Source organism: Lonchura striata, chromosome 21, assembly GCF_046129695.1.
Source record: "Lonchura striata isolate bLonStr1 chromosome 21, bLonStr1.mat, whole genome shotgun sequence".
Lineage (NCBI taxonomy): Eukaryota > Metazoa > Chordata > Aves > Passeriformes > Estrildidae > Lonchura > Lonchura striata.
The window spans coordinates 10,195,975-10,268,063 of NC_134623.1; positions in this window are offsets into that span (position 1 = coordinate 10,195,975).

Here is a 72,089-nt window from a genome sequence, read left to right on the forward strand (position 1 = left end):
TCCCCCCAGAACTCCAGCCCACACCCGGGCAGCTGGGGGGATCCACCTCCATGGAATGGCACCGTACCTTCCTCAGGACAAATGTGAGCATCCTGCAGGGATGGATGACACAATCCAGGCCTTAGGCAGCTTTTGAGACTGATGAGATGAGGTCTCGGGGGCAGGAACAAGAAGGGTGACAGGAGCAGCAGGAGCAGCGTGCAGCGTGTGCTGAGCCCAGGGCCAACGGCTGTGTTGTGCTGCTTGCTGGCTGCTGGCAGTTCCAGATGGGACATGGATTGTGACATGACCACTGAGCTAGAGAGCCTTTGGTTCCATGCTTAGCAACGTTCCCCCAGACCATGGTGCTCAGAGCCCTGTTCCCAAGGATGGAGCATCCACAGCCTGGGCCAGTGCCTCAGCACCCTCAGTGGAAGAGAGCAGCTTCCTCAGATCCAACTTCAATCAGCCTCCTGCAGCTGAAAGCCGTCCCCCCTTGTCCTGTTGCCACAGGCCCTGTGGAACACCCTGTCCCAATCTTTCTTGTGGCACCCTTGCAGTCCTGCAGAGCTGCAGTGAGGCCTCCCCAGGGTCTCCTCTTTCCAGGCTGAGCATCCCCAGCCCCACGTGGAAAGCAGGCAGTGTGATCTGGGGGAGTCCAGGCTGGAGTCAAATGGCATCAGGAACTGAGAGACGGAAGCTTTAGGCCCAGGTTTGCCTCTCAATGTACAAAATTAATAAGAGTGGAGGGCAACATGGTGGGACACTGCTTCTGCTCTAATTGGTGAATATAGTCTCTGTTTTTTTTCTTTTTTTCTCTCATGCCGTTGCAGTTTTGGCTGTTTGAAAGGAAGCTTGGCACAATATCCATTGTCTTCTCCATTTGTGAATCACCGAGCAGAGTCTGGGCAAGCTGATGTTGCAGAGCAAATCCTGCAAATGTACTGGTCATCCTGAGCCTGGAGAATGCAGTTAAACCCAGCCAAAAGTAATTTCTGGAAAGTCAAGCCTGGTGTATATTCTCTTGACTTTGGCTATGCCAACTTCACCTGAGTCTTATGAAAAAGCAAACAAAAGACTCAAACCAAAACAGACAAAACCTAGAAACAAACAAACCCATGCAAACCAATCAAACAAAGAGACTAAAAAAACCCCAAATAAAACCAAAGGGAATGAAGAGTTAGTATTAGTTTTGAGTTCATCACAGCAGGTAAATAGCTGCTTTCCACAGGATCACCATAAAAAGCCACAGATAACAGCTGCTCCAAAATACACCCAACAGGAGAACCATCAAAGTGATACATAGCAAGTCTGGGGGCAGCTCCCCATTAAGGTGAGGGATGAGCACACAGTGCTACAGCTCCAGCCTTCCCCACCCTGCAGGCTGCTCTTTGCTCCTGATGTAAGAGCCTTGCAGGACTGTGGCCCCTCTCGGTGCACTATAAATCCTTCCCACAGCTCTCACTTGAGCCACTGGCATGTCCAGAGCGAGATGCAGGCACAATCCTACTGCCCACTGAGCCTCTCTGGGAGATCCTGAGCATCTTCCTGCCCAGAGCCACAAAAGAGCTCAGGCTCTGCCTGAACTGGGTTTTCAGGGGAGGTTTCCATATCCCTGCGAGATGTGCTCATCCTTCATCAGGCTGTGCCCAGCCTGGATCAGGGCAGGTTGGATGCCACATGGGATCCATCCTTTGCCCTGCCATGTGATCCTCCATGCAGTGGGGATAAAAAGCCCAGCACTGGGGAACCCCAGGTGCTGCAGCAGTGATAGTTTTGGGAGAAACACGGAGCTGTGCATGGCCAGCTTGAAGTGTGCACTGCTGCGAGCACCAGGCCTGCCATGCTGAGCCCAGGGCCACAACCAGTGCTCACCCGGGCTGGGACATTGAGTCCCAACATGGGATCCCATGGGACAGGGCACGCTGGGATTCGCCCCTGCAGCTCCCCAGTGTGTCCAGAGAGACAGCAAGGAGACAGTGACCTCTGTCAGCGGGACCCTCTGAGTGGGACAACCACCGCTGGGGTGGCTGTGCCAGCTCCCCCATGAACCTCCAGCCCTGGGAACCGGGAGCAAGTGGAAAACACAACTTGGCCAATACTGCCTGTGCCGGAAGCAAATGGAAAGAGAACTGGGGTGTGAAAACCCAAGGTTGTTTATTTACATAAGAACAGCAATGAAAACACAGAACACATTTACTTTTGTAAGAATATTTGTAATAACAACAATTTATAGAATGTATATACCTAAGAACATATCTAACAAAAATATTTGAAATGTATTTACAGAAGACAAAACGAAGCCCTAAAACCTATATGGCAAAAACAAGAACAAACTCTAAAAACTATGTACAAAAGGGTGCCATTTCAGTCCAGGATCTCCATCAGTCCGGAAAGAAAAGCAGGTGCCATGGTCACTCCAGTCAGGCACAGAGAGCTCTTCCGTGTGTCCCCAGGCTGGCACACTGGGACTCTGCTGCCAGAGCTGAGGCTGGCTGGGTCTGGGGGCTGGGCCCCAGGCACTGCCATGGGGCTTGTGTGGCCCAAAGCAAGAACAGGACAGGCTTGGCATGGCCAGCAGAACCCAAGGCACTGGGTACCACGTGCCTGAGCAGGGACCACCCAGCCCAATCCCGCCCCAGCCTGGCTGCAGGGAACCCATTGTGCCTGTGGGGACCACATGCCTGTCGTGCTGCTGGCATTGCTCTTCATCCCAGGACCATGGCCTCCTCTTCATCTTCCTCATCAATGTCCATCTCCTGGGTGTACTCTTCCATTTCCACGTCCATCTCCTCATCCTCATCAACCTCCATCTCTTCCTCTCCAGTCTGTTCTCCATCCACCTCCATCTCCTCCTCCGTATCCATTATGGTGTCCACCTCCATCTCTTCCTCTCCTCTCTTTTCTCCCTCCACTTCCATCTTCTCCTCTCTATCAGTCTGTCTGTCCACCTCCATCTTGTCTTCTCTACCTGCAACAGCCTGCAGAGGTAGCAAAACCTCAGAGTGGGGTCCCTGTCCCACCCCATCCCCCCAGAACTCCAGCCCACACCCGGGCAGCTGGGGGATCCACCTTCATGGAATGGCACCGTACCTTCCTCAGGACAAAGGTGAGCATCCTGCAGGGATGGATGACACAATCCAGGCCTTAGGCAGCTTTTGAGACTGATGAGATGAGGTCTCGGGGACAGGAACAAGAAGGGTGACAGGAGCAGCAGGAGCAGCGTGCAGCGTGTGCTGAGCCCAGGGCCAACGGTCGTGTTGTGCTGCTTGCTGGCTGCTGGCAGTTCCAGATGGGACATGGATTGTGACATGACCACTGAGCTAGAGAGCCTTTGGTTCCATGCTTAGCAACGTTCCCCCAGACCATGGTGCTCAGAGCCCTGTTCCCAAGGATGGAGCATCCACAGCCTGGGCCAGTGCCTCAGCACCCTCAGTGGAAGAGAGCAGCTTCCTCAGATCCAACTTCAATCAGCCTCCTGCAGCTGAAAGCCGTCCCCCCTTTTCCTGTTGCCACAGGCCCTGTGGAACACCCTGTCCCAATCTTTCTTGTGGCACCCTTGCAGTCCTGCAGAGCTGCAGTGAGGCCTCCCCAGGGTCTCCTCTTTCCAGGCTGAGCATCCCCAGCCCCACGTGGAAAGCAGGCAGTGTGATCTGGGGGAGTCCAGGCTGGAGTCAAATGGCATCAGGAACTGAGAGACGGAAGCTTTAGGCCCAGGTTTGCCTCTCAATGTACAAAATTAATAAGAGTGGAGGGCAACATGGTGGGACACTGCTTCTGCTCTAATTGGTGAATATAGTCTCTGTTTTTTTTCTTTTTTTCTCTCATGCCGTTGCAGTTTTGGCTGTTTGAAAGGAAGCTTGGCACAATATCCATTGTCTTCTCCATTTGTGAATCACCGAGCAGAGTCTGGGCAAGCTGATGTTGCAGAGCAAATCCTGCAAATGTACTGGTCATCCTGAGCCTGGAGAATGCAGTTAAACCCAGCCAAAAGTAATTTCTGGAAAGTCAAGCCTGGTGTATATTCTCTTGACTTTGGCTATGCCAACTTCACCTGAGTCTTATGAAAAAGCAAACAAAAGACTCAAACCAAAACAGACAAAACCTAGAAACAAACAAACCCATGCAAACCAATCAAACAAAGAGACTAAAAAAACCCCAAATAAAACCAAAGGGAATGAAGAGTTAGTATTAGTTTTGAGTTCATCACAGCAGGTAAATAGCTGCTTTCCACAGGATCACCATAAAAAGCCACAGATAACAGCTGCTCCAAAATACACCCAACAGGAGAACCATCAAAGTGATACATAGCAACTCTGGGGGCAGCTCCCCATGAAGGTGAGGGATGAGCACACAGTGCTACAGCTCCAGCCTTCCCCAACCTGCAGGCTGCTCTTTGCTCCTGATGTAAGAGCCTTGCAGGACTGTGGCCCCTCTCGGTGCATTATAAATCCTTCCCACAGCTCTCACTTGAGCCACTGGCATGTCCAGAGCGAGATCCAGGCACAATCCTACTGCCCACTGAGCCTCTCTGGGAGATCCTGAGCATCTTCCTGCCCAGAGACACAAAAGAGCTCAGGCTCTGCCTGAACTGGGTTTTCAGGGGAGGTTTCCATATCCCTGCGAGATGTGCTCATCCTTCATCAGGCTGTGCCCAGCCTGGATCAGGGCAGGTTGGATGCCACATGGGATCCATCCTTTGCCCTGCCATGTGATCCTCCATGCAGTGGGGATAAAAAGCCCAGCACTGGGGAACCCCAGGTGCTGCAGCAGTGATAGTTTTGGGAGAAACACGGAGCTGTGCATGGCCAGCTTGAAGTGTGCACTGCTGCGAGCACCAGGCCTGCCATGCTGAGCCCAGGGCCACAACCAGTGCTCACCCGGGCTGGGACATTGAGTCCCAACATGGGATCCCATGGGACAGGGCACGCTGGGATTCGCCCCTGCAGCTCCCCAGTGTGTCCAGAGAGACAGCAAGGAGACAGTGACCTCTGTCAGCGGGACCCTCTGAGTGGGACAACCACCGCTGGGGTGGCTGTGCCAGCTCCCCCATGAACCTCCAGCCCTGGGAACCGGGAGCAAGTGGAAAACACAACTTGGCCAATACTGCCTGTGCCGGAAGCAAATGGAAAGAGAACTGGGGTGTGAAAACCCAAGGTTGTTTATTTACATAAGAACAGCAATGAAAACACAGAACACATTTACTTTTGTAAGAATATTTGTAATAACAACAATTTATAGAATGTATATACCTAAGAACATATCTAACAAAAATATTTGAAATGTATTTACAGAAGACAAAACGAAGCCCTAAAACCTATATGGCAAAAACAAGAACAAACTCTAAAAACTATGTACAAAAGGGTGCCATTTCAGTCCAGGATCTCCATCAGTCCGGGAAGAAAAGCAGGTGCCATGGTCACTCCAGTCAGGCACAGAGAGCTCTTCCGTGTGTCCCCAGGCTGGCACACTGGGACTCTGCTGCCAGAGCTGAGGCTGGCTGGGTCTGGGGGCTGGGCCCCAGGCACTGCCATGGGGCTTGTGTGGCCCAAAGCAAGAACAGGACAGGCTTGGCATGGCCAGCAGAACCCAAGGCACTGGGTACCACGTGCCTGAGCAGGGACCACCCAGCCCAATCCCGCCCCAGCCTGGCTGCAGGGAACGCATTGTGCCTGTGGGGACCACATGCCTGTCGTGCTGCTGGCATTGCTCTTCATCCCAGGACCATGGCCTCCTCTTCATCTTCCTCATCAATGTCCATCTCCTCGGTGTACTCTTCCATTTCCACGTCCATCTCCTCATCCTCATCAACCTCCATCTCTTCCTCTCCAGTCTGTTCTCCATCCACCTCCATCTCCTCCTCCGTATCCATTATTGTGTCCACCTCCATCTCTTCATCTCCTCTCTTTTCTCCCTCCACTTCCATCTTCTCCTCTCTATCAGTCTGTCTGTCCACCTCCATCTTGTCTTCTCTACCTGCAACAGCCTGCAGAGGTAGCAAAACCTCAGAGTGGGGTCCCTGTCCCACCCCATCCCCCCAGAACTCCAGCCCACACCCAGGCAGCTGGGGGGATCCACCTCCATGGAATGGCACCGTACCTTCCTCAGGACAAATGTGAGCATCCTGCAGGGATGGATGACACAATCCAGGCCTTAGGCAGCTTTTGAGACTGATGAGATGAGGTCTCGGGGGCAGGAACAAGAAGGGTGACAGGAGCAGCAGGAGCAGCGTGCAGCATGTGCTGAGCCCAGGGCCAACGGCTGTGTTGTGCTGCTTGCTGGCTGCTGGCAGTTCCAGATGGGACATGGATTGTGACATGACCACTGAGCTAGAGAGCCTTTGGTTCCATGCTTAGCAACGTTCCCCCAGACCATGGTGCTCAGAGCCCTGTTCCCAAGGATGGAGCATCCACAGCCTGGGCCAGTGCCTCAGCACCCTCAGTGGAAGAGAGCAGCTTCCTCAGATCCAACTTCAATCAGCCTCCTGCAGCTGAAAGCCGTCCCCCCTTGTCCTGTTGCCACAGGCCCTGTGGAACACCCTGTCCCAATCTTTCTTGTGGCACCCTTGCAGTCCTGCAGAGCTGCAGTGAGGCCTCCCCAGGGTCTCCTCTTTCCAGGCTGAGCATCCCCAGCCCCACGTGGAAAGCAGGCAGTGTGATCTGGGGGAGTCCAGGCTGGAGTCAAATGGCATCAGGAACTGAGAGACGGAAGCTTTAGGCCCAGGTTTGCCTCTCAATGTACAAAATTAATAAGAGTGGAGGGCAACATGGTGGGACACTGCTTCTGCTCTAATTGGTGAATATAGTCTCTGTTTTTTTTCTTTTTTTCTCTCATGCCGTTGCAGTTTTGGCTGTTTGAAAGGAAGCTTGGCACAATATCCATTGTCTTCTCCATTTGTGAATCACCGAGCAGAGTCTGGGCAAGCTGATGTTGCAGAGCAAATCCTGCAAATGTACTGGTCATCCTGAGCCTGGAGAATGCAGTTAAACCCAGCCAAAAGTAATTTCTGGAAAGTCAAGCCTGGTGTATATTCTCTTGACTTTGGCTATGCCAACTTCACCTGAGTCTTATGAAAAAGCAAACAAAAGACTCAAACCAAAACAGACAAAACCTAGAAACAAACAAACCCATGCAAACCAATCAAACAAAGAGACTAAAAAAACCCCAAATAAAACCAAAGGGAATGAAGAGTTAGTATTAGTTTTGAGTTCATCACAGCAGGTAAATAGCTGCTTTCCACAGGATCACCATAAAAAGCCACAGATAACAGCTGCTCCAAAATACACCCAACAGGAGAACCATCAAAGTGATACATAGCAACTCTGGGGGCAGCTCCCCATTAAGGTGAGGGATGAGCACACAGTGCTACAGCTCCAGCCTTCCCCACCCTGCAGGCTGCTCTTTGCTCCTGATGTAAGAGCCTTGCAGGACTGTGGCCCCTCTCGGTGCACTATAAATCCTTCCCACAGCTCTCACTTGAGCCACTGGCATGTCCAGAGCGAGATGCAGGCACAATCCTACTGCCCACTGAGCCTCTCTGGGAGATCCTGAGCATCTTCCTGCCCAGAGCCACAAAAGAGCTCAGGCTCTGCCTGAACTGGGTTTTCAGGGGAGGTTTCCATATCCCTGCGAGATGTGCTCATCCTTCATCAGGCTGTGCCCAGCCTGGATCAGGGCAGGTTGGATGCCACATGGGATCCATCCTTTGCCCTGCCATGTGATCCTCCATGCAGTGGGGATAAAAAGCCCATCACTGGGGAACCCCAGGTGCTGCAGCAGTGATAGTTTTGGGAGAAACACGGAGCTGTGCATGGCCAGCTTGAAGTGTGCACTGCTGCGAGCACCAGGCCTGCCATGCTGAGCCCAGGGCCACAACCAGTGCTCACCCGGGCTGGGACATTGAGTCCCAACATGGGATCCCATGGGACAGGGCACGCTGGGATTCGCCCCTGCAGCTCCCCAGTGTGTCCAGAGAGACAGCAAGGAGACAGTGACCTCTGTCAGCGGAACCCTCTGAGTGGGACAACCACCGCTGGGGTGGCTGTGCCAGCTCCCCCATGAACCTCCAGCCCTGGGAACCGGGAGCAAGTGGAAAACACAACTTGGCCAATACTGCCTGTGCCGGAAGCAAATGGAAAGAGAACTGGGGTGTGAAAACCCAAGGTTGTTTATTTACATAAGAACAGCAATGAAAACACAGAACACATTTACTTTTGTAAGAATATTTGTAATAACAACAATTTATAGAATGTATATACCTAAGAACATATCTAACAAAAATATTTGAAATGTATTTACAGAAGACAAAACGAAGCCCTAAAACCTATATGGCAAAAACAAGAACAAACTCTAAAAACTATGTACAAAAGGGTGCCATTTCAGTCCAGGATCTCCATCAGTCCGGGAGGAAAAGCAGGTGCCATGGTCACTCCAGTCAGGCACAGAGAGCTCTTCCGTGTGTCCCCAGGCTGGCACACTGGGACTCTGCTGCCAGAGCTGAGGCTGGCTGGGTCTGGGGGCTGGGCCCCAGGCACTGCCATGGGGCTTGTGTGGCCCAAAGCAAGAACAGGACAGGCTTGGCATGGCCAGCAGAACCCAAGGCACTGGGTACCACGTGCCTGAGCAGGGACCACCCAGCCCAATCCCGCCCCAGCCTGGCTGCAGGGAACGCATTGTGCCTGTGGGGACCACATGCCTGTCGTGCTGCTGGCATTGCTCTTCATCCCAGGACCATGGCCTCCTCTTCATCTTCCTCATCAATGTCCATCTCCTCGGTGTACTCTTCCATTTCCACGTCCATCTCCTCATCCTCATCAACCTCCATCTCTTCCTCTCCAGTCTGTTCTCCATCCACCTCCATCTCCTCCTCCGTATCCATTATTGTGTCCACCTCCATCTCTTCATCTCCTCTCTTTTCTCCCTCCACTTCCATCTTCTCCTCTCTATCAGTCTGTCTGTCCACCTCCATCTTGTCTTCTCTACCTGCAACAGCCTGCAGAGGTAGCAAAACCTCAGAGTGGGGTCCCTGTCCCACCCCATCCCCCCAGAACTCCAGCCCACACCCGGGCAGCTGGGGGGATCCACCTCCATGGAATGGCACCGTACCTTCCTCAGGACAAATGTGAGCATCCTGCAGGGATGGATGACACAATCCAGGCCTTAGGCAGCTTTTGAGACTGATGAGATGAGGTCTCGGGGGCAGGAACAAGAAGGGTGACAGGAGCAGCAGGAGCAGCGTGCAGCGTGTGCTGAGCCCAGGGCCAACGGCTGTGTTGTGCTGCTTGCTGGCTGCTGGCAGTTCCAGATGGGACATGGATTGTGACATGACCACTGAGCTAGAGAGCCTTTGGTTCCATGCTTAGCAACGTTCCCCCAGACCATGGTGCTCAGAGCCCTGTTCCCAAGGATGGAGCATCCACAGCCTGGGCCAGTGCCTCAGCACCCTCAGTGGAAGAGAGCAGCTTCCTCAGATCCAACTTCAATCAGCCTCCTGCAGCTGAAAGCCGTCCCCCCTTGTCCTGTTGCCACAGGCCCTGTGGAACACCCTGTCCCAATCTTTCTTGTGGCACCCTTGCAGTCCTGCAGAGCTGCAGTGAGGCCTCCCCAGGGTCTCCTCTTTCCAGGCTGAGCATCCCCAGCCCCACGTGGAAAGCAGGCAGTGTGATCTGGGGGAGTCCAGGCTGGAGTCAAATGGCATCAGGAACTGAGAGACGGAAGCTTTAGGCCCAGGTTTGCCTCTCAATGTACAAAATTAATAAGAGTGGAGGGCAAGATGGTGGGACACTGCTTCTGCTCTAATTGGTGAATATAGTCTCTGTTTTTTTCTTTTTTTCTCTCATGCCGTTGCAGTTTTGGCTGTTTGAAAGGAAGCTTGGCACAATATCCATTGTCTTCTCCATTTGTGAATCACCGAGCAGAGTCTGGGCAAGCTGATGTTGCAGAGCAAATCCTGCAAATGTACTGGTCATCCTGAGCCTGGAGAATGCAGTTAAACCCAGCCAAAAGTAATTTCTGGAAAGTCAAGCCTGGTGTATATTCTCTTGACTTTGGCTATGCCAACTTCACCTGAGTCTTATGAAAAAGCAAACAAAAGACTCAAACCAAAACAGACAAAACCTAGAAACAAACAAACCCATGCAAACCAATCAAACAAAGAGACTAAAAAAACCCCAAATAAAACCAAAGGGAATGAAGAGTTAGTATTAGTTTTGAGTTCATCACAGCAGGTAAATAGCTGCTTTCCACAGGATCACCATAAAAAGCCACAGATAACAGCTGCTCCAAAATACACCCAACAGGAGAACCATCAAAGTGATACATAGCAAGTCTGGGGGCAGCTCCCCATTAAGGTGAGGGATGAGCACACAGTGCTACAGCTCCAGCCTTCCCCACCCTGCAGGCTGCTCTTTGCTCCTGATGTAAGAGCCTTGCAGGACTGTGGCCCCTCTCGGTGCACTATAAATCCTTCCCACAGCTCTCACTTGAGCCACTGGCATGTCCAGAGCGAGATGCAGGCACAATCCTACTGCCCACTGAGCCTCTCTGGGAGATCCTGAGCATCTTCCTGCCCAGAGACACAAAAGAGCTCAGGCTCTGCCTGAACTGGGTTTTCAGGGGAGGTTTCCATATCCCTGCGAGATGTGCTCATCCTTCATCAGGCTGTGCCCAGCCTGGATCAGGGCAGGTTGGATGCCACATGGGATCCATCCTTTGCCCTGCCATGTGATCCTCCATGCAGTGGGGATAAAAAGCCCAGCACTGGGGAACCCCAGGTGCTGCAGCAGTGATAGTTTTGGGAGAAACACGGAGCTGTGCATGGCCAGCTTGAAGTGTGCACTGCTGCGAGCACCAGGCCTGCCATGCTGAGCCCAGGGCCACAAGCAGTGCTCACCCGGGCTGGGACATTGAGTCCCAACATGGGATCCCATGGGACAGGGCACGCTGGGATTCGCCCCTGCAGCTCCCCAGTGTGTCCAGAGAGACAGCAAGGAGACAGTGACCTCTGTCAGCGGGACCCTCTGAGTGGGACAACCACCGCTGGGGTGGCTGTGCCAGCTCCCCCATGAACCTCCAGCCCTGGGAACCGGGAGCAAGTGGAAAACACAACTTGGCCAATACTGCCTGTGCCGGAAGCAAATGGAAAGAGAACTGGGGTGTGAAAACCCAAGGTTGTTTATTTACATAAGAACAGCAATGAAAACACAGAACACATTTACTTTTGTAAGAATATTTGTAATAACAACAATTTATAGAATGTATATACCTAAGAACATATCTAACAAAAATATTTGAAATGTATTTACAGAAGACAAAACGAAGCCCTAAAACCTATATGGCAAAAACAAGAACAAACTCTAAAAACTATGTACAAAAGGGTGCCATTTCAGTCCAGGATCTCCATCAGTCCGGAAAGAAAAGCAGGTGCCATGGTCACTCCAGTCAGGCACAGAGAGCTCTTCCGTGTGTCCCCAGGCTGGCACACTGGGACTCTGCTGCCAGAGCTGAGGCTGGCTGGGTCTGGGGGCTGGGCCCCAGGCACTGCCATGGGGCTTGTGTGGCCCAAAGCAAGAACAGGACAGGCTTGGCATGGCCAGCAGAACCCAAGGCACTGGGTACCACGTGCCTGAGCAGGGACCACCCAGCCCAATCCCGCCCCAGCCTGGCTGCAGGGAACGCATTGTGCCTGTGGGGACCACATGCCTGTCGTGCTGCTGGCATTGCTCTTCATCCCAGGACCATGGCCTCATCTTCATCTTCCTCATCAATGTCCATCTCCTGGGTGTACTCTTCCATTTCCACGTCCATCTCCTCATCCTCATCAACCTCCATCTCTTCCTCTCCAGTCTGTTCTCCATCCACCTCCATCTCCTCCTCCGTATCCATTATGGTGTCCACCTCCATCTCTTCCTCTCCTCTCTTTTCTCCCTCCACTTCCATCTTCTCCTCTCTATCAGTCTGTCTGTCCACCTCCATCTTGTCTTCTCTACCTGCAACAGCCTGCAGAGGTAGCAAAACCTCAGAGTGGGGTCCCTGTCCCACCCCATCCCCCCAGAACTCCAGCCCACACCCGGGCAGCTGGGGGATCCACCTTCATGGAATGGCACCGTACCTTCCTCAGGACAAATGTGAGCATCCTGCAGGGATGGATGACACAATCCAGGCCTTAGGCAGCTTTTGAGACTGATGAGATGAGGTCTCGGGGACAGGAACAAGAAGGGTGACAGGAGCAGCAGGAGCAGCGTGCAGCGTGTGCTGAGCCCAGGGCCAACGGTCGTGTTGTGCTGCTTGCTGGCTGCTGGCAGTTCCAGATGGGACATGGATTGTGACATGACCACTGAGCTAGAGAGCCTTTGGTTCCATGCTTAGCAACGTTCCCCCAGACCATGGTGCTCAGAGCCCTGTTCCCAAGGATGGAGCATCCACAGCCTGGGCCAGTGCCTCAGCACCCTCAGTGGAAGAGAGCAGCTTCCTCAGATCCAACTTCAATCAGCCTCCTGCAGCTGAAAGCCGTCCCCCCTTGTCCTGTTGCCACAGGCCCTGTGGAACACCCTGTCCCAATCTTTCTTGTGGCACCCTTGCAGTCCTGCAGAGCTGCAGTGAGGCCTCCCCAGGGTCTCCTCTTTCCAGGCTGAGCATCCCCAGCCCCACGTGGAAAGCAGGCAGTGTGATCTGGGGGAGTCCAGGCTGGAGTCAAATGGCATCAGGAACTGAGAGACGGAAGCTTTAGGCCCAGGTTTGCCTCTCAATGTACAAAATTAATAAGAGTGGAGGGCAAGATGGTGGGACACTGCTTCTGCTCTAATTGGTGAATATAGTCTCTGTTTTTTTCTTTTTTTCTCTCATGCCGTTGCAGTTTTGGCTGTTTGAAAGGAAGCTTGGCACAATATCCATTGTCTTCTCCATTTGTGAATCACCGAGCAGAGTCTGGGCAAGCTGATGTTGCAGAGCAAATCCTGCAAATGTACTGGTCATCCTGAGCCTGGAGAATGCAGTTAAACCCAGCCAAAAGTAATTTCTGGAAAGTCAAGCCTGGTGTACATTCTCTTGACTTCGGCTATGCCAACTTCACCTGAGTCTTATGAAAAAGCAAACAAAAGACTCAAACCAAAACAGACAAAACCTAGAAACAAACGAACCCATGCAAACCAATCAAACAAAGAGACTAAAAAAACCCCAAATAAAACCAAAGGGAATGAAGAGTTAGTATTAGTTTTGAGTTCATCACAGCAGGTAAATGGCTGCTTTCCACAGGATCACCATAAAAAGCCACAGATAACAGCTGCTCCAAAATACACCCAACAGGAGAACCATCAAAGTGATACATAGCAACTCTGGGGGCAGCTCCCCATTAAGGTGAGGGATGAGCACACAGTGCTACAGCTCCAGCCTTCCCCACCCTGCAGGCTGCTCTTTGCTCCTGATGTAAGAGCCTTGCAGGACTGTGGCCCCTCTCGGTGCATTATAAATCCTTCCCACAGCTCTCACTTGAGCCACTGGCATGTCCAGAGCGAGATCCAGGCACAATCCTACTGCCCACTGAGCCTCTCTGGGAGATCCTGAGCATCTTCCTGCCCAGAGACACAAAAGAGCTCAGGCTCTGCCTGAACTGGGTTTTCAGGGGAGGTTTGCCTATCCCTGCGAGATGTGCTCATCCTTCATCAGGCTGTGCCCAGCCTGGATCAGGGCAGGTTGGATGCCACATGGGATCCATCCTTTGCCCTGCCATGTGATCCTCCATGCAGTGGGGATAAAAAGCCCAGCACTGGGGAACCCCAGGTGTTGCAGCAGTGATAGTTTTGGGAGAAACACGGAGCTGTGCATGGCCAGCTTGAAGTGTGCACTGCTGCGAGCACCAGGCCTGCCATGCTGAGCCCAGGGCCACAAGCAGTGCTCACCCGGGCTGGGACATTGAGTCCCAACATGGGATCCCATGGGACAGGGCACGCTGGGATTCGCCCCTGCAGCTCCCCAGTGTGTCCAGAGAGACAGCAAGGAGACAGTGACCTCTGTCAGCGGGGCCCTCTGAGTGGGACAACCACCGCTGGGGTGGCTGTGCCAGCTCCCCCATGAACCTCCAGCCCTGGGAAGCGGGAGCAAGTGGAAAACACAACTTGGCCAATACTGCCTGTGCCGGAAGCAAATGGAAAGAGAATTGGGGTGTGAAAACCCAAGGTTGTTTATTTACATAAGAACAGCAATGAAAACACAGAACACATTTACTTTTGTAAGAATATTTGTAATAACAACAATTTATAGAATGTATATACCTAAGAACATATCTAACAACAATATTTGAAATGTATTTACAGAAGACAAAACGAAGCCCTAAAACCTATATGGCAAAAACAAGAACAAACTCTAAAAACTATGTACAAAAGGGTGCCATTTCAGTCCAGGATCTCCATCAGTCCGGGAAGAAAAGCAGGTGCCATGGTCACTCCAGTCAGGCACAGAGGGCTCTTCCGTGTGTCCCCAGGCTGGCACACTGGGACTCTGCTGCCAGAGCTGAGGCTGGCTGGGTCTGGGGGCTGTGCCCCAGGCACTGCCATGGGGCTTGTGTGGCCCAAAGCAAGAACAGGACAGGCTGGGCATGGCCAGCAGAACCCAAGGCACTGGGTACCACGTGCCTGAGCAGGGACCAGCCAGCCCAATCCCGCCCCAGCCTGGCTGCAGGGAACCCATTGTGCCTGTGGGGACCACATGCCTGTCGTGCTGCTGGCATTGCTCTTCATCCCAGGACCATGGCCTCCTCTTCATCTTCCTCATCAATGTCCATCTCCTCGGTGTACTCTTCCATTTCCACGTCCATCTCCTCATCCTCATCAACCTCCATCTCTTCCTCTCCAGTCTGTTCTCCATCCACCTCCATCTCCTCCTCCGTATCCATTATTGTGTCCACCTCCATCTCTTCATCTCCTCTCTTTTCTCCCTCCACTTCCATCTTCTCCTCTCTATCAGTCTGTCTGTCCACCTCCATCTTGTCTTCTCTACCTGCAACAGCCTGCAGAGGTAGCAAAACCTCAGAGTGGGGTCCCTGTCCCACCCCATCCCCCCAGAACTCCAGCCCACACCCGGGCAGCTGGGGGATCCACCTTCATGGAATGGCACCGTACCTTCCTCAGGACAAATGTGAGCATCCTGCAGGGATGGATGACACAATCCAGGCCTTAGGCAGCTTTTGAGACTGATGAGATGAGGTCTCGGGGACAGGAACAAGAAGGGTGACAGGAGCAGCAGGAGCAGCGTGCAGCGTGTGCTGAGCCCAGGGCCAACGGTCGTGTTGTGCTGCTTGCTGGCTGCTGGCAGTTCCAGATGGGACATGGATTGTGACATGACCACTGAGCTAGAGAGCCTTTGGTTCCATGCTTAGCAATGTTCCCCCAGACCATGGTGCTCAGAGCCCTGTTCCCAAGGATGGAGCATCCACAGCCTGGGCCAGTGCCTCAGCACCCTCAGTGGAAGAGAGCAGCTTCCTCAGATCCAACTTCAATCAGCCTCCTGCAGCTGAAAGCCGTCCCCCCTTTTCCTGTTGCCACAGGCCCTGTGGAACACCCTGTCCCAATCTTTCTTGTGGCACCCTTGCAGTCCTGCAGAGCTGCAGTGAGGCCTCCCCAGGGTCTCCTCTTTCCAGGCTGAGCATCCCCAGCCCCACGTGGAAAGCAGGCAGTGTGATCAGGGGGAGTCCAGGCTGGAGTCAAATGGCATCAGGAACTGAGAGACGGAAGCTTTAGGCCCAGGTTTGCCTCTCAATGTACAAAATTAATAAGACTGGAGGGCAAGATTTTGGGACACTGCTTCTGCTCTAATTGGTGAATATAGTCTCTGTTTTTTTTCTTTTTTTCTCTCATGCCGTTGCAGTTTTGGCTGTTTGAAAGGAAGCTTGGCACAATATCCATTGTCTTCTCCATTTGTGAATCACCGAGCAGAGTCTGGGCAAGCTGATGTTGCAGAGCAAATCCTGCAAATGTACTGGTCATCCTGAGCCTGGAGAATGCAGTTAAACCCAGCCAAAAGTAATTTCTGGAAAGTCAAGCCTGGTGTACATTCTCTTGACTTTGGCTATGCCAACTTCACCTGAGTCTTATGAAAAAGCAAACAAAAGACTCAAACCAAAACAGACAAAACCTAGAAACAAACAAACCCATGCAAACCAATCAAACAAAGAGACTAAAAAAACCCCAAATAAAACCAAAGGGAATGAAGAGTTAGTATTAGTTTTGAGTTCATCACAGCAGGTAAATGGCTGCTTTCCACAGGATCACCATAAAAAGCCACAGATAACAGCTGCTCCAAAATACACCCAACAGGAGAACCATCAAAGTGATACATAGCAACTCTGGGGGCAGCTCCCCATGAAGGTGAGGGATGAGCACACAGTGCTACAGCTCCAGCCTTCCCCACCCTGCAGGCTGCTCTTTGCTCCTGATGTAAGAGCCTTGCAGGACTGTGGCCCCTCTCGGTGCATTATAAATCATTCCCACAGCTCTCACTTGAGCCACTGGCATGTCCAGAGCGAGATCCAGGCACAATCCTACTGCCCACTGAGCCTCTCTGGGAGATCCTGAGCATCTTCCTGCCCAGAGCCACAAAAGAGCTCAGGCTCTGCCTGAACTGTGTTTTCAGGGGAGGTTTGCCTATCCCTGCGAGATGTGCTCATCCTTCATCAGGCTGTGCCCAGCCTGGATCAGGGCAGGTTGGATGCCACATGGGATCCATCCTTTGCCCTGCCATGTGATCCTCCATGCAGTGGGGATAAAAAGCCCAGCACTGGGGAACCCCAGGTGCTGCAGCAGTGATAGTTTTGGGAGAAACACGGAGCTGTGCATGGCCAGCTTGAAGTGTGCACTGCTGCGAGCACCAGGCCTGCCATGCTGAGCCCAGGGCCACAACCAGTGCTCACCCGGGCTGGGACATTGAGTCCCAACATGGGATCCCATGGGACAGGGCACGCTGGGATTCGCCCCTGCAGCTCCCCAGTGTGTCCAGAGAGACAGCAAGGAGACAGTGACCTCTGTCAGCGGGACCCTCTGAGTGGGACAACCACCGCTGGGGTGGCTGTGCCAGCTCCCCCATGAACCTCCAGCCCTGGGAACCGGGAGCAAGTGGAAAACACAACTTGGCCAATACTGCCTGTGCCGGAAGCAAATGGAAAGAGAACTGGGGTGTGAAAACCCAAGGTTGTTTATTTACATAAGAACAGCAATGAAAACACAGAACACATTTACTTTTGTAAGAATATTTGTAATAACAACAATTTATAGAATGTATATACCTAAGAACATATCTAACAACAATATTTGAAATGTATTTACAGAAGACAAAACGAAGCCCTAAAACCTATATGGCAAAAACAAGAACAAACTCTAAAAACTATGTACAAAAGGGTGCCATTTCAGTCCAGGATCTCCATCAGTCCGGAAAGAAAAGCAGGTGCCATGGTCACTCCAGTCAGGCACAGAGAGCTCTTCCGTGTGTCCCCAGGCTGGCACACTGGGACTCTGCTGCCAGAGCTGAGGCTGGCTGGGTCTGGGGGCTGGGCCCCAGGCACTGCCATGGGGCTTGTGTGGCCCAAAGCAAGAACAGGACAGGCTTGGCATGGCCAGCAGAACCCAAGGCACTGGGTACCACGTGCCTGAGCAGGGACCACCCAGCCCAATCCCGCCCCAGCCTGGCTGCAGGGAACCCATTGTGCCTGTGGGGACCACATGCCTGTCGTGCTGCTGGCATTGCTCTTCATCCCAGGACCATGGCCTCCTCTTCATCTTCCTCATCAATGTCCATCTCCTGGGTGTACTCTTCCATTTCCACGTCCATCTCCTCATGTTCATCAACCTCCATCTCTTCCTCTCCAGTCTGTTCTCCATCCACCTCCATCTCCTCCTCCGTATCCATTATGGTGTCCACCTCCATCTCTTCCTCTCCTCTCTTTTCTCCCTCCACTTCCATCTTCTCCTCTCTATCAGTCTGTCTGTCCACCTCCATCTTGTCTTCTCTACCTGCAACAGCCTGCAGAGGTAGCAAAACCTCAGAGTGGGGTCCCTGTCCCACCCCATCCCCCCAGAACTCCAGCCCACACCCGGGCAGCTGGGGGATCCACCTTCATGGAATGGCACCGTACCTTCCTCAGGACAAAGGTGAGCATCCTGCAGGGATGGATGACACAATCCAGGCCTTAGGCAGCTTTTGAGACTGATGAGATGAGGTCTCGGGGACAGGAACAAGAAGGGTGACAGGAGCAGCAGGAGCAGCGTGCAGCGTGTGCTGAGCCCAGGGCCAACGGCCGTGTTGTGCTGCTTGCTGGCTGCTGGCAGTTCCAGATGGGACATGGATTGTGACATGACCACTGAGCTAGAGAGCCTTTGGTTCCATGCTTAGCAACGTTCCCCCAGACCATGGTGCTCAGAGCCCTGTTCCCAAGGATGGAGCATCCACAGCCTGGGCCAGTGCCTCAGCACCCTCAGTGGAAGAGAGCAGCTTCCTCAGATCCAACTTCAATCAGCCTCCTGCAGCTGAAAGCCGTCCCCCCTTTTCCTGTTGCCACAGGCCCTGTGGAACACCCTGTCCCAATCTTTCTTGTGGCACCCTTGCAGTCCTGCAGAGCTGCAGTGAGGCCTCCCCAGGGTCTCCTCTTTCCAGGCTGAGCATCCCCAGCCCCACGTGGAAAGCAGGCAGTGTGATCTGGGGGAGTCCAGGCTGGAGTCAAATGGCATCAGGAACTGAGAGACGGAAGCTTTAGGCCCAGGTTTGCCTCTCAATGTACAAAATTAATAAGAGTGGAGGGCAACATGGTGGGACACTGCTTCTGCTCTAATTGGTGAATATAGTCTCTGTTTTTTTTCTTTTTTTCTCTCATGCCGTTGCAGTTTTGGCTGTTTGAAAGGAAGCTTGGCACAATATCCATTGTCTTCTCCATTTGTGAATCACCGAGCAGAGTCTGGGCAAGCTGATGTTGCAGAGCAAATCCTGCAAATGTACTGGTCATCCTGAGCCTGGAGAATGCAGTTAAACCCAGCCAAAAGTAATTTCTGGAAAGTCAAGCCTGGTGTATATTCTCTTGACTTTGGCTATGCCAACTTCACCTGAGTCTTATGAAAAAGCAAACAAAAGACTCATACCAAAACAGACAAAACCTAGAAACAAACAAACCCATGCAAACCAATCAAACAAAGAGACTAAAAAAACCCCAAATAAAACCAAAGGGAATGAAGAGTTAGTATTAGTTTTGAGTTCATCACAGCAGGTAAATAGCTGCTTTCCACAGGATCACCATAAAAAGCCACAGATAACAGCTGCTCCAAAATACACCCAACAGGAGAACCATCAAAGTGATACATAGCAACTCTGGGGGCAGCTCCCCATGAAGGTGAGGGATGAGCACACAGTGCTACAGCTCCAGCCTTCCCCACCCTGCAGGCTGCTCTTTGCTCCTGATGTAAGAGCCTTGCAGGACTGTGGCCCCTCTCGGTGCATTATAAATCCTTCCCACAGCTCTCACTTGAGCCACTGGCATGTCCAGAGCGAGATCCAGGCACAATCCTACTGCCCACTGAGCCTCTCTGGGAGATCCTGAGCATCTTCCTGCCCAGAGACACAAAAGAGCTCAGGCTCTGCCCGAACTGGGTTTTCAGGGGAGGTTTCCATATCCCTGCGAGATGTGCTCATCCTTCATCAGGCTGTGCCCAGCCTGGATCAGGGCAGGTTGGATGCCACATGGGATCCATCCTTTGCCCTGCCATGTGATCCTCCATGCAGTGGGGATAAAAAGCCCAGCACTGGGGAACCCCAGGTGCTGCAGCAGTGATAGTTTTGGGAGAAACACGGAGCTGTGCATGGCCAGCTTGAAGTCTGCACTGCTGCGAGCACCAGGCCTGCCATGCTGAGCCCAGGGCCACAACCAGTGCTCACCCGGGCTGGGACATTGAGTCCCAACATGGGATCCCATGGGACAGGGCACGCTGGGATTCGCCCCTGCAGCTCCCCAGTGTGTCCAGAGAGACAGCAAGGAGACAGTGACCTCTGTCAGCGGGGCCCTCTGAGTGGGACAACCACTGCTGGGGTGGCTGTGCCAGCTCCCCCATGAACCTCCAGCCCTGGGAAGCGGGAGCAAGTGGAAAACACAACTTGGCCAATACTGCCTGTGCCGGAAGCAAATGGAAAGAGAATTGGGGTGTGAAAACCCAAGGTTGTTTATTTACATAAAAACAGCAATGAAAACACAGAACACATTTACTTTTGTAAGAATATTTGTAATAACAACAATTTATAGAATGTATATACCTAAGAACATATCTAACAACAATATTTGAAATGTATTTACAGAAGACAAAACGAAGCCCTAAAACCTATATGCCAAAAACAAGAACAAACTCTAAAAACTATGTACAAAAGGGTGCCATTTCAGTCCAGGATCTCCATCAGTCCGGGAAGAAAAGCAGGTGCCATGGTCACTCCAGTCAGGCACAGAGGGCTCTTCCGTGTGTCCCCAGGCTGGCACACTGGGACTCTGCTGCCAGAGCTGAGGCTGGCTGGGTCTGGGGGCTGGGCCCCAGGCACTGCCATGGGGCTTGTGTGGCCCAAAGCAAGAACAGGACAGGCTGGGCATGGCCAGCAGAACCCAAGGCACTGGGTACCACGTGCCTGAGCAGGGACCAGCCAGCCCAATCCCGCCCCAGCCTGGCTGCAGGGAACCCATTGTGCCTGTGGGGACCACATGCCTGTCGTGCTGCTGGCATTGCTCTTCATCCCAGGACCATGGCCTCCTCTTCATCTTCCTCATCAATGTCCATCTCCTCGGTGTACTCTTCCATTTCCACGTCCATCTCCTCATCCTCATCAACCTCCATCTCTTCCTCTCCAGTCTGTTCTCCATCCACCTCCATCTCCTCCTCCGTATCCATTATTGTGTCCACCTCCATCTCTTCATCTCCTCTCTTTTCTCCCTCCACTTCCATCTTCTCCTCTCTATCAGTCTGTCTGTCCACCTCCATCTTGTCTTCTCTACCTGCAACAGCCTGCAGAGGTAGCAAAACCTCAGAGTGGGGTCCCTGTCCCACCCCATCCCCCCAGAACTCCAGCCCACACCCGGGCAGCTGGGGGATCCACCTTCATGGAATGGCACCGTACCTTCCTCAGGACAAATGTGAGCATCCTGCAGGGATGGATGACACAATCCAGGCCTTAGGCAGCTTTTGAGACTGATGAGATGAGGTCTCGGGGACAGGAACAAGAAGGGTGACAGGAGCAGCAGGAGCAGCGTGCAGCGTGTGCTGAGCCCAGGGCCAACGGTCGTGTTGTGCTGCTTGCTGGCTGCTGGCAGTTCCAGATGGGACATGGATTGTGACATGACCACTGAGCTAGAGAGCCTTTGGTTCCATGCTTAGCAATGTTCCCCCAGACCATGGTGCTCAGAGCCCTGTTCCCAAGGATGGAGCATCCACAGCCTGGGCCAGTGCCTCAGCACCCTCAGTGGAAGAGAGCAGCTTCCTCAGATCCAACTTCAATCAGCCTCCTGCAGCTGAAAGCCGTCCCCCCTTGTCCTGTTGCCACAGGCCCTGTGGAACACCCTGTCCCAATCTTTCTTGTGGCACCCTTGCAGTCCTGCAGAGCTGCAGTGAGGCCTCCCCAGGGTCTCCTCTTTCCAGGCTGAGCATCCCCAGCCCCACGTGGAAAGCAGGCAGTGTGATCAGGGGGAGTCCAGGCTGGAGTCAAATGGCATCAGGAACTGAGAGACGGAAGCTTTAGGCCCAGGTTTGCCTCTCAATGTACAAAATTAATAAGACTGGAGGGCAAGATTTTGGGACACTGCTTCTGCTCTAATTGGTGAATATAGTCTCTGTTTTTTTTCTTTTTTTCTCTCACGCAGTTGCAGTTTTAGCTGTTTGAAAGGAAGCTTGGCACAATATCCATTGTCTTCTCCATTTGTGAATCACCGAGCAGAGTCTGGGCAAGCTGATGTTGCAGAGCAAATCCTGCAAATGTACTGGTCATCCTGAGCCTGGAGAATGCAGTTAAACCCAGCCAAAAGTAATTTCTGGAAAGTCAAGCCTGGTGTACATTCTCTTGACTTTGGCTATGCCAACTTCACCTGAGTCTTATGAAAAAGCAAACAAAAGACTCAAACCAAAACAGACAAAACCTAGAAACAAACAAACCCATGCAAACCAATCAAACAAAGAGACTAAAAAAACCCCAAATAAAACCAAAGGGAATGAAGAGTTAGTATTAGTTTTGAGTTCATCACAGCAGGTAAATGGCTGCTTTCCACAGGATCACCATAAAAAGCCACAGATAACAGCTGCTCCAAAATACACCCAACAGGAGAACCATCAAAGTGATACATAGCAACTCTGGGGGCAGCTCCCCATGAAGGTGAGGGATGAGCACACAGTGCTACAGCTCCAGCCTTCCCCACCCTGCAGGCTGCTCTTTGCTCCTGATGTAAGAGCCTTGCAGGACTGTGGCCCCTCTCGGTGCATTATAAATCATTCCCACAGCTCTCACTTGAGCCACTGGCATGTCCAGAGCGAGATCCAGGCACAATCCTACTGCCCACTGAGCCTCTCTGGGAGATCCTGAGCATCTTCCTGCCCAGAGCCACAAAAGAGCTCAGGCTCTGCCTGAACTGTGTTTTCAGGGGAGGTTTGCCTATCCCTGCGAGATGTGCTCATCCTTCATCAGGCTGTGCCCAGCCTGGATCAGGGCAGGTTGGATGCCACATGGGATCCATCCTTTGCCCTGCCATGTGATCCTCCATGCAGTGGGGATAAAAAGCCCAGCACTGGGGAACCCCAGGTGCTGCAGCAGTGATAGTTTTGGGAGAAACACGGAGCTGTGCATGGCCAGCTTGAAGTGTGCACTGCTGCGAGCACCAGGCCTGCCATGCTGAGCCCAGGGCCACAACCAGTGCTCACCCGGGCTGGGACATTGAGTCCCAACATGGGATCCCATGGGACAGGGCACGCTGGGATTCGCCCCTGCAGCTCCCCAGTGTGTCCAGAGAGACAGCAAGGAGACAGTGACCTCTGTCAGCGGGACCCTCTGAGTGGGACAACCACCGCTGGGGTGGCTGTGCCAGCTCCCCCATGAACCTCCAGCCCTGGGAACCGGGAGCAAGTGGAAAACACAACTTGGCCAATACTGCCTGTGCCGGAAGCAAATGGAAAGAGAACTGGGGTGTGAAAACCCAAGGTTGTTTATTTACATAAGAACAGCAATGAAAACACAGAACACATTTACTTTTGTAAGAATATTTGTAATAACAACAATTTATAGAATGTATATACCTAAGAACATATCTAACAACAATATTTGAAATGTATTTACAGAAGACAAAACGAAGCCCTAAAACCTATATGGCAAAAACAAGAACAAACTCTAAAAACTATGTACAAAAGGGTGCCATTTCAGTCCAGGATCTCCATCAGTCCGGAAAGAAAAGCAGGTGCCATGGTCACTCCAGTCAGGCACAGAGAGCTCTTCCGTGTGTCCCCAGGCTGGCACACTGGGACTCTGCTGCCAGAGCTGAGGCTGGCTGGGTCTGGGGGCTGGGCCCCAGGCACTGCCATGGGGTTTGTGTGGCCCAAAGCAAGAACAGGACAGGCTTGGCATGGCCAGCAGAACCCAAGGCACTGGGTACCACGTGCCTGAGCAGGGACCACCCAGCCCAATCCCGCCCCAGCCTGGCTGCAGGGAACCCATTGTGCCTGTGGGGACCACATGCCTGTCGTGCTGCTGGCATTGCTCTTCATCCCAGGACCATGGCCTCCTCTTCATCTTCCTCATCAATGTCCATCTCCTGGGTGTACTCTTCCATTTCCACGTCCATCTCCTCATCCTCATCAACCTCCATCTCTTCCTCTCCAGTCTGTTCTCCATCCACCTCCATCTCCTCCTCCGTATCCATTATGGTGTCCACCTCCATCTCTTCCTCTCCTCTCTTTTCTCCCTCCACTTCCATCTTCTCCTCTCTATCAGTCTGTCTGTCCACCTCCATCTTGTCTTCTCTACCTGCAACAGCCTGCAGAGGTAGCAAAACCTCAGAGTGGGGTCCCTGTCCCACCCCATCCCCCCAGAACTCCAGCCCACACCCGGGCAGCTGGGGGATCCACCTTCATGGAATGGCACCGTACCTTCCTCAGGACAAAGGTGAGCATCCTGCAGGGATGGATGACACAATCCAGGCCTTAGGCAGCTTTTGAGACTGATGAGATGAGGTCTCGGGGACAGGAACAAGAAGGGTGACAGGAGCAGCAGGAGCAGCGTGCAGCGTGTGCTGAGCCCAGGGCCAACGGTCGTGTTGTGCTGCTTGCTGGCTGCTGGCAGTTCCAGATGGGACATGGATTGTGACATGACCACTGAGCTAGAGAGCCTTTGGTTCCATGCTTAGCAACGTTCCCCCAGACCATGGTGCTCAGAGCCCTGTTCCCAAGGATGGAGCATCCACAGCCTGGGCCAGTGCCTCAGCACCCTCAGTGGAAGAGAGCAGCTTCCTCAGATCCAACTTCAATCAGCCTCCTGCAGCTGAAAGCCGTCCCCCCTTTTCCTGTTGCCACAGGCCCTGTGGAACACCCTGTCCCAATCTTTCTTGTGGCACCCTTGCAGTCCTGCAGAGCTGCAGTGAGGCCTCCCCAGGGTCTCCTCTTTCCAGGCTGAGCATCCCCAGCCCCACGTGGAAAGCAGGCAGTGTGATCTGGGGGAGTCCAGGCTGGAGTCAAATGGCATCAGGAACTGAGAGACGGAAGCTTTAGGCCCAGGTTTGCCTCTCAATGTACAAAATTAATAAGAGTGGAGGGCAACATGGTGGGACACTGCTTCTGCTCTAATTGGTGAATATAGTCTCTGTTTTTTTTCTTTTTTTCTCTCATGCCGTTGCAGTTTTGGCTGTTTGAAAGGAAGCTTGGCACAATATCCATTGTCTTCTCCATTTGTGAATCACCGAGCAGAGTCTGGGCAAGCTGATGTTGCAGAGCAAATCCTGCAAATGTACTGGTCATCCTGAGCCTGGAGAATGCAGTTAAACCCAGCCAAAAGTAATTTCTGGAAAGTCAAGCCTGGTGTATATTCTCTTGACTTTGGCTATGCCAACTTCACCTGAGTCTTATGAAAAAGCAAACAAAAGACTCATACCAAAACAGACAAAACCTAGAAACAAACAAACCCATGCAAACCAATCAAACAAAGAGACTAAAAAAACCCCAAATAAAACCAAAGGGAATGAAGAGTTAGTATTAGTTTTGAGTTCATCACAGCAGGTAAATAGCTGCTTTCCACAGGATCACCATAAAAAGCCACAGATAACAGCTGCTCCAAAATACACCCAACAGGAGAACCATCAAAGTGATACATAGCAACTCTGGGGGCAGCTCCCCATGAAGGTGAGGGATGAGCACACAGTGCTACAGCTCCAGCCTTCCCCACCCTGCAGGCTGCTCTTTGCTCCTGATGTAAGAGCCTTGCAGGACTGTGGCCCCTCTCGGTGCATTATAAATCCTTCCCACAGCTCTCACTTGAGCCACTGGCATGTCCAGAGCGAGATCCAGGCACAATCCTACTGCCCACTGAGCCTCTCTGGGAGATCCTGAGCATCTTCCTGCCCAGAGACACAAAAGAGCTCAGGCTCTGCCTGAACTGGGTTTTCAGGGGAGGTTTCCATATCCCTGCGAGATGTGCTCATCCTTCATCAGGCTGTGCCCAGCCTGGATCAGGGCAGGTTGGATGCCACATGGGATCCATCCTTTGCCCTGCCATGTGATCCTCCATGCAGTGGGGATAAAAAGCCCAGCACTGGGGAACCCCAGGTGCTGCAGCAGTGATAGTTTTGGGAGAAACACGGAGCTGTGCATGGCCAGCTTGAAGTGTGCACTGCTGCGAGCACCAGGCCTGCCATGCTGAGCCCAGGGCCACAACCAGTGCTCACCCGGGCTGGGACATTGAGTCCCAACATGGGATCCCATGGGACAGGGCACGCTGGGATTCGCCCCTGCAGCTCCCCAGTGTGTCCAGAGAGACAGCAAGGAGACAGTGACCTCTGTCAGCGGGACCCTCTGAGTGGGACAACCACCGCTGGGGTGGCTGTGCCAGCTCCCCCATGAACCTCCAGCCCTGGGAACCGGGAGCAAGTGGAAAACACAACTTGGCCAATACTGCCTGTGCCGGAAGCAAATGGAAAGAGAACTGGGGTGTGAAAACCCAAGGTTGTTTATTTACATAAGAACAGCAATGAAAACACAGAACACATTTACTTTTGTAAGAATATTTGTAATAACAACAATTTATAGAATGTATATACCTAAGAACATATCTAACAACAATATTTGAAATGTATTTACAGAAGACAAAACGAAGCCCTAAAACCTATATGGCAAAAACAAGAACAAACTCTAAAAACTATGTACAAAAGGGTGCCATTTCAGTCCAGGATCTCCATCAGTCCGGGAAGAAAAGCAGGTGCCATGGTCACTCCAGTCAGGCACAGAGAGCTCTTCCGTGTGTCCCCAGGCTGGCACACTGGGACTCTGCTGCCAGAGCTGAGGCTGGCTGGGTCTGGGGGCTGGGCCCCAGGCACTGCCATGGGGCTTGTGTGGCCCAAAGCAAGAACAGGACAGGCTTGGCATGGCCAGCAGAACCCAAGGCACTGGGTACCACGTGCCTGAGCAGGGACCACCCAGCCCAATCCCGCCCCAGCCTGGCTGCAGGGAACGCATTGTGCCTGTGGGGATCGCATGCCTGTCGTGCTGCTGGCATTGCTCTTCATCCCAGGACCATGGCCTCCTCTTCATCTTCCTCATCAATGTCCATCTCCTCGGTGTACTCTTCCATTTCCACGTCCATCTCCTCATCCTCATCAACCTCCATCTCTTCCTCTCCAGTCTGTTCTCCATCCACCTCCATCTCCTCCTCCGTATCCATTATTGTGTCCACCTCCATCTCTTCATCTCCTCTCTTTTCTCCCTCCACTTCCATCTTCTCCTCTCTATCAGTCTGTCTGTCCACCTCCATCTTGTCTTCTCTACCTGCAACAGCCTGCAGAGGTAGCAAAACCTCAGAGTGGGGTCCCTGTCCCACCCCATCCCCCCAGAACTCCAGCCCACACCCGGGCAGCTGGGGGGATCCACCTCCATGGAATGGCACCGTACCTTCCTCAGGACAAATGTGAGCATCCTGCAGGGATGGATGACACAATCCAGGCCTTAGGCAGCTTTTGAGACTGATGAGATGAGGTCTCGGGGGCAGGAACAAGAAGGGTGACAGGAGCAGCAGGAGCAGCGTGCAGCGTGTGCTGAGCCCAGGGCCAACGGCTGTGTTGTGCTGCTTGCTGGCTGCTGGCAGTTCCAGATGGGACATGGATTGTGACATGACCACTGAGCTAGAGAGCCTTTGGTTCCATGCTTAGCAACGTTCCCCCAGACCATGGTGCTCAGAGCCCTGTTCCCAAGGATGGAGCATCCACAGCCTGGGCCAGTGCCTCAGCACCCTCAGTGGAAGAGAGCAGCTTCCTCAGATCCAACTTCAATCAGCCTCCTGCAGCTGAAAGCCGTCCCCCCTTGTCCTGTTGCCACAGGCCCTGTGGAACACCCTGTCCCAATCTTTCTTGTGGCACCCTTGCAGTCCTGCAGAGCTGCAGTGAGGCCTCCCCAGGGTCTCCTCTTTCCAGGCTGAGCATCCCCAGCCCCACGTGGAAAGCAGGCAGTGTGATCTGGGGGAGTCCAGGCTGGAGTCAAATGGCATCAGGAACTGAGAGACGGAAGCTTTAGGCCCAGGTTTGCCTCTCAATGTACAAAATTAATAAGAGTGGAGGGCAACATGGTGGGACACTGCTTCTGCTCTAATTGGTGAATATAGTCTCTGTTTTTTTTCTTTTTTTCTCTCATGCCGTTGCAGTTTTGGCTGTTTGAAAGGAAGCTTGGCACAATATCCATTGTCTTCTCCATTTGTGAATCACCGAGCAGAGTCTGGGCAAGCTGATGTTGCAGAGCAAATCCTGCAAATGGACTGGTCATCCTGAGCCTGGAGAATGCAGTTAAACCCAGCCAAAAGTAATTTCTGGAAAGTCAAGCCTGGTGTATATTCTCTTGACTTTGGCTATGCCAACTTCACCTGAGTCTTATGAAAAAGCAAACAAAAGACTCAAACCAAAACAGACAAAACCTAGAAACAAACAAACCCATGCAAACCAATCAAACAAAGAGACTAAAAAAACCCCAAATAAAACCAAAGGGAATGAAGAGTTAGTATTAGTTTTGAGTTCATCACAGCAGGTAAATAGCTGCTTTCCACAGGATCACCATAAAAAGCCACAGATAACAGCTGCTCCAAAATACACCCAACAGGAGAACCATCAAAGTGATACATAGCAAGTCTGGGGGCAGCTCCCCATTAAGGTGAGGGATGAGCACACAGTGCTACAGCTCCAGCCTTCCCCACCCTGCAGGCTGCTCTTTGCTCCTGATGTAAGAGCCTTGCAGGACTGTGGCCCCTCTCGGTGCACTATAAATCCTTCCCACAGCTCTCACTTGAGCCACTGGCATGTCCAGAGCGAGATGCAGGCACAATCCTACTGCCCACTGAGCCTCTCTGGGAGATCCTGATCATCTTCCTGCCCAGAGCCACAAAAGAGCTCAGGCTCTGCCTGAACTGGGTTTTCAGGGGAGGTTTCCATATCCCTGCGAGATGTGCTCATCCTTCATCAGGCTGTGCCCAGCCTGGATCAGGGCAGGTTGGATGCCACATGGGATCCATCCTTTGCCCTGCCATGTGATCCTCCATGCAGTGGGGATAAAAAGCCCAGCACTGGGGAACCCCAGGTGCTGCAGCAGTGATAGTTTTGGGAGAAACACGGAGCTGTGCATGGCCAGCTTGAAGTGTGCACTGCTGCGAGCACCAGGCCTGCCATGCTGAGCCCAGGGCCACAACCAGTGCTCACCCGGGCTGGGACATTGAGTCCCAACATGGGATCCCATGGGACAGGGCACGCTGGGATTCGCCCCTGCAGCTCCCCAGTGTGTCCAGAGAGACAGCAAGGAGACAGTGACCTCTGTCAGCGGGACCCTCTGAGTGGGACAACCACCGCTGGGGTGGCTGTGCCAGCTCCCCCATGAACCTCCAGCCCTGGGAACCGGGAGCAAGTGGAAAACACAACTTGGCCAATACTGCCTGTGCCGGAAGCAAATGGAAAGAGAACTGGGGTGTGAAAACCCAAGGTTGTTTATTTACATAAGAACAGCAATGAAAACACAGAACACATTTACTTTTGTAAGAATATTTGTAATAACAACAATTTATAGAATGTATATACCTAAGAACATATCTAACAAAAATATTTGAAATGTATTTACAGAAGACAAAACGAAGCCCTAAAACCTATATGGCAAAAACAAGAACAAACTCTAAAAACTATGTACAAAAGGGTGCCATTTCAGTCCAGGATCTCCATCAGTCCGGAAAGAAAAGCAGGTGCCATGGTCACTCCAGTCAGGCACAGAGAGCTCTTCCGTGTGTCCCCAGGCTGGCACACTGGGACTCTGCTGCCAGAGCTGAGGCTGGCTGGGTCTGGGGGCTGGGCCCCAGGCACTGCCATGGGGCTTGTGTGGCCCAAAGCAAGAACAGGACAGGCTTGGCATGGCCAGCAGAACCCAAGGCACTGGGTACCACGTGCCTGAGCAGGGACCACCCAGCCCAATCCCGCCCCAGCCTGGCTGCAGGGAACCCATTGTGCCTGTGGGGACCACATGCCTGTCGTGCTGCTGGCATTGCTCTTCATCCCAGGACCATGGCCTCCTCTTCATCTTCCTCATCAATGTCCATCTCCTGGGTGTACTCTTCCATTTCCACGTCCATCTCCTCATCCTCATCAACCTCCATCTCTTCCTCTCCAGTCTGTTCTCCATCCACCTCCATCTCCTCCTCCGTATCCATTATGGTGTCCACCTCCATCTCTTCCTCTCCTCTCTTTTCTCCCTCCACTTCCATCTTCTCCTCTCTATCAGTCTGTCTGTCCACCTCCATCTTGTCTTCTCTACCTGCAACAGCCTGCAGAGGTAGCAAAACCTCAGAGTGGGGTCCCTGTCCCACCCCATCCCCCCAGAACTCCAGCCCACACCCGGGCAGCTGGGGGATCCACCTTCATGGAATGGCACCGTACCTTCCTCAGGACAAAGGTGAGCATCCTGCAGGGATGGATGACACAATCCAGGCCTTAGGCAGCTTTTGAGACTGATGAGATGAGGTCTCGGGGACAGGAACAAGAAGGGTGACAGGAGCAGCAGGAGCAGCGTGCAGCGTGTGCTGAGCCCAGGGCCAACGGTCGTGTTGTGCTGCTTGCTGGCTGCTGGCAGTTCCAGATGGGACATGGATTGTGACATGACCACTGAGCTAGAGAGCCTTTGGTTCCATGCTTAGCAACGTTCCCCCAGACCATGGTGCTCAGAGCCCTGTTCCCAAGGATGGAGCATCCACAGCCTGGGCCAGTGCCTCAGCACCCTCAGTGGAAGAGAGCAGCTTCCTCAGATCCAACTTCAATCAGCCTCCTGCAGCTGAAAGCCGTCCCCCCTTGTCCTGTTGCCACAGGCCCTGTGGAACACCCTGTCCCAATCTTTCTTGTGGCACCCTTGCAGTCCTGCAGAGCTGCAGTGAGGCCTCCCCAGGGTCTCCTCTTTCCAGGCTGAGCATCCCCAGCCCCACGTGGAAAGCAGGCAGTGTGATCTGGGGGAGTCCAGGCTGGAGTCAAATGGCATCAGGAACTGAGAGACGGAAGCTTTAGGCCCAGGTTTGCCTCTCAATGTACAAAATTAATAAGAGTGGAGGGCAAGATGGTGGGACACTGCTTCTGCTCTAATTGGTGAATATAGTCTCTGTTTTTTTCTTTTTTTCTCTCATGCCGTTGCAGTTTTGGCTGTTTGAAAGGAAGCTTGGCACAATATCCATTGTCTTCTCCATTTGTGAATCACCGAGCAGAGTCTGGGCAAGCTGATGTTGCAGAGCAAATCCTGCAAATGTACTGGTCATCCTGAGCCTGGAGAATGCAGTTAAACCCAGCCAAAAGTAATTTCTGGAAAGTCAAGCCTGGTGTACATTCTCTTGACTTCGGCTATGCCAACTTCACCTGAGTCTTATGAAAAAGCAAACAAAAGACTCAAACCAAAACAGACAAAACCTAGAAACAAACGAACCCATGCAAACCAATCAAACAAAGAGACTAAAAAAACCCCAAATAAAACCAAAGGGAATGAAGAGTTAGTATTAGTTTTGAGTTCATCACAGCAGGTAAATGGCTGCTTTCCACAGGATCACCATAAAAAGCCACAGATAACAGCTGCTCCAAAATACACCCAACAGGAGAACCATCAAAGTGATACATAGCAACTCTGGGGGCAGCTCCCCATTAAGGTGAGGGATGAGCACACAGTGCTACAGCTCCAGCCTTCCCCACCCTGCAGGCTGCTCTTTGCTCCTGATGTAAGAGCCTTGCAGGACTGTGGCCCCTCTCGGTGCATTATAAATCCTTCCCACAGCTCTCACTTGAGCCACTGGCATGTCCAGAGCGAGATCCAGGCACAATCCTACTGCCCACTGAGCCTCTCTGGGAGATCCTGAGCATCTTCCTGCCCAGAGACACAAAAGAGCTCAGGCTCTGCCTGAACTGGGTTTTCAGGGGAGGTTTGCCTATCCCTGCGAGATGTGCTCATCCTTCATCAGGCTGTGCCCAGCCTGGATCAGGGCAGGTTGGATGCCACATGGGATCCATCCTTTGCCCTGCCATGTGATCCTCCATGCAGTGGGGATAAAAAGCCCAGCACTGGGGAACCCCAGGTGTTGCAGCAGTGATAGTTTTGGGAGAAACACGGAGCTGTGCATGGCCAGCTTGAAGTCTGCACTGCTGCGAGCACCAGGCCTGCCATGCTGAGCCCAGGGCCACAACCAGTGCTCACCCGGGCTGGGACATTGAGTCCCAACATGGGATCCCATGGGACAGGGCACGCTGGGATTCGCCCCTGCAGCTCCCCAGTGTGTCCAGAGAGACAGCAAGGAGACAGTGACCTCTGTCAGCGGGGCCCTCTGAGTGGGACAACCACTGCTGGGGTGGCTGTGCCAGCTCCCCCATGAACCCCCAGCCCTGGGAAGCGGGAGCAAGTGGAAAACACAACTTGGCCAATACTGCCTGTGCCGGAAGCAAATGGAAAGAGAATTGGGGTGTGAAAACCCAAGGTTGTTTATTTACATAAGAACAGCAATGAAAACACAGAACACATTTACTTTTGTAAGAATATTTGTAATAACAACAATTTATAGAATGTATATACCTAAGAACATATCTAACAACAATATTTGAAATGTATTTACAGAAGACAAAACGAAGCCCTAAAACCTATATGCCAAAAACAAGAACAAACTCTAAAAACTATGTACAAAAGGGTGCCATTTCAGTCCAGGATCTCCATCAGTCCGGGAAGAAAAGCAGGTGCCATGGTCACTCCAGTCAGGCACAGAGGGCTCTTCCGTGTGTCCCCAGGCTGGCACACTGGGACTCTGCTGCCAGAGCTGAGGCTGGCTGGGTCTGGGGGCTGGGCCCCAGGCACTGCCATGGGGCTTGTGTGGCCCAAAGCAAGAACAGGACAGGCTGGGCATGGCCAGCAGAACCCAAGGCACTGGGTACCACGTGCCTGAGCAGGGACCAGCCAGCCCAATCCCGCCCCAGCCTGGCTGCAGGGAACCCATTGTGCCTGTGGGGACCACATGCCTGTCGTGCTGCTGGCATTGCTCTTCATCCCAGGACCATGGCCTCCTCTTCATCTTCCTCATCAATGTCCATCTCCTCGGTGTACTCTTCCATTTCCACGTCCATCTCCTCATCCTCATCAACCTCCATCTCTTCCTCTCCAGTCTGTTCTCCATTAACCTCCATCTCCTCCTCCGTATCCATTATTGTGTCCACCTCCATCTCTTCATCTCCTCTCTTTTCTCCCTCCACTTCCATCTTCTCCTCTCTATCAGTCTGTCTGTCCACCTCCATCTTGTCTTCTCTACCTGCAACAGCCTGCAGAGGTAGCAAAACCTCAGAGTGGGGTCCCTGTCCCACCCCATCCCCCCAGAACTCCAGCCCACACCCGGGCAGCTGGGGGATCCACCTTCATGGAATGGCACCGTACCTTCCTCAGGACAAATGTGAGCATCCTGCAGGGATGGATGACACAATCCAGGCCTTAGGCAGCTTTTGAGACTGATGAGATGAGGTCTCGGGGACAGGAACAAGAAGGGTGACAGGAGCAGCAGGAGCAGCGTGCAGCGTGTGCTGAGCCCAGGGCCAACGGTCGTGTTGTGCTGCTTGCTGGCTGCTGGCAGTTCCAGATGGGACATGGATTGTGACATGACCACTGAGCTAGAGAGCCTTTGGTTCCATGCTTAGCAATGTTCCCCCAGACCATGGTGCTCAGAGCCCTGTTCCCAAGGATGGAGCATCCACAGCCTGGGCCAGTGCCTCAGCACCCTCAGTGGAAGAGAGCAGCTTCCTCAGATCCAACTTCAATCAGCCTCCTGCAGCTGAAAGCCGTCCCCCCCTTGTCCTGTTGCCACAGGCCCTGTGGAACACCCTGTCCCAATCTTTCTTGTGGCACCCTTGCAGTCCTGCAGAGCTGCAGTGAGGCCTCCCCAGGGTCTCCTCTTTCCAGGCTGAGCATCCCCAGCCCCACGTGGAAAGCAGGCAGTGTGATCAGGGGGAGTCCAGGCTGGAGTCAAATGGCATCAGGAACTGAGAGACGGAAGCTTTAGGCCCAGGTTTGCCTCACAATGTACAAAATTAATAAGAGTGGAGGGCAAGATGGTGGGACACTGCTTCTGCTCTAATTGGTGAATATAGTCTCTGTTTTTTTTCTTTTTTTCTCTCATGCCGTTGCAGTTTTGGCTGTTTGAAAGGAAGCTTGGCACAATATCCATTGTCTTCTCCATTTGTGAATCACCGAGCAGAGTCTGGGCAAGCTGATGTTGCAGAGCAAATCCTGCAAATGTACTGGTCATCCTGAGCCTGGAGAATGCAGTTAAACCCAGCCAAAAGTAATTTATGGAAAGTCAAGCCTGGTGTACATTCTCTTGACTTTGGCTATGCCAACTTCACCTGAGTCTTATGAAAAAGCAAACAAAAGACTCAAACCAAAACAGACAAAACCTAGAAACAAACAAACCCATGCAAACCAATCAAACAAAGAGACTAAAAAAACCCCAAATAAAACCAAAGGGAATGAAGAGTTAGTATTAGTTTTGAGTTCATCACAGCAGGTAAATGGCTGCTTTCCACAGGATCACCATAAAAAGCCACAGATAACAGCTGCTCCAAAATACACCCAACAGGAGAACCATCAAAGTGATACATAGCAAGTCTGGGGGCAGCTCCCCATTAAGGTGAGGGATGAGCACACAGTGCTACAGCTCCAGCCTTCCCCACCCTGCAGGCTGCTCTTTGCTCCTGATGTAAGAGCCTTGCAGGACTGTGGCCCCTCTCGGTGCATTATAAATCCTTCCCACAGCTGTCACTTGAGCCACTGGCATGTCCAGAGCGAGATCCAGGCACAATCCTACTGCCCACTGAGCCTCTCTGGGAGATCCTGAGCATCTTCCTGCCCAGAGCCACAAAAGAGCTCAGGCTCTGCCTGAACTGGGTTTTCAGGGGAGGTTTCCATATCCCTGCGAGATGTGCTCATCCTTCATCAGGCTGTGCCCAGCCTGGATCAGGGCAGGTTGGATGCCACATGGGATCCATCCTTTGCCCTGCCATGTGATCCTCCATGCAGTGGGGATAAAAAGCCCAGCACTGGGGAACCCCAGGTGTTGCAGCAGTGATAGTTTTGGGAGAAACACGGAGCTGTGCATGGCCAGCTTGAAGTCTGCACTGCTGCGAGCACCAGGCCTGCCATGCTGAGCCCAGGGCCACAACCAGTGCTCACCCGGGCTGGGACATTGAGTCCCAACATGGGATCCCATGGGACAGGGCACGCTGGGATTCGCCCCTGCAGCTCCCCAGTGTGTCCAGAGAGACAGCAAGGAGACAGTGACCTCTGTCAGCGGGACCCTCTGAGTGGGACAACCACTGCTGGGGTGGCTGTGCCAGCTCCCCCATGAACCTCCAGCCCTGGGAACCGGGAGCAAGTGGAAAACACAACTTGGCCAATACTGCCTGTGCCGGAAGCAAATGGAAAGAGAATTGGGGTGTGAAAACCCAAGGTTGTTTATTTACATAAAAACAGCAATGAAAACACAGAACACATTTACTTTTGTAAGAATATTTGTAATAACAACAATTTATAGAAGGTATATACCTAAGAACATATCTAACAACAATATTTGAAATGTATTTACAGAAGACAAAACGAAGCCCTAAAACCTATATGGCAAAAACAAGAACAAACTTTAAAAACTATGTACAAAAGGGTGCCATTTCAGTCCAGGATCTCCATCAGTCCGGGAAGAAAAGCAGGTGCCATGGTCACTCCAGTCAGGCACAGAGGGCTCTTCCGTGTGTCCCCAGGCTGGCACACTGGGACTCTCCTGCCAGAGCTGAGGGTGGCTGGGTCTGGGGGCTGGGCCCCAGGCACTGCCATGGGGCTTGTGTGGCCCAAAGCAAGAACAGGACAGGCTGGGCATGGCCAGCAGAACCCAAGGCACTGGGTACCACGTGCCTGAGCAGGGACCAGCCAGCCCAATCCCGCCCCAGCCTGGCTGCAGGGAACCCATTGTGCCTGTGGGGACCACATGCCTGTCGTGCTGCTGGCATTGCTCTTCATCCCAGGACCATGGCCTCCTCTTCATCTTCCTCATCAATGTCCATCTCCTCGGTGTACTCTTCCATTTCCACGTCCATCTCCTCATCCTCATCAACCTCCATCTCTTCCTCTCCAGTCTGTTCTCCATCCACCTCCATCTCCTCCTCCGTATCCATTATTGTGTCCACCTCCATCTCTTCATCTCCTCTCTTTTCTCCCTCCACTTCCATCTTCTCCTCTCTATCAGTCTGTCTGTCCACCTCCATCTTGTCTTCTCTACCTGCAACAGCCTGCAGAGGTAGCAAAACCTCAGAGTGGGGTCCCTGTCCCACCCCATCCCCCCAGAACTCCAGCCCACACCCGGGCACCTGGGGGGATCCACCTTCATGGAATGGCACCGTACCTTCCTCAGGACAAATGTGAGCATCCTGCAGGGATGGATGACACAATCCAGGCCTTAGGCAGCTTTTGAGACTGATGAGATGATGTCTCGGGGGCAGGAACAAGAAGGGTGACAGGAGCAGCAGGAGCAGCGTGCAGCGTGTGCTGAGCCCAGGGCCAACGGTCGTGTTGTGCTGCTTGCTGGCTGCTGGCAGTTCCAGATGGGACATGGATTGTGACATGACCACTGAGCTAGAGAGCCTTTGGTTCCATGCTTAGCAACGTTCCCCCAGACCATGGTGCTCAGAGCCCTGTTCCCAAGGATGGAGCATCCACAGCCTGGGCCAGTGCCTCAGCACCCTCAGTGGAAGAGAGCAGCTTCCTCAGATCCAACTTCAATCAGCCTCCTGCAGCTGAAAGCCGTCCCCCCTTGTCCTGTTGCCACAGGCCCTGTGGAACACCCTGTCCCAATCTTTCTTGTGGCACCCTTGCAGTCCTGCAGAGCTGCAGTGAGGCCTCCCCAGGGTCTCCTCTTTCCAGGCTGAGCATCCCCAGCCCCACGTGGAAAGCAGGCAGTGTGATCAGGGGGAGTCCAGGCTGGAGTCAAATGGCATCAGGAACTGAGAGACGGAAGCTTTAGGCCCAGGTTTGCCTCACAATGTACAAAATTAATAAGAGTGGAGGGCAACATGGTGGGACACTGCTTCTGCTCTAATTGGTGAATATAGTCTCTGTTTTTTTCTTTTTTTCTCTCATGCCGTTGCAGTTTTGGCTGTTTGAAAGGAAGCTTGGCACAATATCCATTGTCTTCTCCATTTGTGAATCACCGAGCAGAGTCTGGGCAAGCTGATGTTGCAGAGCAAATCCTGCAAATGTACTGGTCATCCTGAGCCTGGAGAATGCAGTTAAACCCAGCCAAAAGTAATTTATGGAAAGTCAAGCCTGGTGTACATTCTCTTGACTTTGGCTATGCCAACTTCACCTGAGTCTTATGAAAAAGCAAACAAAAGACTCAAACCAAAACAGACAAAACCTAGAAACAAACAAACCCATGCAAACCAATCAAACAAAGAGACTAAAAAAACCCCAAATAAAACCAAAGGGAATGAAGAGTTAGTATTAGTTTTGAGTTCATCACAGCAGGTAAATGGCTGCTTTCCACAGGATCACCATAAAAAGCCACAGATAACAGCTGCTCCAAAATACACCCAACAGGAGAACCATCAAAGTGATACATAGCAAGTCTGGGGGCAGCTCCCCATTAAGGTGAGGGATGAGCACACAGTGCTACAGCTCCAGCCTTCCCCACCCTGCAGGCTGCTCTTTGCTCCTGATGTAAGAGCCTTGCAGGACTGTGGCCCCTCTCGGTGCATTATAAATCCTTCCCACAGCTGTCACTTGAGCCACTGGCATGTCCAGAGCGAGATCCAGGCACAATCCTACTGCCCACTGAGCCTCTCTGGGAGATCCTGAGCATCTTCCTGCCCAGAGCCACAAAAGAGCTCAGGCTCTGCCTGAACTGGGTTTTCAGGGGAGGTTTCCATATCCCTGCGAGATGTGCTCATCCTTCATCAGGCTGTGCCCAGCCTGGATCAGGGCAGGTTGGATGCCACATGGGATCCATCCTTTGCCCTGCCATGTGATCCTCCATGCAGTGGGGATAAAAAGCCCATCACTGGGGAACCCCAGGTGCTGCAGCAGTGATAGTTTTGGGAGAAACACGGAGCTGTGCATGGCCAGCTTGAAGTGTGCACTGCTGCGAGCACCAGGCCTGCCATGCTGAGCCCAGGGCCACAACCAGTGCTCACCCGGGCTGGGACATTGAGTCCCAACATGGGATCCCATGGGACAGGGCACGCTGGGATTCGCCCCTGCAGCTCCCCAGTGTGTCCAGAGAGACAGCAAGGAGACAGTGACCTCTGTCAGCGGCACCCTCTGAGTGGGACAACCACTGCTGGGGTGGCTGTGCCAGCTCCCCCATGAACCTCCAGCCCTGGGAACCGGGAGCAAGTGGAAAACACAACTTGGCCAATACTGCCTGTGCCGGAAGCAAATGGAAAGAGAACTGGGGTGTGAAAACCCAAGGTTGTTTATTTACATAAGAACAGCAATGAAAACACAGAACACATTTACTTTTGTAAGAATATTTGTAATAACAACAATTTATAGAATGTATATACCTAAGAACATATCTAACAACAATATTTGAAATGTATTTACAGAAGACAAAACGAAGCCCTAAAACCTATATGGCAAAAACAAGAACAAACTCTAAAAACTATGTACAAAAGGGTGCCATTTCAGTCCAGGATCTCCATCAGTCCGGGAAGAAAAGCAGGTGCCATGGTCACTCCAGTCAGGCACAGAGGGCTCTTCCGTGTGTCCCCAGGCTGGCACACTGGGACTCTGCTGCCAGAGCTGAGGCTGGCTGGGTCTGGGGGCTGGGCCCCAGGCACTGCCATGGGGCTTGTGTGGCCCAAAGCAAGAACAGGACAGGCTGGGCATGGCCAGCAGAACCCAAGGCACTGGGTACCACGTGCCTGAGCAGGGACCAGCCAGCCCAATCCCGCCCCAGCCTGGCTGCAGGGAACCCATTGTGCCTGTGGGGACCACATGCCTGTCGTGCTGCTGGCATTGCTCTTCGTCCCAGGACCATGGCCTCCTCTTCATCTTCCTCATCAATGTCCATCTCCTGGGTGTACTCTTCCATTTCCACGTCCATCTCCTCATCCTCATCAACCTCCATCTCTTCCTCTCCAGTCTGTTCTCCATCCACCTCCATCTCCTCCTCCGTATCCATTATTGTGTCCACCTCCATCTCTTCATCTCCTCTCTTTTCTCCCTCCACTTCCATCTTCTCCTCTCTATCAGTCTGTCTGTCCACCTCCATCTTGTCTTCTCTACCTGCAACAGCCTGCAGAGGTAGCAAAACCTCAGAGTGGGGTCCCTGTCCCACCCCATCCCCCCAGAACTCCAGCCCACACCCGGGCAGCTGGGGGATCCACCTTCATGGAATGGCACCGTACCTTCCTCAGGACAAATGTGAGCATCCTGCAGGGATGGATGACACAATCCAGGCCTTAGGCAGCTTTTGAGACTGATGAGATGAGGTCTCGGGGACAGGAACAAGAAGGGTGACAGGAGCAGCAGGAGCAGCGTGCAGCGTGTGCTGAGCCCAGGGCCAACGGTCGTGTTGTGCTGCTTGCTGGCTGCTGGCAGTTCCAGATGGGACATGGATTGTGACATGACCACTGAGCTAGAGAGCCTTTGGTTCCATGCTTAGCAATGTTCCCCCAGACCATGGTGCTCAGAGCCCTGTTCCCAAGGATGGAGCATCCACAGCCTGGGCCAGTGCCTCAGCACCCTCAGTGGAAGAGAGCAGCTTCCTCAGATCCAACTTCAATCAGCCTCCTGCAGCTGAAAGCCGTCCCCCCTTGTCCTGTTGCCACAGGCCCTGTGGAACACCCTGTCCCAATCTTTCTTGTGGCACCCTTGCAGTCCTGCAGAGCTGCAGTGAGGCCTCCCCAGGGTCTCCTCTTTCCAGGCTGAGCATCCCCAGCCCCACGTGGAAAGCAGGCAGTGTGATCAGGGGGAGTCCAGGCTGGAGTCAAATGGCATCAGGAACTGAGAGACGGAAGCTTTAGGCCCAGGTTTGCCTCTCAATGTACAAAATTAATAAGAGTGGAGGGCAAGATTTTGGGACACTGCTTCTGCTCTAATTGGTGAATATAGTCTCTGTTTTTTTTCTTTTTTTCTCTCACGCAGTTGCAGTTTTGGCTGTTTGAAAGGAAGCTTGGCACAATATCCATTGTCTTCTCCATTTGTGAATCACCGAGCAGAGTCTGGGCAAGCTGATGTTGCAGAGCAAATCCTGCAAATGTACTGGTCATCCTGAGCCTGGAGAATGCAGTTAAACCCAGCCAAAAGTAATTTCTGGAAAGTCAAGCCTGGTGTACATTCTCTTGACTTTGGCTATGCCAACTTCACCTGAGTCTTATGAAAAAGCAAACAAAAGACTCAAACCAAAACAGACAAAACCTAGAAACAAACGAACCCATGCAAACCAATCAAACAAAGAGACTAAAAAAACCCCAAATAAAACCAAAGGGAATGAAGAGTTAGTATTAGTTTTGAGTTCATCACAGCAGGTAAATGGCTGCTTTCCACAGGATCACCATAAAAAGCCACAGATAACAGCTGCTCCAAAATACACCCAACAGGAGAACCATCAAAGTGATACATAGCAACTCTGGGGGCAGCTCCCCATGAAGGTGAGGGATGAGCACACAGTGCTACAGCTCCAGCCTTCCCCACCCTGCAGGCTGCTCTTTGCTCCTGATGTAAGAGCCTTGCAGGACTGTGGCCCCTCTCGGTGCATTATAAATCATTCCCACAGCTCTCACTTGAGCCACTGGCATGTCCAGAGCGAGATCCAGGCACAATCCTACTGCCCACTGAGCCTCTCTGGGAGATCCTGAGCATCTTCCTGCCCAGAGCCACAAAAGAGCTCAGGCTCTGCCTGAACTGTGTTTTCAGGGGAGGTTTGCCTATCCCTGCGAGATGTGCTCATCCTTCATCAGGCTGTGCCCAGCCTGGATCAGGGCAGGTTGGATGCCACATGGGATCCATCCTTTGCCCTGCCATGTGATCCTCCATGCAGTGGGGATAAAAAGCCCAGCACTGGGGAACCCCAGGTGTTGCAGCAGTGATAGTTTTGGGAGAAACACGGAGCTGTGCATGGCCAGCTTGAAGTGTGCACTGCTGCGAGCACCAGGCCTGCCATGCTGAGCCCAGGGCCACAACCAGTGCTCACCCGGGCTGGGACATTGAGTCCCAACATGGGATCCCATGAGACAGGGCACGCTGGGATTCGCCCCTGCAGCTCCCCAGTGTGTCCAGAGAGACAGCAAGGAGACAGTGACCTCTGTCAGCGGGACCCTCTGAGTGGGACAACCACTGCTGGGGTGGCTGTGCCAGCTCCCCCATGAACCTCCAGCCCTGGGAACCGGGAGCAAGTGGAAAACACAACTCGGCCAATACTGCCTGTGCCGGAAGCAAATGGAAAGAGAATTGGGGTGTGAAAACCCAAGGTTGTTTTTTTACATAAAAACAGCAATGAAAACACAGAACACATTTACTTTTGTAAGAATATTTGTAATAACAACAATTTATAGAATGTATATACCTAAGAACATATCTAACAACAATATTTGAAATGTATTTACAGAAGACAAAACGAAGCCCTAAAACCTATATGGCAAAAACAAGAACAAACTTTAAAAACTATGTACAAAAGGGTGCCATTTCAGTCCAGGATCTCCATCAGTCCGGGAAGAAAAGCAGGTGCCATGGTCACTCCAGTCAGGCACAGAGGGCTCTTCCGTGTGTCCCCAGGCTGGCACACTGGGACTCTGCTGCCAGAGCTGAGGGTGGCTGGGTCTGGGGGCTGGGCCCCAGGCACTGCCATGGGGCTTGTGTGGCCCAAAGCAAGAACAGGACAGGCTGGGCATGGCCAGCAGAACCCAAGGCACTGGGTACCACGTGCCTGAGCAGGGACCACCCAGCCCAATCCCGCCCCAGCCTGGCTGCAGGGAACCCATTGTGCCTGTGGGGACCACATGCCTGTCGTGCTGCTGGCATTGCTCTTCATCCCAGGACCATGGCCTCCTCTTCATCTTCCTCATCAATGTCCATCTCCTCGGTGTACTCTTCCATTTCCACGTCCATCTCCTCATCCTCATCAACCTCCATCTCTTCCTCTCCAGTCTGTTCTCCATCCACCTCCATCTCCTCCTCCATATCCATTATTGTGTCCACCTCCATGTCTTCATCTCCTCTCTTTTCTCCCTCCACTTCCATCTTCTCCTCTCTATCAGTCTGTCTGTCCACCTCCATCTTGTCTTCTCTACCTGCAACAGCCTGCAGAGGTAGCAAAACCTCAGAGTGGGGTCCCTGTCCCACCCCATCCCCCCAGAACTCCAGCCCACACCCGGGCACCTGGGGGGATCCACCTTCATGGAATGGCACCGTACCTTCCTCAGGACAAATGTGAGCATCCTGCAGGGATGGATGACACAATCCAGGCCTTAGGCAGCTTTTGAGACTGATGAGATGATGTCTCGGGGGCAGGAACAAGAAGGGTGACAGGAGCAGCAGGAGCAGCGTGCAGCGTGTGCTGAGCCCAGGGCCAACGGTCGTGTTGTGCTGCTTGCTGGCTGCTGGCAGTTCCAGATGGGACATGGATTGTGACATGACCACTGAGCTAGAGAGCCTTTGGTTCCATGCTTAGCAACGTTCCCCCAGACCATGGTGCTCAGAGCCCTGTTCCCAAGGATGGAGCATCCACAGCCTGGGCCAGTGCCTCAGCACCCTCAGTGGAAGAGACCAGCTTCCTCAGATCCAACTTCAATCAGCCTCCTGCAGCTGAAAGCCGTCCCCCCTTGTCCTGTTGCCACAGGCCCTGTGGAACACCCTGTCCCAATCTTTCTTGTGGCACCCTTGCAGTCCTGCAGAGCTGCAGTGAGGCCTCCCCAGGGTCTCCTCTTTCCAGGCTGAGCATCCCCAGCCCCACGTGGAAAGCAGGCAGTGTGATCAGGGGGAGTCCAGGCTGGAGTCAAATGGCATCAGGAACTGAGAGACGGAAGCTTTAGGCCCAGGTTTGCCTCACAATGTACAAAATTAATAAGAGTGGAGGGCAAGATGGTGGGACACTGCTTCTGCTCTAATTGGTGAATATAGTCTCTGTTTTTTTTCTTTTTTTCTCTCATGCCGTTGCAGTTTTGGCTGTTTGAAAGGAAGCTTGGCACAATATCCATTGTCTTCTCCATTTGTGAATCACCGAGCAGAGTCTGGGCAAGCTGATGTTGCAGAGCAAATCCTGCAAATGTACTGGTCATCCTGAGCCTGGAGAATGCAGTTAAACCCAGCCAAAAGTAATTTATGGAAAGTCAAGCCTGGTGTACATTCTCTTGACTTTGGCTATGCCAACTTCACCTGAGTCTTATGAAAAAGCAAACAAAAGACTCAAACCAAAACAGACAAAACCTAGAAACAAACAAACCCATGCAAACCAATCAAACAAAGAGACTAAAAAAACCCCAAATAAAACCAAAGGGAATGAAGAGTTAGTATTAGTTTTGAGTTCATCACAGCAGGTAAATGGCTGCTTTCCACAGGATCACCATAAAAAGCCACAGATAACAGCTGCTCCAAAATACACCCAACAGGAGAACCATCAAAGTGATACATAGCAAGTCTGGGGGCAGCTCCCCATTAAGGTGAGGGATGAGCACACAGTGCTACAGCTCCAGCCTTCCCCACCCTGCAGGCTGCTCTTTGCTCCTGATGTAAGAGCCTTGCAGGACTGTGGCCCCTCTCGGTGCATTATAAATCCTTCCCACAGCTGTCACTTGAGCCACTGGCATGTCCAGAGCGAGATCCAGGCACAATCCTACTGCCCACTGAGCCTCTCTGGGAGATCCTGAGCATCTTCCTGCCCAGAGCCACAAAAGAGCTCAGGCTCTGCCTGAACTGGGTTTTCAGGGGAGGTTTCCATATCCCTGCGAGATGTGCTCATCCTTCATCAGGCTGTGCCCAGCCTGGATCAGGGCAGGTTGGATGCCACATGGGATCCATCCTTTGCCCTGCCATGTGATCCTCCATGCAGTGGGGATAAAAAGCCCATCACTGGGGAACCCCAGGTGCTGCAGCAGTGATAGTTTTGGGAGAAACACGGAGCTGTGCATGGCCAGCTTGAAGTCTGCACTGCTGCGAGCACCAGGCCTGCCATGCTGAGCCCAGGACCACAAGCAGTGCTCACCCGGGCTGGGACATTGAGTCCCAACATGGGATCCCATGGGACAGGGCACGCTGGGATTCGCCCCTGCAGCTCCCCAGTGTGTCCAGAGAGACAGCAAGGAGACAGTGACCTCTGTCAGCGGCACCCTCTGAGTGGGACAACCACTGCTGGGGTGGCTGTGCCAGCTCCCCCATGAACCTCCAGCCCTGGGAAGCGGGAGCAAGTGGAAAACACAACTTGGCCAATACTGCCTGTGCCGGAAGCAAATGGAAAGAGAACTGGGGTGTGAAAACCCAAGGTTGTTTATTTACATAAGAACAGCAATGAAAAAACAGAACACATTTACTTTTGTAAGAATATTTGTAATAACAACAATTTATAGAATGTATATACCTAAGAACATATCTAACAACAATATTTGAAATGTATTTACAGAAGACAAAACGAAGCCCTAAAACCTATATGGCAAAAACAAGAACAAACTCTAAAAACTATGTACAAAAGGGTGCCATTTCAGTCCAGGATCTCCATCAGTCCGGGAAGAAAAGCAGGTGCCATGGTCACTCCAGTCAGGCACAGAGGGCTCTTCCGTGTGTCCCCAGGCTGGCACACTGGGACTCTGCTGCCAGAGCTGAGGCTGGCTGGGTCTGGGGGCTGGGCCCCAGGCACTGCCATGGGGCTTGTGTGGCCCAAAGCAAGAACAGGACAGGCTGGGCATGGCCAGCAGAACCCAAGGCACTGGGTACCACGTGCCTGAGCAGGGACCACCCAGCCCAATCCCGCCCCAGCCTGGCTGCAGGGAACCCATTGTGCCTGTGGGGACCACATGCCTGTCGTGCTGCTGGCATTGCTCTTCATCCCAGGACCATGGCCTCCTCTTCATCTTCCTCATCAATGTCCATCTCCTCGGTGTACTCTTCCATTTCCACGTCCATCTCCTCATCCTCATCAACCTCCATCTCTTCCTCTCCAGTCTGTTCTCCATCCACCTCCATCTCCTCCTCCGTATCCATTATTGTGTCCACCTCCATCTCTTCATCTCCTCTCTTTTCTCCCTCCACTTCCATCTTCTCCTCTCTATCAGTCTGTCTGTCCACCTCCATCTTGTCTTCTCTACCTGCAACAGCCTGCAGAGGTAGCAAAACCTCAGAGTGGGGTCCCTGTCCCACCCCATCCCCCCAGAACTCCAGCCCACACCCGGGCAGCTGGGGGGATCCACCTTCATGGAATGGCACCGTACCTTCCTCAGGACAAATGTGAGCATCCTGCAGGGATGGATGACACAATCCAGGCCTTAGGCAGCTTTTGAGACTGATGAGATGAGGTCTCGGGGACAGGAACAAGAAGGGTGACAGGAGCAGCAGGAGCAGCGTGCAGCGTGTGCTGAGCCCAGGGCCAACGGTCGTGTTGTGCTGCTTGCTGGCTGCTGGCAGTTCCAGATGGGACATGGATTGTGACATGACCACTGAGCTAGAGAGCCTTTGGTTCCATGCTTAGCAACTTTCCCCCAGACCATGGTGCTCAGAGCCCTGTTCCCAAGGATGGAGCATCCACAGCCTGGGCCAGTGCCTCAGCACCCTCAGTGGAAGAGAGCAGCTTCCTCAGATCCAACTTCAATCAGCCTCCTGCAGCTGAAAGCCGTCCCCCCTTGTCCTGTTGCCACAGGCCCTGTGGAACACCCTGTCCCAATCTTTCTTGTGGCACCCTTGCAGTCCTGCAGAGCTGCAGTGAGGCCTCCCCAGGGTCTCCTCTTTCCAGGCTGAGCATCCCCAGCCCCACGTGGAAAGCAGGCAGTGTGATCAGGGGGAGTCCAGGCTGGAGTCAAATGGCATCAGGAACTGAGAGACGGAAGCTTTAGGCCCAGGTTTGCCTCTCAATGTACAAAATTAATAAGAGTGGAGGGCAAGATGGTGGGACACTGCTTCTGCTCTAATTGGTGAATATAGTCTCTGTTTTTTTTCTTTTTTTCTCTCATGCCGTTGCAGTTTTGGCTGTTTGAAAGGAAGCTTGGCACAATATCCATTGTCTTCTCCATTTGTGAATCACCGAGCAGAGTCTGGGCAAGCTGATGTTGCAGAGCAAATCCTGCAAATGTACTGGTCATCCTGAGCCTGGAGAATGCAGTTAAACCCAGCCAAAAGTAATTTCTGGAAAGTCAAGCCTGGTGTACATTCTCTTGACTTCGGCTATGCCAACTTCACCTGAGTCTTATGAAAAAGCAAACAAAAGACTCAAGCCAAAACAGACAAAACCTAGAAACAAACAAACCCATGCAAACCAATCAAACAAAGAGACTAAAAAAACCCCAAATAAAACCAAAGGGAATGAAGAGCTAGTATTAGTTTTGAGTTCATCACAGCAGGTAAATGGCTGCTTTCCACAGGATCACCATAAAAAGCCACAGATAACAGCTGCTCCAAAATACACCCAACAGGAGAACCATCAAAGTGATACATAGCAAGTCTGGGGGCAGCTCCCCATTAAGGTGAGGGATGAGCACACAGTGCTACAGCTCCAGCCTTCCCCACCCTGCAGGCTGCTCTTTGCTCCTGATGTAAGAGCCTTGCAGGACTGTGGCCCCTCTCGGTGCATTATAAATCATTCCCACAGCTCTCACTTGAGCCACTGGCATGTCCAGAGCGAGATCCAGGCACAATCCTACTGCCCGCTGAGCCTCTCTGGGAGATCCTGAGCATCTTCCTGCCCAGAGCCACAAAAGAGCTCAGGCTCTGCCTGAACTGGGTTTTCAGGAGAGGTTTGCCTATCCCTGCGAGATGTGCTCATCCTTCATCAGGCTGTGCCCAGCCTGGATCAGGGCAGGTTGGATGCCACATGGGATCCATCCTTTGCCCTGCCATGTGATCCTCCATGCAGTGGGGATAAAAAGCCCAGCACTGGGGAACCCCAGGTGCTGCAGCAGTGATAGTTTTGGGAGAAACACGGAGCTGTGCATGGCCAGCTTGAAGTCTGCACTGCTGCGAGCACCAGGCCTGCCATGCTGAGCCCAGGGCCACAACCAGTGCTCACCCGGGCTGGGACATTGAGTCCCAACATGGGATCCCATGGGACAGGGCACGCTGGGATTCGCCCCTGCAGCTCCCCAGTGTGTCCAGAGAGACTGCAAGGAGACAGTGACCTCTGTCAGCGGGACCCTCTGAGTGGGACAACCACTGCTGGGGTGGCTGTGCCAGCTCCCCCATGAACCTCCAGCCCTGGGAACCGGGAGCAAGTGGAAAACACAACTTGGCCAATACTGCCTGTGCCGGAAGCAAATGGAAAGAGAACTGGGGTGTGAAAACCCAAGGTTGTTTATTTACATAAGAACAGCAATGAAAACACAGAACACATTTACTTTTGTAAGAATATTTGTAATAACAACAATTTATAGAAGGTATATACCTAAGAACATATCTAACAACAATATTTGAAATGTATTTACAGAAGACAAAACGAAGCCCTAAAACCTATATGGCAAAAACAAGAACAAACTCTAAAAACTATGTACAAAAGGGTGCCATTTCAGTCCAGGATCTCCATCAGTCCGGGAAGAAAAGCAGGTGCCATGGTCACTCCAGTCAGGCACAGAGGGCTCTTCCGTGTGTCCCCAGGCTGGCACACTGGGACTCTGCTGCCAGAGCTGAGGCTGGCTGGGTCTGGGGGCTGGGCCCCAGGCACTGCCATGGGGCTTGTGTGGCCCAAAGCAAGAACAGGACAGGCTGGGCATGGCCAGCAGAACCCAAGGCACTGGGTACCACGTGCCTGAGCAGGGACCAGCCAGCCCAATCCCGCCCCAGCCTGGCTGCAGGGAACCCACTGTGCCTGTGGGGACCACATGCCTGTCCTGCTGCTGGCATTGCTCTTCATCCCAGGACCATGGCCTCCTCTTCATCTTCCTCATCAATGTCCATCTCCTCGGTGTACTCTTCCATTTCCACGTCCATCTCTTCATCCTCATCAACCTCCATCTCTTCCTCTCCAGTCTGTTCTCCATCCACATCCATCTCCTCCTCCGTATCCATTATTGTGTCCACCTCCATCTCTTCCTCTCCTCTCTTTTCTCCCTCCACTTCCATCTTCTCCTCTCTATCAGTCTGTCTGTCCACCTCCATCTTGTCTTCTCTACCTGCAACAGCCTGCAGAGGTAGCAAAACCTCAGAGTGGGGTCCCTGTCCCACCCCATCCCCCCAGAACTCCAGCCCACACCCGGGCAGCTGGGGGGATCCACCTCCATGGAATGGCACCGTACCTTCCTCAGGACAAATGTGAGCATCCTGCAGGGATGGATGACACAATCCAGGCCTTAGGCAGCTTTTGAGACTGATGAGATGAGGTCTCGGGGGCAGGAACAAGAAGGGTGACAGGAGCAGCAGGAACAGCGTGCAGCGTGTGCTGAGCCCAGGGCCAACGGTCGTGTTGTGCTGCTTGCTGGCTGCTGGCAGTTCCAGATGGGACATGGATTGTGACATGACCACTGAGCTAGAGAGCCTTTGGTTCCATGCTTAGCAACGTTCCCCCAGACCATGGTGCTCAGAGCCCTGTTCCCAAGGATGGAGCATCCACAGCCTGGGCCAGTGCCTCAGCACCCTCAGTGGAAGAGAACAGCTTCCTCAGATCCAACTTCAATCAGCCTCCTGCAGCTGAAAGCCGTCCCCCCTTGTCCTGTTGCCACAGGCCCTGTGGAACACCCTGTCCCAATCTTTCTTGTGGCACCCTTGCAGTCCTGCAGAGCTGCAGTGAGGCCTCCCCAGGGTCTCCTCTTTCCAGGCTGAGCATCCCAAGCCCCACGTGGAAAGCAGGCAGTGTGATCAGGGGGAGTCCAGGCTGGAGTCAAATGGCATCAGGAACTGAGAGACGGAAGCTTTAGGCCCAGGTTTGCCTCTCAATGTACAAAATTAATAAGAGTGGAGGGCAAGATGGTGGGACACTGCTTCTGCTCTAATTGGTGAATATAGTCTCTGTTTTTTTTCTTTTTTTCTCTCATGCCGTTGCAGTTTTGGCTGTTTGAAAGGAAGCTTGGCACAATATCCATTGTCTTCTCCATTTGTGAATCACCGAGCAGAGTCTGGGCAAGCTGATGTTGCAGAGCAAATCCTGCAAATGGACTGGTCATCCTGAGCCTGGAGAATGCAGTTAAACCCAGCCAAAAGTAATTTCTGGAAAGTCAAGCCTGGTGTACATTCTCTTGACTTCGGCTATGCCAACTTCACCTGAGTCTTATGAAAAAGCAAACAAAAGACTCAAACCAAAACAGACAAAACCTAGAAACAAACAAACCCATGCAAACCAATCAAAGAAAGAGACTAAAAAAACCCCAAATAAAACCAAAGGGAATGAAGAGTTAGTATTAGTTTTGAGTTCATCACAGCAGGTAAATGGCTGCTTTCCACAGGATCACCATAAAAAGCCACAGATAACAGCTGCTCCAAAATACACCCAACAGGAGAACCATCAAAGTGATACATAGCAACTCTGGGGGCAGCTCCCCATGAAGGTGAGGGATGAGCACACAGTGCTACAGCTCCAGCCTTCCCCACCCTGCAGGCTGCTCTTTGCTCCTGATGTAAGAGCCTTGCAGGACTGTGGCCCCTCTCGGTTCATTATAAATCATTCCCACAGCTCTCACTTGAGCCACTGGCATGTCCAGAGCGAGATCCAGGCACAATCCTACTGCCCACTGAGCCTCTCTGGGAGATCCTGAGCATCTTCCTGCCCAGAACCACAAAAGAGCTCAGGCTCTGCCTGAACTGGGTTTTCAGGGGAGGTTTCCATATCCCTGCGAGATGTGCTCATCCTTCATCAGGCTGTGCCCAGCCTGGATCAGGGCAGGTTGGATGCCACATGGGATCCATCCTTTGCCCTGCCATGTGATCCTCCATGCAGTGGGGATAAAAAGCCCAGCACTGGGGAACCCCAGGTGCTGCAGCAGTGATAGTTTTGGGAGAAACACGGAGCTGTGCATGGCCAGCTTGAAGTGTGCACTGCTGCGAGCACCAGGCCTGCCATGCTGAGCCCAGGGCCACAACCAGTGCTCACCCGGGCTGGGACATTGAGTCCCAACATGGGATCCCATGGGACAGGGCACGCTGGGATTCGCCCCTGCAGCTCCCCAGTGTGTCCAGAGAGACTGCAAGGAGACAGTGACCTCTGTCAGCGGGACCCTCTGAGTGGGACAACCACTGCTGGGGTGGCTGTGCCAGCTCCCCCATGAACCTCCAGCCCTGGGAACCGGGAGCAAGTGGAAAACACAACTTGGCCAATACTGCCTGTGCCGGAAGCAAATGGAAAGAGAACTGGGGTGTGAAAACCCAAGGTTGTTTATTTACATAAGAACAGCAATGAAAACACAGAACACATTTACTTTTGTAAGAATATTTGTAATAACAATAATTTATAGAAGGTATATACCTAAGAACATATCTAACAACAATATTTGAAATGTATTTACAGAAGACAAAACGAAGCCCTAAAACCTATATGGCAAAAACAAGAACAAACTCTAAAAACTATGTACAAAAGGGTGCCATTTCAGTCCAGGATCTCCATCAGTCCGGGAAGAAAAGCAGGTGCCATGGTCACTCCAGTCAGGCACAGAGGGCTCTTCCGTGTGTCCCCAGGCTGGCACACTGGGACTCTGCTGCCAGAGCTGAGGCTGGCTGGGTCTGGGGGCTGGGCCCCAGGCACTGCCATGGGGCTTGTGTGGCCCAAAGCAAGAACAGGACAGGCTGGGCATGGCCAGCAGAACCCAAGGCACTGGGTACCACGTGCCTGAGCAGGGACCAGCCAGCCCAATCCCGCCCCAGCCTGGCTGCAGGGAACCCACTGTGCCTGTGGGGACCACATGCCTGTCGTGCTGCTGGCATTGCTCTTCATCCCAGGACCATGGCCTCCTCTTCATCTTCCTCATCAATGTCCATCTCCTCGGTGTACTCTTCCATTTCCACGTCCATCTCCTCATCCTCATCAACCTCCATCTCTTCCTCTCCAGTCTGTTCTCCATCCACCTCCATCTCCTCCTCCGTATCCATTATTGTGTCCACCTCCATCTCTTCATCTCCTCTCTTTTCTCCCTCCACTTCCATCTTCTCCTCTCTATCAGTCTGTCTGTCCACCTCCATCTTGTCTTCTCTACCTGCAACAGCCTGCAGAGGTAGCAAAACCTCAGAGTGGGGTCCCTGTCCCACCCCATCCCCCCAGAACTCCAGCCCACACCCGGGCAGCTGGGGGGATCCACCTTCATGGAATGGCACCGTACCTTCCTCAGGACAAATGTGAGCATCCTGCAGGGATGGATGACACAATCCAGGCCTTAGGCAGCTTTTGAGACTGATGAGATGAGGTCTCGGGGACAGGAACAAGAAGGGTGACAGGAGCAGCAGGAGCAGCGTGCAGCGTGTGCTGAGCCCAGGGCCAACGGTCGTGTTGTGCTGCTTGCTGGCTGCTGGCAGTTCCAGATGGGACATGGATTGTGACATGACCACTGAGCTAGAGAGCCTTTGGTTCCATGCTTAGCAACGTTCCCCCAGACCATGGTGCTCAGAGCCCTGTTCCCAAGGATGGAGCATCCACAGCCTGGGCCAGTGCCTCAGCACCCTCAGTGGAAGAGAGCAGCTTCCTCAGATCCAACTTCAATCAGCCTCCTGCAGCTGAAAGCCGTCCCCCCTTGTCCTGTTGCCACAGGCCCTGTGGAACACCCTGTCCCAATCTTTCTTGTGGCACCCTTGCAGTCCTGCAGAGCTGCAGTGAGGCCTCCCCAGGGTCTCCTCTTTCCAGGCTGAGCATCCCCAGCCCCAGGTGGAAAGCAGGCAGTGTGATCAGGGGGAGTCCAGGCTGGAGTCAAATGGCATCAGGAACTGAGAGACGGAAGCTTTAGGCCCAGGTTTGCCTCTCAATGTACAAAATTAATAAGAGTGGAGGGCAAGATGGTGGGACACTGCTTCTGCTCTAATTGGTGAATATAGTCTCTGTTTTTTTCTTTTTTTCTCTCATGCCGTTGCAATTTTGGCTGTTTGAAAGGAAGCTTGGCACAATATCCATTGTCTTCTCCATTTGTGAATCACCGAGCAGAGTCTGGGCAAGCTGATGTTGCAGAGCAAATCCTGCAAATGTACTGGTCATCCTGAGCCTGGAGAATGCAGTTAAACCCAGCCAAAAGTAATTTCTGGAAAGTCAAGCCTGGTGTACATTCTCTTGACTTCGGCTATGCCAACTTCACCTGAGTCTTATGAAAAAGCAAACAAAAGACTCAAACCAAAACAGACAAAACCTAGAAACAAACAAACCCATGAAAACCAATCAAAGAAAGAGACTAAAAAAACCCCAAATAAAACCAAAGGGAATGAAGAGTTAGTATTAGTTTTGAGTTCATCACAGCAGGTAAATGGCTGCTTTCCACAGGATCACCATAAAAAGCCACAGATAACAGCTGCTCCAAAATACACCCAACAGGAGAACCATCAAAGTGGTTCATAGCAACTCTGGGGGCAGCTCCCCATTAAGGTGAGGGATGAGCACACAGTGCTACAGCTCTAGCCTTCCCCACCCTGCAGGCTGCTCTTTGCTCCTGATGTAAGAGCCTTGCAGGACTGTGGCCCCTCTCGGTTCATTATAAATCATTCCCACAGCTCTCACTTGAGCCACTGGCATGTCCAGAGCGAGATCCAGGCACAATCCTACTGCCCGCTGAGCCTCTCTGGGAGATCCTGAGCATCTTCCTGCCCAGAGCCACAAAAGAGCTCAGGCTCTGCCTGAACTGGGTTTTCAGGGGAGGTTTCCATATCCCTGCGAGATGTGCTCATCCTTCATCAGGCTGTGCCCAGCCTGGATCAGGGCAGGTTGGATGCCACATGGGATCCATCCTTTGCCCTGCCATGTGATCCTCCATGCAGTGGGGATAAAAAGCCCAGCACTGGGGAACCCCAGGTGCTGCAGCAGTGATAGTTTTGGGAGAAACACGGAGCTGTGCATGGCCAGCTTGAAGTGTGCACTGCTGCGAGCACCAGGCCTGCCATGCTGAGCCCAGGGCCACAACCAGTGCTCACCCGGGCTGGGACATTGAGTCCCAACATGGGATCCCATGGGACAGGGCACGCTGGGATTCGCCCCTGCAGCTCCCCAGTGTGTCCAGAGAGACAGCAAGGAGACAGTGACCTCTGTCAGCGGGACCCTCTGAGTGGGACAACCACTGCTGGGGTGGCTGTGCCAGCTCCCCCATGAACCTCCAGCCCTGGGAACCGGGAGCAAGTGGAAAACACAACTTGGCCAATACTGCCTGTGCCGGAAGCAAATGGAAAGAGAACTGGGGTGTGAAAACCCAAGGTTGTTTATTTACATAAGAACAGCAATGAAAACACAGAACACATTTACTTTTGTAAGAATATTTGTAATAACAACAATTTATAGAATGTATATACCTAAGAACATATCTAACAACAATATTTGAAATGTATTTACAGAAGACAAAACGAAGCCCTAAAACCTATATGGCAAAAACAAGAACAAACTCTAAAAACTATGTACAAAAGGGTGCCATTTCAGTCCAGGATCTCCATCAGTCCGGGAAGAAAAGCAGGTGCCATGGTCACTCCAGTCAGGCACAGAGGGCTCTTCCGTGTGTCCCCAGGCTGGCACACTGGGACTCTGCTGCCAGAGCTGAGGCTGGCTGGGTCTGGGGGCTGGGCCCCAGGCACTGCCATGGGGCTTGTGTGGCCCAAAGCAAGAACAGGACAGGCTGGGCATGGCCAGCAGAACCCAAGGCACTGGGTACCACGTGCCTGAGCAGGGACCACCCAGCCCAATCCCGCCCCAGCCTGGCTGCAGGGAACCCATTGTGCCTGTGGGGACCACATGCCTGTCGTGCTGCTGGCATTGCTCTTCATCCCAGGACCATGGCCTCCTCTTCATCTTCCTCATCAATGTCCATCTCCTCGGTGTACTCTTCCATTTCCACGTCCATCTCCTCATCCTCATCAACCTCCATCTCTTCCTCTCCAGTCTGTTCTCCATCCACCTCCATCTCCTCCTCCGTATCCATTATTGTGTCCACCTCCATCTCTTCATCTCCTCTCTTTTCTCCCTCCACTTCCATCTTCTCCTCTCTATCAGTCTGTCTGTCCACCTCCATCTTGTCTTCTCTACCTGCAACAGCCTGCAGAGGTAGCAAAACCTCAGAGTGGGGTCCCTGTCCCACCCCATCCCCCCAGAACTCCAGCCCACACCCGGGCAGCTGGGGGGATCCACCTTCATGGAATGGCACCGTACCTTCCTCAGGACAAATGTGAGCATCCTGCAGGGATGGATGACACAATCCAGGCCTTAGGCAGCTTTTGAGACTGATGAGATGAGGTCTCGGGGACAGGAACAAGAAGGGTGACAGGAGCAGCAGGAGCAGCGTGCAGCGTGTGCTGAGCCCAGGGCCAACGGTCGTGTTGTGCTGCTTGCTGGCTGCTGGCAGTTCCAGATGGGACATGGATTGTGACATGACCACTGAGCTAGAGAGCCTTTGGTTCCATGCTTAGCAACGTTCCCCCAGACCATGGTGCTCAGAGCCCTGTTCCCAAGGATGGAGCATCCACAGCCTGGGCCAGTGCCTCAGCACCCTCAGTGGAAGAGAGCAGCTTCCTCAGATCCAACTTCAATCAGCCTCCTGCAGCTGAAAGCCGTCCCCCCTTGTCCTGTTGCCACAGGCCCTGTGGAACACCCTGTCCCAATCTTTCTTGTGGCACCCTTGCAGTCCTGCAGAGCTGCAGTGAGGCCTCCCCAGGGTCTCCTCTTTCCAGGCTGAGCATCTCCAGCCCCACGTGGAAAGCAGGCAGTGTGATCTGGGGGAGTCCAGGCTGGAGTCAAATGGCATCAGGAACTGAGAGACGGAAGCTTTAGGCCCAGGTTTGCCTCTCAATGTACAAAATTAATAAGAGTGGAGGGCAAGATGGTGGGACACTGCTTCTGCTCTAATTGGTGACTATAGTCTCTGTTTTTTTTTCTTTTTATCTCTCATGCCGTTGCAGTTTTGGCTGTTTGAAAGGAAGCTTGGCACAATATCCATTGTCTTCTCCATTTGTGAATCACCGAGCAGAGTCTGGGCAAACTGATGTTGCAGAGCAAATCCTGCAAATGTACTGGTCATCCTGAGCCTGGAGAATGCAGTTAAACCCAGCCAAAAGTAATTTCTGGAAAGTCAAGCCTGGTGTACATTCTCTTGACTTTGGCTATGCCAACTTCACCTGAGTCTTATGAAAAAGCAAACAAAAGACTCAAACCAAAACAGACAAAACCTAGAAACAAACAAACCCATGAAAACCAATCAAAGAAAGAGACTAAAAAAACCCCAAATAAAACCAAAGGGAATGAAGAGTTAGTATTAGTTTTGAGTTCATCACAGCAGGTAAATGGCTGCTTTCCACAGGATCACCATAAAAAGCCACAGATAACAGCTGCTCCAAAATACACCCAACAGGAGAACCATCAAAGTGATACATAGCAAGTCTGGGGGCAGCTCCCCATTAAGGTGAGGGATGAGCACACAGTGCTACAGCTCCAGCCTTCCCCACCCTGCAGGCTGCTCTTTGCTCCTGATGTAAGAGCCTTGCAGGACTGTGGCCCCTCTCGGTGCATTATAAATCCTTCCCACAGCTGTCACTTGAGCCACTGGCATGTCCAGAGCGAGATCCAGGCACAATCCTACTGCCCACTGAGCCTCTCTGGGAGATCCTGAGCATCTTCCTGCCCAGAGCCACAAAAGAGCTCAGGCTCTGCCTGAACTGGGTTTTCAGGGGAGGTTTCCATATCCCTGCGAGATGTGCTCATCCTTCATCAGGCTGTGCCCAGCCTGGATCAGGGCAGGTTGGATGCCACATGGGATCCATCCTTTGCCCTGCCATGTGATCCTCCATGCAGTGGGGATAAAAAGCCCAGCACTGGGGAACCCCAGGTGCTGCAGCAGTGATAGTTTTGGGAGAAACACGGAGCTGTGCATGGCCAGCTTGAAGTGTGCACTGCTGCGAGCACCAGGCCTGCCATGCTGAGCCCAGGGCCACAACCAGTGCTCACCCGGGCTGGGACATTGAGTCCCAACATGGGATCCCATGGGACAGGGCACGCTGGGATTCGCCCCTGCAGCTCCCCAGTGTGTCCAGAGAGACAGCAAGGAGACAGTGACCTCTGTCAGCGGGACCCTCTGAGTGGGACAACCACTGCTGGGGTGGCTGTGCCAGCTCCCCCATGAACCTCCAGCCCTGGGAACCGGGAGCAAGTGGAAAACACAACTTGGCCAATACTGCCTGTGCCGGAAGCAAATGGAAAGAGAACTGGGGTGTGAAAACCCAAGGTTGTTTATTTACATAAGAACAGCAATGAAAACACAGAACACATTTACTTTTGTAAGAATATTTGTAATAACAACAATTTATAGAATGTATATACCTAAGAACATATCTAACAACAATATTTGAAATGTATTTACAGAAGACAAAACGAAGCCCTAAAACCTATATGGCAAAAACAAGAACAAACTCTAAAAACTATGTACAAAAGGGTGCCATTTCAGTCCAGGATCTCCATCAGTCCGGGAAGAAAAGCAGGTGCCATGGTCACTCCAGTCAGGCACAGAGGGCTCTTCCGTGTGTCCCCAGGCTGGCACACTGGGACTCTGCTGCCAGAGCTGAGGCTGGCTGGGTCTGGGGGCTGGGCCCCAGGCACTGCCATGGGGCTTGTGTGGCCCAAAGCAAGAACAGGACAGGCTGGGCATGGCCAGCAGAACCCAAGGCACTGGGTACCACGTGCCTGAGCAGGGACCAGCCAGCCCAATCCCGCCCCAGCCTGGCTGCAGGGAACCCATTGTGCCTGTGGGGACCACATGCCTGTCGTGCTGCTGGCATTGCTCTTCATCCCAGGACCATGGCCTCCTCTTCATCTTCCTCATCAATGTCCATCTCCTCGGTGTACTCTTCCATTTCCACGTCCATCTCCTCATCCTCATCAACCTCCATCTCTTCCTCTCCAGTCTGTTCTCCATCCACCTCCATCTCCTCCTCCGTATCCATTATTGTGTCCACCTCCATCTCTTCATCTCCTCTCTTTTCTCCCTCCACTTCCATCTTCTCCTCTCTATCAGTCTGTCTGTCCACCTCCATCTTGTCTTCTCTACCTGCAACAGCCTGCAGAGGTAGCAAAACCTCAGAGTGGGGTCCCTGTCCCACCCCATCCCCCCAGAACTCCAGCCCACACCCGGGCAGCTGGGGGGATCCACCTTCATGGAATGGCACCGTACCTTCCTCAGGACAAATGTGAGCATCCTGCAGGGATGGATGACACAATCCAGGCCTTAGGCAGCTTTTGAGACTGATGAGATGAGGTCTCGGGGACAGGAACAAGAAGGGTGACAGGAGCAGCAGGAGCAGCGTGCAGCGTGTGCTGAGCCCAGGGCCAACGGTCGTGTTGTGCTGCTTGCTGGCTGCTGGCAGTTCCAGATGGGACATGGATTGTGACATGACCACTGAGCTAGAGAGCCTTTGGTTCCATGCTTAGCAACGTTCCCCCAGACCATGGTGCTCAGAGCCCTGTTCCCAAGGATGGAGCATCCACAGCCTGGGCCAGTGCCTCAGCACCCTCAGTGGAAGAGAGCAGCTTCCTCAGATCCAACTTCAATCAGCCTCCTGCAGCTGAAAGCCGTCCCCCCTTGTCCTGTTGCCACAGGCCCTGTGGAACACCCTGTCCCAATCTTTCTTGTGGCACCCTTGCAGTCCTGCAGAGCTGCAGTGAGGCCTCCCCAGGGTCTCCTCTTTCCAGGCTGAGCATCTCCAGCCCCACGTGGAAAGCAGGCAGTGTGATCTGGGGGAGTCCAGGCTGGAGTCAAATGGCATCAGGAACTGAGAGACGGAAGCTTTAGGCCCAGGTTTGCCTCTCAATGTACAAAATTAATAAGAGTGGAGGGCAAGATGGTGGGACACTGCTTCTGCTCTAATTGGTGACTATAGTCTCTGTTTTTTTCTTTTTTTCTCTCATGCCGTTGCAGTTTTGGCTGTTTGAAAGGAAGCTTGGCACAATATCCATTGTCTTCTCCATTTATGAATCACCGAGCAGAGTCTGGGCAAGCTGATGTTGCAGAGCAAATCCTGCAAATGTACTGGTCATCCTGAGCCTGGAGAATGCAGTTAAACCCAGCCAAAAGTAATTTCTGGAAAGTCAAGCCTGGTGTACATTCTCTTGACTTCGGCTATGCCAACTTCACCTGAGTCTTATGAAAAAGCAAACAAAAGACTCAAACCAAAACAGACAAAACCTAGAAACAAACAAACCCATGAAAACCAATCAAAGAAAGAGACTAAAAAAACCCCAAATAAAACCAAAGGGAATGAAGAGTTAGTATTAGTTTTGAGTTCATCACAGCAGGTAAATGGCTGCTTTCCACAGGATCACCATAAAAAGCCACAGATAACAGCTGCTCCAAAATACACCCAACAGGAGAACCATCAAAGTGGTTCATAGCAACTCTGGGGGCAGCTCCCCATTAAGGTGAGGGATGAGCACACAGTGCTACAGCTCTAGCCTTCCCCACCCTGCAGGCTGCTCTTTGCTCCTGATGTAAGAGCCTTGCAGGACTGTGGCCCCTCTCGGTTCATTATAAATCATTCCCACAGCTCTCACTTGAGCCACTGGCATGTCCAGAGCGAGATCCAGGCACAATCCTACTGCCCGCTGAGCCTCTCTGGGAGATCCTGAGCATCTTCCTGCCCAGAGCCACAAAAGAGCTCAGGCTCTGCCTGAACTGGGTTTTCAGGGGAGGTTTCCATATCCCTGCGAGATGTGCTCATCCTTCATCAGGCTGTGCCCAGCCTGGATCAGGGCAGGTTGGATGCCACATGGGATCCATCCTTTGCCCTGCCATGTGATCCTCCATGCAGTGGGGATAAAAAGCCCAGCACTGGGGAACCCCAGGTGCTGCAGCAGTGATAGTTTTGGGAGAAACACGGAGCTGTGCATGGCCAGCTTGAAGTGTGCACTGCTGCGAGCACCAGGCCTGCCATGCTGAGCCCAGGGCCACAACCAGTGCTCACCCGGGCTGGGACATTGAGTCCCAACATGGGATCCCATGGGACAGGGCACGCTGGGATTCGCCCCTGCAGCTCCCCAGTGTGTCCAGAGAGACAGCAAGGAGACAGTGACCTCTGTCAGCGGGACCCTCTGAGTGGGACAACCACTGCTGGGGTGGCTGTGCCAGCTCCCCCATGAACCTCCAGCCCTGGGAACCGGGAGCAAGTGGAAAACACAACTTGGCCAATACTGCCTGTGCCGGAAGCAAATGGAAAGAGAACTGGGGTGTGAAAACCCAAGGTTGTTTATTTACATAAGAACAGCAATGAAAACACAGAACACATTTACTTTTGTAAGAATATTTGTAATAACAACAATTTATAGAATGTATATACCTAAGAACATATCTAACAACAATATTTGAAATGTATTTACAGAAGACAAAACGAAGCCCTAAAACCTATATGGCAAAAACAAGAACAAACTCTAAAAACTATGTACAAAAGGGTGCCATTTCAGTCCAGGATCTCCATCAGTCCGGGAAGAAAAGCAGGTGCCATGGTCACTCCAGTCAGGCACAGAGGGCTCTTCCGTGTGTCCCCAGGCTGGCACACTGGGACTCTGCTGCCAGAGCTGAGGCTGGCTGGGTCTGGGGGCTGGGCCCCAGGCACTGCCATGGGGCTTGTGTGGCCCAAAGCAAGAACAGGACAGGCTGGGCATGGCCAGCAGAACCCAAGGCACTGGGTACCACGTGCCTGAGCAGGGACCACCCAGCCCAATCCCGCCCCAGCCTGGCTGCAGGGAACCCATTGTGCCTGTGGGGACCACATGCCTGTCGTGCTGCTGGCATTGCTCTTCATCCCAGGACCATGGCCTCCTCTTCATCTTCCTCATCAATGTCCATCTCCTCGGTGTACTCTTCCATTTCCACGTCCATCTCCTCATCCTCATCAACCTCCATCTCTTCCTCTCCAGTCTGTTCTCCATCCACCTCCATCTCCTCCTCCGTATCCATTATTGTGTCCACCTCCATCTCTTCATCTCCTCTCTTTTCTCCCTCCACTTCCATCTTCTCCTCTCTATCAGTCTGTCTGTCCACCTCCATCTTGTCTTCTCTACCTGCAACAGCCTGCAGAGGTAGCAAAACCTCAGAGTGGGGTCCCTGTCCCACCCCATCCCCCCAGAACTCCAGCCCACACCCGGGCAGCTGGGGGGATCCACCTTCATGGAATGGCACCGTACCTTCCTCAGGACAAATGTGAGCATCCTGCAGGGATGGATGACACAATCCAGGCCTTAGGCAGCTTTTGAGACTGATGAGATGAGGTCTCGGGGACAGGAACAAGAAGGGTGACAGGAGCAGCAGGAGCAGCGTGCAGCGTGTGCTGAGCCCAGGGCCAACGGTCGTGTTGTGCTGCTTGCTGGCTGCTGGCAGTTCCAGATGGGACATGGATTGTGACATGACCACTGAGCTAGAGAGCCTTTGGTTCCATGCTTAGCAACGTTCCCCCAGACCATGGTGCTCAGAGCCCTGTTCCCAAGGATGGAGCATCCACAGCCTGGGCCAGTGCCTCAGCACCCTCAGTGGAAGAGAGCAGCTTCCTCAGATCCAACTTCAATCAGCCTCCTGCAGCTGAAAGCCGTCCCCCCTTGTCCTGTTGCCACAGGCCCTGTGGAACACCCTGTCCCAATCTTTCTTGTGGCACCCTTGCAGTCCTGCAGAGCTGCAGTGAGGCCTCCCCAGGGTCTCCTCTTTCCAGGCTGAGCATCTCCAGCCCCACGTGGAAAGCAGGCAGTGTGATCTGGGGGAGTCCAGGCTGGAGTCAAATGGCATCAGGAACTGAGAGACGGAAGCTTTAGGCCCAGGTTTGCCTCTCAATGTACAAAATTAATAAGAGTGGAGGGCAAGATGGTGGGACACTGCTTCTGCTCTAATTGGTGACTATAGTCTCTGTTTTTTTTTCTTTTTATCTCTCATGCCGTTGCAGTTTTGGCTGTTTGAAAGGAAGCTTGGCACAATATCCATTGTCTTCTCCATTTGTGAATCACCGAGCAGAGTCTGGGCAAACTGATGTTGCAGAGCAAATCCTGCAAATGTACTGGTCATCCTGAGCCTGGAGAATGCAGTTAAACCCAGCCAAAAGTAATTTCTGGAAAGTCAAGCCTGGTGTACATTCTCTTGACTTTGGCTATGCCAACTTCACCTGAGTCTTATGAAAAAGCAAACAAAAGACTCAAACCAAAACAGACAAAACCTAGAAACAAACAAACCCATGAAAACCAATCAAAGAAAGAGACTAAAAAAACCCCAAATAAAACCAAAGGGAATGAAGAGTTAGTATTAGTTTTGAGTTCATCACAGCAGGTAAATGGCTGCTTTCCACAGGATCACCATAAAAAGCCACAGATAACAGCTGCTCCAAAATACACCCAACAGGAGAACCATCAAAGTGATACATAGCAAGTCTGGGGGCAGCTCCCCATTAAGGTGAGGGATGAGCACACAGTGCTACAGCTCCAGCCTTCCCCACCCTGCAGGCTGCTCTTTGCTCCTGATGTAAGAGCCTTGCAGGACTGTGGCCCCTCTCGGTGCATTATAAATCCTTCCCACAGCTGTCACTTGAGCCACTGGCATGTCCAGAGCGAGATCCAGGCACAATCCTACTGCCCACTGAGCCTCTCTGGGAGATCCTGAGCATCTTCCTGCCCAGAGCCACAAAAGAGCTCAGGCTCTGCCTGAACTGGGTTTTCAGGGGAGGTTTCCATATCCCTGCGAGATGTGCTCATCCTTCATCAGGCTGTGCCCAGCCTGGATCAGGGCAGGTTGGATGCCACATGGGATCCATCCTTTGCCCTGCCATGTGATCCTCCATGCAGTGGGGATAAAAAGCCCAGCACTGGGGAACCCCAGGTGCTGCAGCAGTGATAGTTTTGGGAGAAACACGGAGCTGTGCATGGCCAGCTTGAAGTGTGCACTGCTGCGAGCACCAGGCCTGCCATGCTGAGCCCAGGGCCACAACCAGTGCTCACCCGGGCTGGGACATTGAGTCCCAACATGGGATCCCATGGGACAGGGCACGCTGGGATTCGCCCCTGCAGCTCCCCAGTGTGTCCAGAGAGACAGCAAGGAGACAGTGACCTCTGTCAGCGGGACCCTCTGAGTGGGACAACCACTGCTGGGGTGGCTGTGCCAGCTCCCCCATGAACCTCCAGCCCTGGGAACCGGGAGCAAGTGGAAAACACAACTTGGCCAATACTGCCTGTGCCGGAAGCAAATGGAAAGAGAACTGGGGTGTGAAAACCCAAGGTTGTTTATTTACATAAGAACAGCAATGAAAACACAGAACACATTTACTTTTGTAAGAATATTTGTAATAACAACAATTTATAGAATGTATATACCTAAGAACATATCTAACAACAATATTTGAAATGTATTTACAGAAGACAAAACGAAGCCCTAAAACCTATATGGCAAAAACAAGAACAAACTCTAAAAACTATGTACAAAAGGGTGCCATTTCAGTCCAGGATCTCCATCAGTCCGGGAAGAAAAGCAGGTGCCATGGTCACTCCAGTCAGGCACAGAGGGCTCTTCCGTGTGTCCCCAGGCTGGCACACTGGGACTCTGCTGCCAGAGCTGAGGCTGGCTGGGTCTGGGGGCTGGGCCCCAGGCACTGCCATGGGGCTTGTGTGGCCCAAAGCAAGAACAGGACAGGCTGGGCATGGCCAGCAGAACCCAAGGCACTGGGTACCACGTGCCTGAGCAGGGACCACCCAGCCCAATCCCGCCCCAGCCTGGCTGCAGGGAACCCATTGTGCCTGTGGGGACCACATGCCTGTCGTGCTGCTGGCATTGCTCTTCATCCCAGGACCATGGCCTCCTCTTCATCTTCCTCATCAATGTCCATCTCCTCGGTGTACTCTTCCATTTCCACGTCCATCTCCTCATCCTCATCAACCTCCATCTCTTCCTCTCCAGTCTGTTCTCCATCCACCTCCATCTCCTCCTCCGTATCCATTATTGTGTCCACCTCCATCTCTTCATCTCCTCTCTTTTCTCCCTCCACTTCCATCTTCTCCTCTCTATCAGTCTGTCTGTCCACCTCCATCTTGTCTTCTCTACCTGCAACAGCCTGCAGAGGTAGCAAAACCTCAGAGTGGGGTCCCTGTCCCACCCCATCCCCCCAGAACTCCAGCCCACACCCGGGCAGCTGGGGGGATCCACCTTCATGGAATGGCACCGTACCTTCCTCAGGACAAATGTGAGCATCCTGCAGGGATGGATGACACAATCCAGGCCTTAGGCAGCTTTTGAGACTGATGAGATGAGGTCTCGGGGACAGGAACAAGAAGGGTGACAGGAGCAGCAGGAGCAGCGTGCAGCGTGTGCTGAGCCCAGGGCCAACGGTCGTGTTGTGCTGCTTGCTGGCTGCTGGCAGTTCCAGATGGGACATGGATTGTGACATGACCACTGAGCTAGAGAGCCTTTGGTTCCATGCTTAGCAACGTTCCCCCAGACCATGGTGCTCAGAGCCCTGTTCCCAAGGATGGAGCATCCACAGCCTGGGCCAGTGCCTCAGCACCCTCAGTGGAAGAGAGCAGCTTCCTCAGATCCAACTTCAATCAGCCTCCTGCAGCTGAAAGCCGTCCCCCCTTGTCCTGTTGCCACAGGCCCTGTGGAACACCCTGTCCCAATCTTTCTTGTGGCACCCTTGCAGTCCTGCAGAGCTGCAGTGAGGCCTCCCCAGGGTCTCCTCTTTCCAGGCTGAGCATCTCCAGCCCCACGTGGAAAGCAGGCAGTGTGATCTGGGGGAGTCCAGGCTGGAGTCAAATGGCATCAGGAACTGAGAGACGGAAGCTTTAGGCCCAGGTTTGCCTCTCAATGTACAAAATTAATAAGAGTGGAGGGCAAGATGGTGGGACACTGCTTCTGCTCTAATTGGTGACTATAGTCTCTGTTTTTTTTTCTTTTTATCTCTCATGCCGTTGCAGTTTTGGCTGTTTGAAAGGAAGCTTGGCACAATATCCATTGTCTTCTCCATTTGTGAATCACCGAGCAGAGTCTGGGCAAACTGATGTTGCAGAGCAAATCCTGCAAATGTACTGGTCATCCTGAGCCTGGAGAATGCAGTTAAACCCAGCCAAAAGTAATTTCTGGAAAGTCAAGCCTGGTGTACATTCTCTTGACTTTGGCTATGCCAACTTCACCTGAGTCTTATGAAAAAGCAAACAAAAGACTCAAACCAAAACAGACAAAACCTAGAAACAAACAAACCCATGAAAACCAATCAAAGAAAGAGACTAAAAAAACCCCAAATAAAACCAAAGGGAATGAAGAGTTAGTATTAGTTTTGAGTTCATCACAGCAGGTAAATGGCTGCTTTCCACAGGATCACCATAAAAAGCCACAGATAACAGCTGCTCCAAAATACACCCAACAGGAGAACCATCAAAGTGATACATAGCAACTCTGGGGGCAGCTCCCCATGAAGGTGAGGGATGAGCACACAGTGCTACAGCTCCAGCCTTCCCCACCCTGCAGGCTGCTCTTTGCTCCTGATGTAAGAGCCTTGCAGGACTGTGGCCCCTCTCGGTGCATTATAAATCCTTCCCACAGCTGTCACTTGAGCCACTGGCATGTCCAGAGCGAGATCCAGGCACAATCCTACTGCCCACTGAGCCTCTCTGGGAGATCCTGAGCATCTTCCTGCCCAGAGCCACAAAAGAGCTCAGGCTCTGCCTGAACTGGGTTTTCAGGGGAGGTTTCCATATCCCTGCGAGATGTGCTCATCCTTCATCAGGCTGTGCCCAGCCTGGATCAGGGCAGGTTGGATGCCACATGGGATCCATCCTTTGCCCTGCCATGTGATCCTCCATGCAGTGGGGATAAAAAGCCCAGCACTGGGGAACCCCAGGTGCTGCAGCAGCAATAGTTTTGGGAGAAACACGGAGCTGTGCATGGCCAGCTTGAAGTGTGCACTGCTGCGAGCACCAGGCCTGCCATGCTGAGCCCAGGGCCACAACCAGTGCTCACCCGGGCTGGGACATTGAGTCCCAACATGGGATCCCATGGGACAGGGCACGCTGGGATTCGCCCCTGCAGCTCCCCAGTGTGTCCAGAGAGACAGCAAGGAGACAGTGACCTCTGTCAGCGGGACCCTCTGAGTGGGACAACCACTGCTGGGGTGGCTGTGCCAGCTCCCCCATGAACCTCCAGCCCTGGGAACCGGGAGCAAGTGGAAAACACAACTTGGCCAATACTGCCTGTGCCGGAAGCAAATGGAAAGAGAACTGGGGTGTGAAAACCCAAGGTTGTTTATTTACATAAGAACAGCAATGAAAACACAGAACACATTTACTTTTGTAAGAATTGTGGAAAAAATGACGGGAGACAAGTCCATTCTATAATGTCAACAAGTCTCAGTTTATTTCAAGCACACATGTATAGTTATACCCGTTATAATGAAGCTCATGCATATTGCAAAATTTAAGCTCATCATTGGTGTATGAAAAACAGGTCAACCCCGCCTTTGGAGCTTTCTAAGCTTGCTTTGTTTTCCCTTACATTTATCTTTTTGCTGAACATTCTACTGTTGAGAACCAGCTTAGCCAAGGACATAAGATATTATTGCTACATCTGCTATTGCTGCACTGTGCAATTTTCAGCTACTGCTTCACTAACTGCACGTAGTCATGTCCTTTCTCACGAAGCCATTCTTCCACAAAACTCTCCATATTTCCCCCGTTTTTGTTTTGGACCATTAAGTTAGTTGTCCACATCTTTTGAACCATGCGTTCTATCAGCTTCTGAAGACAGTTAAACAGGCAGGGCAAAATCAGCAAGAGTAGTAAAACAACAATCAAGATTCCCACTGCATACATGATAAAAGTTCTTAGCCAAGGACCGATCCCTAAGCTTTTAAGCCATTCTTCTATCCCCAGACCATCTTCTTCTTTTAATTGATGAAGGCCCTGTTGTAGTTCTTTAATCTTAGCATGTATTGATACAGAATGATCAGAGAGATTCATGCAACACATTCCTTCAAATTCCTCACATCCATGTCCCTGGGCTAACAACAAAAAATCAATGGCTGCTCTGTTCTGCAGTACAGCATGATTTACACTTTGTACATCCATAGCAAGCATAGATAAAACCTCCGATGTTTTGTTAAGTTCATCTTTAGTCCAGCATCCCAATTGTTCAGCTAACACCATAGCCTTTTTGGCAGCTCCTCCTGGTAACAGGGTTGCCACTATTACCTGTTTTAAAGTATTCCAAAATTGAGGTTGTAGTGAACTTTGATTAGTCATGTTAGCCAAGGTTACCCAAATATTTTCTCTGGGCTGATTAAATTCTATTAGTCCATAACAAAGATTAGTCAAAAGAACAAGATAAATTATCCACCTTATCGCTCTCATGATTTCTTCTGCTTGGATTTTAATTTTAATGTCTGCACATATTTAATAAGCTTATCTAATTCTATGTCTGGATTTCCTACTACTGGTTTTCCTAAATAAGATCTTATAGATACCTTCACTTGCTTTTGACACCTTGTTGATAAAACTTTTGAATTTGCTTGCTTAATTAATCTATCACAAGCGTGTTCTGCTTCCCACCTATAAAAAGCTAGTATCTTTTGTTCTGGTGCTTCAAATAACTGTAAAGCTATAGCAACTCCTAATCCTGTATCCCGTATTAAATCTCTCTGCCAAGAATCTCCTCGTTTTTGAAAGTCACAATGTTTACACCAAAAATGTCGTTTTAAAAATACTTGATCTTCCCAGTATGTTTTTCCACAACCCCCACAAACAAAAGCAATCCAACTATTACAATTAAAATTCCCACAACTAAGACACTCAGGATTCTTTGGTCCTGGAATATGAACAGTCTGTAAAGCCTCAACAGCTGTAACAATTGCTGTAAAAGTTAATTCTGAAGGCAAAAATTGATCAGTCACTGGGGAAAGTCCTCTTATCTCTTGAAGAATAGGTCCCACTGTGCGAATCAGCTTCTCTTCAATTCTCCTCTGGTCCTGATCCGTCAGGCGAGCTAAGAGACGACTCATCCAGAGCTGGTTTGGTCCACTTTGCTGGCACCCAGAGTGAACCTGTAGGGGTGGAAACACAAAGATATCCCCTTCCCCAATATAGGACCTTTGCTGGGTTCTGCCAAATACCTGTTTTAGGGTCCCTATACCTGACCCATACTTCTTTGCCCCTTTCTCTCATTTCTTTTTGACCATAATGAACCATTGCAGGTGGTGCCTCTGAATCCCCAAATACACACAAATGATTAAGAACAAAGAGCACTTTCATTAATCTTTCTTGAACATCTCCAATCTCTCTATGTTTTTCCAGATATCTCTTCAAAGTTCCATTTGCCCTTTCTACAATTGCTTGTCCAGTGGGAGAATGTGCTATTCCTGTAATGTGCTTAATTCCCCATGATTTTAAAAATCTATTCACCCTGCCACCAATGTATGCAGGACCATTGTCTGTCTTAATCTGCTTTGGCACTCCCATTACTGCAAAACAACTACACAAATGCCTTATAACATGTAATGCTTTTTCTCCAGCTTGAGCTGTTGCCCAGATGTATTTACTATATGTATCTATAGTAACATGAACATATTTCAAGCGACCAAAACTATTTACATGAGTAACATCCATCTGCCAGAGTTCATTAGATGAAAGACCTCGTGGGTTAACTCCCCATCCCATGCCATGACCCCCATTATGATGACTACAGGTAGGACAAGCTCTCACTATAGCAGTAGCATCTGCATGGGATATTCCAAATTCCCGTTGTAACCCTTTTGCATTCTGATGAAACATAGAATGTGCCTCCCTAGCAAGCATTTGCCCTGATAAAGGAGAAGATTGAGTAACTGTGACGAGCTTATCTGCCCGAGCATTACCCTCTCCTAAACCAATTTCCCATTTGTGACTTCTTATATGAATGATAGCATAAGGATGTTCTCGGATTTTTACTGCTTTTTGAAGTTGTATGAACAGTTCAAATAGTCTCTGATTTCGTACTTCCTTGATAGCAGCGTCCTCTATTCTTTCCACGACACCAACTACATATAAGGAATCTGTAACAATGTTCAAAGGCCCCTTCAGGACTGTTAGAGCCCATACCACAGCTGCTAACTCCAAGGTCTGAAGGGTATCTGAGTCATCTGCAGTAAGAATTTCATGATTCCAGACTCCCTGCTCCTGCCATGTAATTGCTGCTGTTCTTGACCTCTTCCCTGCATCTGTGTATGCCGTTATTGCACCAGGAATCGGCTCCTTTTCTCGCTGTGGCCGAACCATCCAACTCAATTTTCCAATCCACTGTAATGAAGGATTTTTAATACTTTCAGTTATGACAGCACCTCCTATTCCTAGCAAAGCTTCTTGCAATTCTTCACTATTGACCAAATACCATTGTAAAGAGTCCCTTTTTATAGGAATCTGTATTAGTTCAGGCTCTCGCCCATCAACCTGCAAAATTCTCTCACGACCCCGTTTTATCAAAGCTGCTAACAGTTCAATTTTTTGAATTAAAGTTTTTGTTTGCTGAAGTGGAGGGGATAGCCATTCCAACACCCTTATCTCCCCCGTTTTTGTTTCTAGCTGGGTTAAAGCTCCCAGCAAATGTTTTTCACCACACCATATAGTGAGATTAAGCGGGATTCCCAGTATTCGCCGATGTACACGACCCTGAACCACACAGTCTGTAATTTGCTGAAGAGTTCTTTTCTGCTGAGGGTTAAGGATCACTGGTGCTGTTGGGTCTGTGCCCTTCAATAAGGGTCTAAGAGAATCTAACAGTTCATTTGGAAGGCCCACTATAGGTTTAAGCCATTGTAAATCACCTAGTAATTTCTGAGCATCATTTAAAGTAACAATCTGTGTTTTCAGTTCTAATTTCTGAGGTGTTACCAAACTTTGAGACAATGTCCATCCCAGGTATTTCCAAGGAGAAGTTAACTGTATTTTCTCTGGGGACACAACAAGCTTAAAACGTCCCAGCAAGTTTTGTACATGTTTAACCTGTTGACTTGTAAATGACTTAGGCTGAGCAATCAAAATATCATCCATATAGTGATAAATGATAGCTTGTGGCCACTGTTGCCTCAATGGTTGTAATGCAGAATCTACGTAAAGTTGACACAAAGTAGGGCTGTTACGCATACCCTGAGGCAAAACCGTCCATTCAAATCTTTGATCTGGACCTTCTCTGTTCAGCGCTGGCAAAGTAAATGCAAAACGCTTTGTATCCCTGTCATGCAAAGCTATTGTGAAAAAGCAATCTTTGAGATCTATTATCAATAGAGGCCATCCTTCAGGTAACATTGCTGGATTAGGCAGACCTGGCTGTAGTGCACCCATTGGCTCCATCTGTTTATTAACCTCCCGCAAGTCATGTAGCAAGCGATATTTCCCTGACTTTTTCTTTATCACAAAGATAGGGGTATTCCAAGGACTTGTAGATAATTTCAGATGCCCTTGTTGATATTGTTCAGTGACCAAGGCATGAGCATGTTGCAGACTTTCCCTTTTTAAAGGCCATTGCTTTACCCATATAGGCTCATCACTTTTCCAAATTATGGGAATCGGGAAAGTCCAAGCAATGGCTATTATCCCAAAGGGTGCTCATTTGTCAGGACAACCCCTAACTGTGTTAAAATGTCTCGCCCAATTAGGCATTGCACTGTGGGTGGTAACTGAACAACAGAAAATATTGCCTTTATGATTTTACCATCTATTGAGACAGTAAGAGATGGCGAGCGACTTGCAAGAGTTAAACCTCCAACTCCTGTTACTGCTGTAGCAGCTGGCTGTAAAGGCCAATGTGCAGGCCAACACTGTGGTGCAATAATACTTGAATCAGCACCCGTGTCCAGCAAACCTGTAAGCATGCATTTTTGTCCTTTATATTCCAACAAAACCTCCTTTCTTGGTCTGTCATTCAGATCCAAATTTAATAGAGTCAAACCTCCTGTAGATCCAAATCCATCTCCTCCACGGCTTTTCCGTGAGGATACAGCTTTAGTAACTTGCTCCAGAGGAACCAATTGAGCAATCCTTTGTCCTTTATTAATCCGAATAGGAGGAAATGGAGTATGAACCATAATCATAATTTCACCAGTATAGTCTGCATCAATGACACCAGGCAGTACAAATAATCCAAGCATAGAGGTCGATGATCTTCCCAATAACAAAGCTCCCATCGTCCTGCCCTCGATTATAATAGGTCCATTAACTCCAGTGGGGACCTTCTGCGGCTGTGGTGTCATTAAAGTCACTTCTACTGCGGCTGCCAAGTCCATCCCGAGGCTCCCTCTTGTGGCTGGACGCAAGGTGTCGCTGTTGGAAAGGCTGGAGCAGCTATTTGTGTCGCAGCGCGGCTGCTCTTGTTCGCGCTGTTTCGGGCGTTTCCCGGTCTCCTCTTACAGGCAGCAATGTTATGAGTATCCGATTTGCACTTAGGACACCATATTCCAGCAGCAGAGCATTCTCGCCGAACGTGTCCTGTCCCTCCACATCGGAAACATCTCATACGACTGCCGTAAACATTTCCCTGGGTTGCTACTGACGCTTGGAGGGGTGCAAGAGCAGCTAACACTTGTGTCTGTGAAGCTAACATTTGTGTCTGTGAAGCTTTTGCCTGCTCTTTTAATCCCTCTCCCAGCTCTTTAATAGCCTCAACTAAAAATGCCTGCTGCCCCGTTGGTATAGTAGCCATCCTCTCTAATGCATCTTCTATAGTCCAATTAGCTCCTAATGTGTTTAACACACTTCTTGTAGAAGCATTACAATTTTGCAAAGCACACTGCTTCAACAATGATCCACGCATAAACTCAGGCACTCCAGCTCTCTCTATTGCTGCCGCTGCCTTATCAATAAATGCTCCAAAAGTCTCATCCCTTCCTTGTTTAATTCCCATATACGCTGGCAAACCTCCCGGGTCTTTCACCTTATCTATAGCCCTTCGAGCTAGTCGCATTGCCTCTCGACACTTCTCAGGTCCTAGCATAGCTTGTGCTTCAGTGCGAAAATATGGTCCTAAGCCCATCAATTCATCCATAGTTACTCCATGAAGAGGATCTCCAGGCTGTCTTTGTATAGCTACAGCTTCATTAACTTCTGCCTGCCAATGTACACCAAATAAAAGCCTCTGATGTGGCGAGAAAATAAGCTTAGCAAGACTTCTACAATCTCCTGGTAGCAATATATTAGTACTCCAAACATAATCCAATATCTGCCTAGCCGGTTCACTAGTAACTCCAAATTGACTCACTGTAGCTCGCAGCTGTGACAACAACTTCCAATCTAACGGTGTAATCTGAGCTGTTAACCCCCCGCCTGCCTGCTGCTGAAAAATTACAGGACAAGCCAGTTCTGTTGCTAGTTCCAAAGCCTGCCCATCTCCTTTATCCAGCTCCTCTCTTGCCAAAGTCGCCCAAACTTCCCTCCGTTCCCTGGCCAGAACCTCCGTTAGGTCAGACTCTGCCCTAGGGGTCGGCTTACTGACAGACAAACTTTGACGAAGTGTCGATTTCTGTTCTGAGGGGGCTGGAGGAGCCGTGGGCTCACAACGCGACTCTGTTTCCGTATCCTCAGGCACAGGTCGCAATGGAGGTAACTCCACTGTAGACACAGCAGGTGGCATGGAAACACCAGGCAACCAATCCTCCCCGTTAAAACCTCTATTTTTCTCTAGTGCTGAAGTTCTCTGCTCAGCAGCTTTCTTTTCTGCCTGATGTTGTAATAATTCATTGTGAACTATCTTCCACCACTTTCCCAACTTTTTAGCTGTCTTATCATCATCTAAAACTTCCTCCCATAGTTTATCCCCAAACTTACGCCACTCAGACAACTCATGTACTGTATGAGGATTTACAAAGAACCCCTTAGAATACCCATATGTTAATAACCCTGGCAGATCTTTTTGTAAATCAATGCCTTTAATCTGCCTTTTCTGCAAGAATGCAGTAAATAAATCATATGCTGCTTGCCTCTCCATACCTATATTGTCAGCGCTGTTGCAGCCCTCCGAGGTCGTCGGCAGCACGTATCGGCCAGGCTTGCCTCTGCAGTCACCTGGGGCACGGTGCACTCTATTTCAATTCAGCACTTTTGCCGTCCTGGCTGCATCAGGA